This window comes from Acanthochromis polyacanthus, chromosome 6 (assembly GCF_021347895.1).
Source record: "Acanthochromis polyacanthus isolate Apoly-LR-REF ecotype Palm Island chromosome 6, KAUST_Apoly_ChrSc, whole genome shotgun sequence".
NCBI classification, from domain to species: Eukaryota; Metazoa; Chordata; class Actinopteri; family Pomacentridae; genus Acanthochromis; species Acanthochromis polyacanthus.
In genome coordinates, this window is record NC_067118.1 from 38744333 (window position 1) to 38795011 (window position 50679).

The following is a 50679-nucleotide window of genomic DNA, read 5'->3' on the forward strand; positions in this document are numbered from 1 at the left end:
GTAACTCATTTATAGATTGACTTTTTAAGGTTATATTATTTCCCAGAGGTTTATTGCTTTGTTGCATGTTTTTGTGCTTGAAAATTCCTCTCTGTTGTAAAGTTAAGCAAATAGTATTTTAAAACAGTCAAATGTTCTGCCTGTAATTCTTATCTTTGTTACTGGAAGCATTACAGGACCAAAAAAGAAGTTATTTTATTCATATATATTTTTATATTAATTGATTATCTGAATTTTGTTTTTGCCAAATATTGGAATCGGCATTGGCCTCAAAAAATTCGTATCAGTCGGGTCCTACTAAACAGCACAATAGCTCTTATCGGTAGGGAATTTAAATGCAAAAAACACCCAAAAAACAGGATGGAACAGTAAACCAACATCCAGTAATATGCACATTCCAGCAGGAAGGAGTTTTCTCTTCATCGAAGCACTTCCAGCTTAAAATACCACGTCAACGTGAAGCATGTGTTAGGTCTGGGATTCTAACAGGAACCTTTAAAGGTGTTTAATAAACACCTTATATATTGTCTTCTTTCTTGTGTGTGTTTGCGCGCGCAAAGTGAAAAGTGATTAGTATAGATAGAAAATGAATGATGTTTAGTCGTGATTAATTGAAATGAATCCACAGCGATTCTGCCTTTAATCTGATGAAAAAATTTGAATCGTTTGACAGCACTAGTATGTAATATATAATAAGTAGAATATGTATACAATAATAATCATGTGTGTAAATATTAATATATATACACACATCTAAGACAAAAATGTAAATACCCAACAGATTTTGTCATATTTCCAGAAGAATCTAAATGTATGGTTATTTATCTGCTTGCTTATTTATTTGTTTATTTGTGACAAAGATGTGTGGGTTTCAGTGATCCTGTCCTAGAAAATTTAGAGTTATAGGTGTAATTTTAAGCTTCAGACTGCCATGATATGTGTAGTCTTTTGTTCATGATTGTATTTACAAGCATGCGCTGCTATTATAATGTAAATCTGCTGCTCACAAACACTCATCACACTTTTTTGGAGAGGATAATTATACTGTTTCAGCTCCACTCTAACCACAACTTTCTTCCCCACTGATTTTCCCACACATTAGATTTGTGGTTGTCATGGCAACAGCAGACCTGCACTGTACCGCTGCTGCTGTGGGTGTTTTTTTTGTTTGTTTTTTTTAAATCCTGCGCGCGCATGAAAGGCGGGAAGTCGAGCCTCTCCATCCCGCCCCCCCAGCCTCCACCAGTGCTGCAGCCCGGGCACAGGAGTCCATCAGAGGGGGCGGGGTCTGTTTCGCTGCAGAGGGATGCTCCGCAGCCCCACGCTGGACCAACCAGCCTGGAAATCCCTGCTCATAGGCACGTAGCACCCAACCAAACACACATCCACACTGACTGCAATCAGAGTCCCTCAAGCTCCCAGCATCTGTGCCACATCTCCCCTGTCTCCTCCCTCTCCTCCTCCTCTCTCCCTGTACAGCCCTCCGACGCTCTGTCCTCTGCATTTCTGACTCACTCAGCTCTCCTTCCTCCTGTCTGAGCCCAGCCGAAGCGCACCACTCGGGAACTATGTCCTCCAACCTGCCCTCCGGAGCCACGGCCGGGGGAGCCGGGGTCAAAAACAAGCCCCTCTCCCCCTTTAGGAAGCGGGGAAGCCTGCAGTACACAGCCAGCACAGGTGAGTGGACGGAGTCTGGGGACGGAGACGGGGGATGTTTGGAGCGTGTTGGTCCTGTAAACAGAAGCAGGAATCTCCCATGAACTCGGCTCAGAGAGGTTTAGCTCTGGATTGTGCATCTTTATGTGAAATGGGAGTTTGGATTTTGGCATATTTTAGAGGATCGGTGGCGGAAAACGCTGATGAAAGGAAGAGCCGGATTACTTTTTCTGTGGAAGTAGTTAGAGGCATGCAAACCTGTTGATGAAGGGGGTGCGGCAGACGAATTTCACATCAGTGTTCTGGCTTCTTGTGATTCCTGTCATCCTTTATTATCAGGCTCATGTGTAAAAATTGCACAACATGCATCTGTTGCAAAGTTCAAGATCAGCCACTGTGATTTTGATGTTGCATAACTTGTTTTCAGGTGAAAACTGCTTTTGGGTAAAGGATTGCACGCTCCTTTACAAGTTGAAGATGCTTCAGCTTGTGACACACTTTAAAAAATGCAGTCTAAACCTAAAAACGTCCCCTTTCAATGCCTATATGTTGCTTTTCCCTTGAGAACAGAGGTGTCTTGCTCAGATGAATGTGTTTTTCGCTCAGTCCGATGCCAGTTTGTGGCCTGGAGAGAATATGTAGGTTGGTACTTCATGACTTGATCCCCCGCTGAATGAGAGGATTAGCCTCCACTGTGATGTATGCACATGGTTGGCCTTTCACCCAAGCTACAAAGAGGGACCAAATGATGGAATGGCAGCCGTTTCTCTTCAGTCATCTCCCAGTCTAACCCGACTTTCTGTAAAATGCAAAACATGCTCATGTAGTTCATAATATTTCCAAGCAATTTACAATATTCCTAAACAGGATCTCCCAGTCGTTGATGCCTTCATGTCAAGATCACTCTGCAGCATAATCACGCTTTCAGGGTTCTCTTTCATTAGGCAAAAAAAAATATGCAAATGTGCCGCAATAATTTCAGCCCTAGCGCAGGTTCTCTCTCTCTCTCTCTTTCCCGGAGATGAATATTAATATTCTGCAACAGCACAGAATGACAGAGACGGACGCGCTCGAGTCAGAAAAATCACACTTGACTCTTGATGTGTTGATCTGGAGTAAATAAAACAGTCTCCCCCTATTGGCAGACCTTTTAAACATTAGACTTACATAATAGAAGCATCACTTTAAAAATATGCTGTGTCTTTAAGAATCCCCCTCTCATGGGTCATATCACCACCGGGCACAGACAGTGACATGCTGTGACATGACGATGACTGCCGAGGTCGTCACTGATTTTTAAACCTGACAACATATACAACAGTAGGAGGTCTGAGCGATTCTCCAGCCCCCTCAGTCAAGACGCTCTCAGTAATTACCCTCATTTGCAGCTAGTAGCTCACAGTGGAATTACAAAAACTGCCTTCAAGCTGGTGGAAAGAATTGATGGGAGGCAGTATTGGCAGAGGGAGATTTATTCTCCTTGGACAGACTGCATACAGATTCAGTTTTTCAAGCCTCTGGGGTTTGATTTAGAAAGTCTTTGCAGAGGCACATTTGGATCAACGTGAACATTTTATGTTGTTAAAGCAACCTGGGAAGCATCTGAGTAAGCAAAGATGACATTTAGATGACTCATCTTCTTTTGTTTTTTTTCCAAATGGGCTCTCAGAAGTACAGTCTGTGCAAATACTGTACATGCAGCGAACACAAGCTGCAGATAAGTCATAGTTTCACTGGACTAGATGGGCTGTTTGAGGAATTATCAATGCTACGATTTGACATGCTCAATGAAAGTTTAATTCTTGCTTCTGCTGTAGATGCTCGTAGCAGGATCCTAAATTATAGATTCGGTGGCAGCTTCCTCTCACATGTCTGCTTGGTGATTGTCTTCATTGACACTTTGCATGGCTGCACAGTGCAGTAGTGGTTAGCACTTTAGCCTTGCAGCAAGAAGATCCCCGGTTCAAATCCCGGCCTGGGATCTTTCTGCATGGAGTTTGCATGTTCTCCATGTGCATGCGTGGGTTTTCTCCAGGCACTCTGGCTTCCTCCCACAGTCCAAAAATATCTAAATTACTCTAAATTGTCCGTAGGTGTGAATGTAAGTGTAATTGATTGTCTGTATATGTAGCCCTGTGACAGACTGGTGACCTGTCCAGGGTGTCCCCTGCCTTCACCCGAGTCAGCTGAGATAGGCTCCAGCACCCCCCGCGACCCTAGTGAGGATGAAGCAGTGTATAGAAAATGGATGGACACTTTGCATGCTGGAGGAGCTTTAGCTTATTAGACCCCTTTAATGAGAAATCAGTTAGCACAGCAGAGTGGAAGAGATGGAGAGGCCTGCAGGGGATCTAAGCAGCGCTCTAATGGTTGCACATAATACCCGTGTCTACCTGCAATACTTGTACGGTTATTGTGTGAAGTTCAGCGTCCATATTTAGCTCGCCATTGCAGGGTTTGTGGAGTGAAGCTCAGCAGTGGGTGAATCACTCCTCTGGCTGTGAAATCAGGTAGTTCTGAGATTAGGGCGACACCCACTCACTCGTCTATTCTGCGCCTCGTGATGTTTTGTGCACTTGTTGAGCCACTTAAATCAGACGACAACGCATTTATGCAGCGGTAGATATTTGCTTACGCGTTAGTCACAGACGGTTTTCATGTGAAACAAAGCAGCTGTCGGATAAATTCAGTCGAGTGAAAACGCATTAGAGTCTGAAATGGAGTGGAGTACGAGTACACGGGAATGGAAGTGTAAAACTGTCTTCCTCCACTGCACTGAAGCAATGCTTTCACAACAACATAAAACATTAAAATACCTTTCAAAATCAGTCTGCTTGCTAATTCAAAATGGTTATTCAAGCAGCATACTGTAAAATATATTGTAAAGAAAGAGGTTACGTAAATGCAAAAACAGTACATTTTCATCACGTTTTGGAGAGAAATCTGTTACTTTACAGGTTTTGTCTAAATTATTGCGGTTGGCATCGTCATTAAACATGATAGGCGTAGCAATTCTGCAGGGAAGCACTATTATTTTACATTATTTTACAGATTTCATCTAAATTAACACAATTGAGCTGCCTCTACTGATTCCAAAACACTTCTGTCCGTTTTATTCAAGAGAAATTTTACAGCATCAAGGAATTACTCACAAATAATTCTGCAGAACCTTGCAGGAGGATGAAGAACTAAAGATGGTCTTCCTCTGCATTGTGATTTGGCTCACAGTGGAGACCAAAACCAGAGTTTACAACAGAGGTGTCAAACTCATTTTAGTTCAGGTTCCACATTCACCCCGATGTGATCTGCAGTGACCAGTAAAATCACAGCATAATGACCTATAAATGAGGACAACTCCACATTTTTTGTTTGTTTTACTGCCAAAATTTACATTCTGAAAATGTTCACATTTAAAGAATTATCTTTTTCCAAAACATCATGAACAACCTGGAATTTGTGAAGAAAAATAAATTCAGTTTCAACAACATTCAGCCTCAGTTTATCCTTTACACATTACAGCTCACAGATCAGAGTGTCTACAAAGGAACACAACATTTACTCACAGGTATCTGGAACTGAACAATGTAGTATTTTACTTTATGATTAAAACCGTGAAAGTCAAAGAAATGACAAAAAAAAACTAACAAAAACAAGTAAGTAACAACTGAGTAAAAATATCTGAGGGAGAAAGTGCAAAAATATGAGCTACCATGGGTGCAACAGCAAGAGTGAGGCGACAATAAAAGAACCCCGAGGTTTCTGTTCACCCCTTCACAGGTGAAGTCAGTTAAATCCTTGTAGCACTCAAAAATCCACCTCTGCTGCAGGGTCAGCGGGGCAACAGAAGGGGCAACATGCCTCAAAGATTCAACCTCAACAGCAGTGCATGTTTGAAAAAAACAGTGAATGTATTATTTTGGATGTAATAAGAATAAAAGTTTACCTAATGTGTATCCAGACTTACAGGGTTCTAATGGAGAAACACACATAAATATATAACCAATAAGAACTAGCATGAAAACTGTGGGGAAAAACATTAAACTGAGAGTCATAGCATAAATCTTTATTATAAGAGAGGAAGCCATCACTGTGTTGGAAGAATGTGTTCGATCTGTGGGTGTGGCTGCCTTCAGTAAGTTCTAAATTATCTGGGCAGAGAATTAATTTACAGTATTGGAGCATAGATAAGAAATTGGAGGGAATTAGCAGTTTGTCAGTTACTCCATCTCAGATAATCTCACTTGAACAGATCGATCAGCTGGTCCTTCTCCTCCTGGTCCTCCACCCAGCAGACCGGCAGGATGACCAACTCACTGTGTTCTCCCTCACATTCCTCCCTCACTGTATTCTTTGCAAATTTCTTAATCCTCCTGTTGTCCTCATTTACGGGCACCATAAAATATTGTTTCCTTGTCTGAAAAAAACTCAAAGAATTCAGCAAAATATTTCCCCAAATTTGCAAAACTTTCAGGGAGAAAATTCCAAAAATTCCTTAAAAGTTTTCCTTAAAGGTTTTATTTTTTTAAAAACTTCAAATATGGCAGGAAATTCTTGTAAATAGTTTCAAAAAATGAGTACAAATCCTCCAAAAGAATCATAAAATATCTAAAGTGATTAAATGTGTCTCAGTAAAACTTTTAATATTTTCTTTAAGAACATTCACATAAAAATCAACCAAAATCCAGTGAAATTCACTTCGTGGGTTGTCTAGCGCGGCTAGGCTAACACTTTACAGCATTATTTTCCCTAAAGTCAGCTTTATTTTTTATTTATTGTGTAATACAGGGTGATGCTGGCCTTTGGACAGATTGTACTTTACCCCCGTCTTGTTCACACCTCTCTCTCCTGATTGTGTCACGCCTCGCCATCCTTACAAACCCACACATGTCACAGTGTGTGTCATGAACAAATACTGTACTGACCCTCCCCACGGGGACCTAATCTGCTCTAGTAATTGCTCAAATTCTCCTTAATGATTGACCGAGGCGCCGGGACACCCGCCTTAACGCACCCTCAGCCGATAACCTTCAGTCAGTCACTCCTCGCTGCATCTACAGTCTGTTTAGTTGTTTAGCTGCTCGTATGAACCAACATCCGGCCTGATTACAGACCTGATGGACTTCTGCCCTGAGGGTGAGTTGCAGTGTTGCTCCTATTTAATGGGGGTGCAGTAGATAATGCAGCATATCGACCCATGGAGAGCCGGTCCTGTCTGAAGGTACAGTGCACCACGATGTCTTAGACTGCAGCTGATATCTGGTGGCTGAAACGCTGCAGCACTTTGGTCAAATAGGTCATTTTATTCAGTGGAAGAATGCAATCAATGCTTGAGTACAGTCTGAAGATATTTTAAGTGTTTCTGTTTCTACTAGAGATGATGATTTATCTATCAGTTAATCACCCTAATTTTTTTTTCTGAAACAAATTCAAACGTTTCTATTTTTAGCTTCTACAAATTAAGCATTTTTAAGGGTTTATCGTGTGTGCTCATAAACTGAGTCTGTTTTTGGGTTTGGACTGTTAGTGAGACAAAATATGACATTCAAAGATGTGGCTTCAGGGTTTAGTTAAGTGTCAAGGGAATTTTCCGTTATTTTCAGACTTTTATGGAACAAAAATATCCATAAATTGAGATCATAAATTGCAAATTATTCAGTTATAAAAAATAATTTTTATATGCAACCCTGCTGTTTGTTACATCTCACCACAGCTGGCATTATAAACAACTATTCTAACATTATTTTGACATACATGCTAGAATAAAAAAAATCACATTATTCAAAATAAATTTTCAAACATGTCTCTATGTTATTAAATATGTTGGGGTATTGATGTATGCATTAACAATTTCCCCTCGGGGATCAATAAAGTAATTCTGATCTAAAGGATCAATAGTGTATGATGTTTTTAAAGTGTGCTATAAATCAAAATCCCATTTAATCCTTCTCCTCTGCTCTTGTCTTGGTAAATGTATGTTTTCGCTGCACCTGTCTGTCAGTCTGTCAGCAGGATTATGCAAAAACTACCAAACTGAATTTCACGAAACTTGGCGGAGAGGTGCAGCAAGGAGACCGGAAAAAGCAAATAAATTTTGTTGTGAATCTGCATCACTTTTTTTAAAAACAATCAACATTTTGAGATCTGACACTGGCCAGATGATGTGCTCTCTGCACATCTCTGAAATATATAAAGCAGAACTAATAATAATAATAATAACCAACTAATAATAATAACCCAATTATGTTATTTAATTTATACATTTTTAAGCATCTGAGAGGTACTATTCTGCATCTGCTTCGATAGTGATCCTCTGCTGCTTTTTCCTTTCTATTAGTTCGAGTCGTATTCTGTTGTTCGGCTCCATCAGCTGTTTGACTGAATGTTGTGTGATTCTGTATTCGACCAACAGAGGGAGCCTGGTCTGAATCTGCCACGGTGATGAATCAATGTTGTGTTTCTCTGGAGGTCTGAACAATTTGATTAGACCTCTTGAAAGCAATTTTGAGTTTGAGTGCCATGGAAAAAAAAAGCTCAACAATTTAACGTTGAGTGGCAGAGTGGTAAATTGCTTGTAGTCACGTTGACTCTGAAGTGCTCTGGGTGTCTCTGTCCCGTCTGTCTGCAAAGCTTTGGAGTCTTGAACGATTGTAAATGGATTTTATTTTCAGTTTGTGGTTTCATATCGGTCAGGATGTTATTGTGTATTTATCCGTACAGACTTAAACTGCTGTGGAGCTGTTTGGAAATTCTGACAAGTTGCATTAAGAGCTTGAAAATCTGTTGTTTAATGGATTAGACTGGAAAGATTCGAGATTTTTCCTTTTTTGCATTGAAAAGACCGAAACTAACCATGAATCTTCCCGCTAAGTATTATCTGTGCAGCCACATCCTGATATCGCTTCTTCCTCTGTCTCATAGGACTCGTTACTGTAAAAAATCACTAACGACGAGACACACCTTCTTCCTTCAATGTTCAGTCATTTTGCCACACTAAATACTCAAAACTCACCTGATTAAAGGGTAAAAACAGTCAAATGTTTGCTTCTGTTTGAGCAGCATTCAATGAATTCTGCAGGAAATTATTTAGCATCCATGCACTAGTTCATTCATTCATTACTTAAACTTTTTTTGAAACTAAAATGAGGTACAAAGGCCTCAAACAAAAGATGTTAACGCACAATTAACAAACTTTAATATATAATTGCAGGACTTTTTGTATCATAGTTGACATTTTTGCTGTTTTCAGGCCTAAAATCAACATGGCCGCCTATAAGCAAAAACCACATGGCATTTTTACACAAAGATTCTTCTAAATATTATATAAACAATTTAATAAAATTTAAATTGAAAGTTGTTTATAAAGATATTGTAGTAAAGCTGTTGACTACTTTATATTTAATAACTCAGAAAGCCTTGGAGTCTTTCTAGTCTTTTCTTCAGGAGGAAATGACATCATGTGGAGCAGGTCATGTGATCTGGAATTAACACACTTCCTTCAGAGGTGTTTTTGTAATGAGGAACTTAGTGGAAAGTGATTTCTCGGACACAGATACAATTTGTTATTTTCCCTATAAAATTTGATATATTGCTAAAAAAAAAATATCTGTCATGATTATCTCAACTTAATAAAAAGAACACAATCTAAGCTTTTTTGAATGAGCTCATTTTATTATTGTTTAGCTAATTAGAAGGTGGTTGTTATTAAAGTGGGATGGTTATTTAGTTGGCATTTTAGTCATATCCAATCGTTTTGTAATAAAAATAACAAATCCGAGACACAAAACGACAAAATCGAGACACAAAACTAGAAAACTATTTTTGAGAAAGTTCATTTTATTATTGTTTAGCTAATTAGAATGTGGTTGTTATCAAATTTGGATGGTTATTTAGTTGACATTTTAGTGATATCCAGTCATTTTTAATTAATAAGTGACTGTTTCCATAATAAATAATTATGTAATTTGTAGAGACATGATCATAATGAACATAAAAAACTATTTTTCTTATTTCATTTTGATAAAAATGTGTGCAAGATATATCCCATGGACTTCAAAAGTCCCTCAATTATATATTGACCACGATAAAAATGTCAATTAAAAAATATTGCAAATTTAGAAACTGTGAAGTGCAGAGAGTGAAAGACTGAGTCACTGTTGAGTTGCTGTTTTTTGTGAAGTTTGTGATAAAAATACAGAATGTTTTGTGTCTTTTCGTCTCCAAGAAAAACTGCAAAAATGCTTACACAGAAAAGGTAAAGATTTCTTAATCCAGTTTGAGTGAAGGCAAACAGAGCTGAACTTTTGACAGTATTGAGCAAGAGAAGATAAGACACTCTGTGCAAATACTTCCTGCACAAAGTGACGCTGATTGAGCTTAAAAGCCAATTCAGCATCCTTTTTTTGGACATCCATTAGTGTGGTTTTTGGCATTTTTAGCATGCTTTTGGATCAACTGACACAAATGACCTGGAATCAAATTGAGATTCCTGAGATTATGACACACATCAGAGGCAAAGAGACGCATAGAGGTTTTTCAGGATATTTTTTACAGTCAGATCATTTTGCTATTGCAGTTATACTGAGCAAATTCACATTAAATGCATTATCAATGAGTCAGATACAATGAAGGATTTTACAAACATTTCTTATTATGAAATCGTGTCACTGAGCCGTTGCTGTGTTATTTCACTCAGCATAGACTCCGCTCTGTGTTTGTAATGTGGGAAAGCATGTTCCAGAAATTACTGCTGCAGACATAATGGGGACAACGTGCTGGCCCTTTAATTTCATTCATGTGAGAGGAGACGGATGCAAGTTCTCATTTATTAGACGGTCGTCTCCCTCAGACTGCTGCTATTCAGAGGACGGAAATCAAAAAAGACAAAGACCCTGGCATCTCCAGCCTCACTGCTGAGACAGCACCATTTTATTCGCACACATACATAAACACCCCAAACACATGGTCCCCTCAGCAAAACACAGCGCGGACGATAACGCCGCGGATAGGAGGGGTGCTGTCAGAGAGTATCACAGCGGGAGAATCCACATCCGCCGGTGGTGTGCGTCCTCTCCCCCCCTGCCTCCTCACCTTCCTGTGGTACGTTCCAGATAGATGTCAGAGGCATTTAAATGAGGAGGATCAGCTCCAGAGGCAGCTAGTGCAGCGACAGCTGGCCTGAACCAGGAGGCAGAGGGGGGTCACACTTTGGGATGTGAGGGGGGAGTTCATGGATCTGCTGGACCGGCTCTTTGTATGTATGACAGGGACAGATGAAGGGAGTAGAGGAGGTGGACTGTCTGGGAGTGGAATCATGTGCATGTGTGTGTGTGTGTGTGTTTGCTAGTTTTGACATTTAACTGAGTGTTTGAAGTGTTTCTTTCTTGTTTTCTCTCCATCCCTCCTTCCTTCCCTCCCTGCCGTCATGTGTTTTTTAACCCGTCTTGAAAGGGACAGCAGACGCCATCCCGGGCCATTTGCTGTTCGGCATGCTCCATCCCCCTGCCAGGACAGCCTCTCTCTCCCTCTGTCTGTCTCTCTGTCCTCCCTTGGTCCTGCTAGCTGCCGGTTAACGCAGGCTCTGAGGAGACAGGTACGCTCCACCACCCTCATCCCTTTGCAAAAAGAAGCACAAATAGTCCCTCTCTAACCCTCCCCCCTGCCATCTTTTCTCCCTCTTTCACAATCACTGCCACTCTCCTCTGCCTGTCCCCTGACGGCTTTGTGTAGTGGCGCTGTCTTTAGTGCGCCGAGGACAGAATGTGTGTCGATTGATTGTCCCGCAAAACCAGCTTTCTTGTGTCTTTCGGGAGTCGTGCAAAAGGTGCAACTGTGCCCAAGGAGGCAGGTCGATAAACCGTGCTGCACCTGAAACTGTGGGATTAGGGTAGTGGGCACTTTTTTTGTCTGAAGACTGACAAGAGTAGAAGGAAGATGAGAGGAACAGATCCCATCATCAGCCTGCAGATGTGCAGTTTGTGCAGCTGCAGAGACCAAAGCATCTCTGCTTTCTTTCATTACACATCCTGAGAGATGTCAGCTGTTTGATGCAGTGATGCTGGAGGAGGAAGCAGAGGAGGGTTGTTAGATCCCACTGCTTTCACTTTGCTGTGCGAGTGTCTTTGTATTTTGGACAAGAGACTCCTCATATGATAGTGAGTGAGTGAACGAATGCTCTAGTGAAGTGTGTGTCTGCAGCATTTTCACTTCAGTTATGTTGTAGATTAGGGTTTCTACTTGTTCGCTGTGGAGTCAAACTGCTCACAGGTTGTGTTTTTTTGTCACTTAATGATCAAAATGTGTCAGAATAACACGCTTTCAGTTTGATTTGCAGTCTTCTATCTCACTATTTTTTTATTTAGCTCTGGAATTGCATTAAAATTTGATCAGTTTTCTTACAAATGCTAATATTTAAACAGCATTTGTAGCATTTCCATCCATCCAGTGATACTAAGAATTCCTAATCTGCTGAATCTCTGCTGCTGCCTTGCTTGTGTTTGTTGTTCTCTGGTAACACTGGCACGTGTTCGCTGTGACAACATGCCACTTTTACTGTGAGACATTTGCCACAGAGGCTGTAAGTCACTGGGTTTTTTTTGTGAGCTAACATGGGATGCAGGTGGACAATTTTTGGCCCTGCTTGGTGTTAAAACAGATAGAGCTGGAGGGTAAAAGAGAGGAAATATTAACATATAATCCTCTATTTGTCTGAATTTTTCAGATTTTTGTTTGCAGAGTCTTGGCTCTCTCTGGGAAGTTCCCCGAGAAAGGTGAGAAAGAAACACAAGCAGCTCTGTGTATATATTTCCGCAGGATGTCTCTTTAACCTCTGACCTCTCACCCGGCTCTGACTTTGTCGGCTTCGGGTGACTTTCCACTTGTCATTGCATCCCCGAGGAGCGTTTACGCTGCACCATCTGGCTGATGTGAGTTAGACCCGAGTTGGGACTCTCCACGCTCTATGTTGCTGCTGAAATATGCATGCCGTGGAAGTCTCTCTGCAAGCCGACACTGTGTGACCTTGTTGTGAGTCGTTGGGATGGAAATCTTGCGAGCAGGTTCACTCGTGCAGGTGGAAGTTTGAGGAGACAAAGGCGTGCTAATTTACTGAAGGAGAAGAGAGAAAAGCAGCAGATGTCAGCACTATGTCATGCAATACAATTCTGCGTTGTTTTTTTCTTGAAAGGTGTCTTTATACCTCTTCAAACCTATAATACCTGCGACTTGGCCTTGTTTGCTACTGCAGACAACATCAGCTTGACGCCATCAAAGGCAGCCGTGTCTTTTAGCCCTGAAGTAAACAATGAAACACAAAGGAGAAAAAGCTCCTTCACAAGGCCCAGCAGCAATGTGGAGGGATCATCTGTGGAGAAGTATACGTTAAGATGTCATTTATTCAACGTGTTTGTGAATCAGACATGTGGTTGTGGCTTGAAGCCCTTTAAAATGTGCCACACTCGTGTAGTATCAAGCCCTCGTGCCGGTAGATCAATAAAACCTTAATGCAGGCCAGATTATGCCCAACTGTAACGTAGCTGGGTTTAATTTCTGAGCGGTTTGCTGCCCCAACTGTGGGGGGATGAGTTGTTATGTAACCATAGATGCTACTCATCCAAATATAGCAGCCATTAGGGGATTAGCTCCGGGTCTGGTAGGCTTGGCTCGGCTCGGCTTTGCAGCGCGGATGTCTTTGCCCCTGGTCACCTCCTGCCCTCCACACCGGCGTCCACTCGAGTCAGGACGATTTGAAACGCCCCCGAACCGACAGCGGAGATAGAAATCGTCGGCAGCCGCTGCACCGCACAGACACTTGGCTTCTTATTAGCAGAGGAGCATCAATCTGTGGCTCAGTTTGTGGACTTTGTGACTCAGACTGTGGTTTAACGTCACAGCATGTGGTTCCTTTTTTACAGTCTTGCTTTAGGTAGAGGGAAATTATGTAGATTAGTCATAAATTCAATGTTTTATTTCCTATTTGTATCAGTGATTTCTAACCAAGGATTTTCTATAAAATCTGCAGATAACTCCTTAGTTTTTTTTGCATTTTGGCAACAGCTGCAACTAACAATTATGTCCATTAGCGATTACTTTTTATATTATTTTCTCAACAGTTCAACTGAGGATTTGTCTGTGCAAAATCTGAACATAGCGACAAATCCTCATTATAGTTTCCTTGTGGTCTGTAAGGTTTTTACTCTTCTTAATTTTTCACCACAATATAAAATCTACAACATTATAAAAGAGAGTCAATTATCAAAAGAGTTGATGTTTGATTTCTTTTAGTCAATTTATGCTATCAGTACTAAATTCATCTCACTAAAGAAGAAGCGGCACTGTGGGAACATGTTAATAAAATGTTAATGAAACTGAAAAAAATAAACTGTAAATTTACAAGTCTAATAATAAAAACCTGTGACTGAATGAGCATAAAATTAAAAAATGATTCAAATAAACAAACCAGTAAAATACGTTCAGAAAATTGTATCAAAATGTATATTTTTGCAGATGAAAATGTTAAATTCAAGTTTAACATTGTAAATCAATTTCTAAAATTAGATACAATTAATGATAATTAACAGAGAAAGAAGTATTGGTTTTGTAATTTTAAATAAATGTGTTTGTTAAATGAGAAATGCTTGTATAATGTAGAATTTCAGTAGTTTTCATAGAAATATTTGTAACCAGTGTGCCTCATTTCTTGAGTAAATATCAAAAAGCAGCAAAAAAAAATTGTTATTATTGACAGCAATGATAAATCCTGGAGCAACTGGACTCAGGTTTATTCCAGTGAATGAGTCACTTCATCATGTAGGTCAGACATGAGAATCACTCTGATATCAGACTGCTGAGAGGAGATTAATACCATTATGTGTTATTTCTTGTGTAAGGCTGCAGTTCATTGTGTTTATTGCTGTAGTGTTCCAGAGCAGGAGGTAACTGTTACTGAAATTAGTTACGTATTTTTTATTTAAAATAAGGCTGTGTGACAGATTTACTTTCTGCCATTCTACAGTATTTTTCTGCCGCCACAGTCACTAGAAGAGGACTTAGAAATATTTTTTTGCAGTATGACTCAGTATTGATGCTATACCTTTTTAAAAAGAAAAGTTGAATTTCTTTATTTATTTGTTTTTCATAGAAATCAATCAAAGTACAACATTTTACTAATTGACCACAGGTACTCCTAACTGTGGGGAAAAACGATGGCTGTACGTACAAAACGACGAGACAGTTTGACCTGTAATTGCCGCTATATAAATAAAATTTAATTTAATTAATGGTTTTTAAATACATTTTTAATAAGTTTCCACACTCGTTACTTTACATCAGTTCAGCTGAAGAGTCCCTGAATTTTTTACCACATGAGCCACACCTGAGACATTAATGAATTCTTGGTCATGTGTGAACAATTTATCTTTGGTGATTTGAGAAATGACAAATGCAGAATGAAGTAATTTTTAAACCTGACTAAACTACAATTTCTAGCTTTAGTAAAAATGTATTTTTTGGCAGTTTTTCGGAGGATTCATGGGGAAAAACATCCCTCAGTGTCTTTCAGAGTATTTTATTCTGACATACTGTATCTGTTTCTGCCTCGTGGTGAGAGCAAACTTCTCCTCTGTGTTGAGTGGGATGTGATGATCAGACAGTGCTGAGCAGAAGGTGACAAAAACCTGGTGAGTTGTCGTCCGAGCAGTTATTTTACCGTCATCTCCGTTTCTCTTTATAGTAACCGTTCCGTCTGCTTCACCGAGTGTTTTCTTACATTTTAATGAAGCTTTTTGTCGAGTCCTAATTGGCCCAGTTAATCTGCCTCTCTGGTCTCCTTCGCTGTCCCCACAGAGCAGACACACTCAGACGTTAAATAAATCAGATTTCAGGTATCATACAGCGTTCTCTTTCCGACCTTCCACGGTCTATAAATACAGGTGGACAACAGGCCCACTGACACTCTAGCGTGCAAGGGATGAAATATTTAGCAGGATGATGAATATTTCAGTGGCAGGTGCATAGTTTCAATGGAGAGATTAATATCTATCTAAATATACACCCAGAGGGGGAAACACAGCAATGAAAGCCATGTCATTGTTTCTGATTCCCGCCAGCGAATACTTAACCTCTCTGTTTTCCTCAACAACCTTCGTCCCCACAGCCGTCTTTTTTCTCCTCCTGGACCATCCCCCCTTCATTTTCCCTCCTCGTCTTTCCATGACAACTGGGTTTGTGTAAAACTTGAGTCCCGCGGTGCCAACAATGGGCCGTATTAGCCGGTGTATGTGCTGATGGCCACTCCACCTGAATGGTCCATTGTGTGTCCAGGCACAAACAGCCACCACTGAGCTCAGACCTCCACTGCTGTGGAAAAGACCCACTGGACGAGCAACAACAGGCTTGTTCTGTGCAACATGTTGCGGGAATGAAGATGTAGAAATGTTCTTTTAGCTGCATGAGCGAGTTCAGATGAGTCATGGTCGTCTAGTTCACTGAGTTCACGTCGGTTAATCTGAGGAGGCAATTTATAGTTTTATTAAGACTGATAAGCTCATTAACAGTTAATAGGACGCAGCTGGTAAAAGTGATTCATGATTAATTAATAAATTGCTGATATGAGGAGTTACTTTTTAACTGCTGTCAGTGGAAGTCTATGACGCAAACATCAGCCACTGTAGAGATGTTTGGTACAAAGGAACCTTCACCTGCTAACCTTTAGAGGAAAACTACAACATTAAAAAGGTCAATATACAACTGAAGGACTTTTGAAGTCCATGGGAAATATCTTGCATGCAATTTTCATAATAGTTTAAAAATATGTTTTTTATGTTCATTATGATCATGTCTTTACAAATGCTGTCATTTTTTATTATGGAAACAATCACTTATTAGTAACAGCCGCCTTCTAATGAGCTAAACAATAATAAAATGAGCTTATTAAAAATAGTTTTGATTGTGTTCTTTTTATTAAGTTGAGATAATCATGACAGATATTTCTTTTTTGGCAAATATCGAATTTTATATGGAAAATAGCAAACTGTATCTGTGTCCGAGAAATCACTTTCAATTAAGTTCCCCATTACAAAAACACCTCTGAAGGAAGTGTGTTAATTCCAGATCACATGACCTGCTCCACATGATGTCATTTCCTCCTGAAGAAAAGACTCCAAGGCTTTCTGAGTTATTTAATATAAAGTAGTCAACAGGTTTACTGCAATATCTTTAGAAATATATTTCAATTTCACTCAGTTGTATAGATAATATTTAGAAGAGTCATTCTCTAAAAATGCCATGTGGTGTTTGGTTATAGGCGGCCATGTTGGTTTTAGGCCTGAAAACAGCAGAAATGTTGACTATGTTAGAAAAAGTCCAGCATTTCTATATTGACCCGGATCACTCGTATCAGAGACTGAAACTTTTAGCTGTGGATCTCCTCCTCACTGGTGACCCAGGGCTTTGTTTTCAGCTCAGTACATTACTTCATGGTGAAAAGCTTTTTTTAAAGGTCCCACAAGGTCTCAGGAACAATCATAATCTGATATCTCTGCTTTGGATAGGATGCTGCTGAGCTAACAGCTTTAAACCCAACCATCAGTTTAAACGAACAACAGGCTGATCTAAAGACAGGATCAGCTTACATACTGCGGCACATGAGGCCTCACACTGTATTTGTTTGCTACAAGTAATAAATTAATTAAATGAGCTACTGATAAAGTGGAACTAAAATGGCTGCAGGTGCATCAGATGGGTGATACACTGTCTGCAGTTCAGCCCAAGTCCAATTAAAAAGTCGTTGAATTTTTGCAACATGAAAATTGGTCACAGTTGAGTTACTATTGGCTTGTTTTTTTGTTGTTGTTGTTGTTTTAGTTGTTTTTTTTTACAGTATCTGGTTTTTGTACATGCTTTATTTTTGGTGATTTTTAAAAAAATAGCATGTGGAATAAAGGGATTTTTAAAGAACTATCACATTTATAAGCTTAGATGTAGTAAATTTATTCCAACAGAACTTTGCACAATTTGGTGAAGGACAGTTGAAAATCTGATAACTGTCTGTTTTTACAGTTTCTTGCTCTGATAAATGGTAATTTTACAGGATAACGACATTTTTAAGTCCAACCCAACCCCCCAAATGTTTAAGAGGAAGTTGGTGTTTTCCGCAATTAATGTGTCTGTGTAAGTTATGGCCTTTAACTTATGGTAAAGGGAATGTGTTATTTTTTCCATTCAAAGTTGCATTATGTGCTGTTATTTAAGCCTCAAAATAAGGCCTGTGAGAATAGATGATCAGAGCATTCCTCAGTATGTAACATGCGGTTTTCTTCCCCTCTCTATCTGCAGTTGATCTCCGTGGTGCTCGCCACCTCCTCACTTCCCAGCATTCCTTGCCTGGGATCCCTGTGGCCTTGAAACAGTCCATTGACCTGCGTACTTCCATGGATGGGAAATACAAGGAGATTGCCGAGGTCAGTCCTCAGCTATTGTGCAGAGTTATTAACCCAATAAGTTAGGATTTCTTGAACTCGTGGCTTTAATGCTGTGTGTGTGTGTCTGTGTGAAGGAGCTGTTCTCCCGCAGCCTGGCAGAAAGTGAGATGCGTAGCGCCCCCTATGAGTTTCCTGAAGACAGCCCCATCGAACAGCTGGAGGAGAGACGCCAGCGCCTCGAGCGACAGATCAGCCAAGATGTCAAGTAAGTGATAGGAGGAGGGAAGCACAGCTGTGAACAAAAGTTTGCATGCGCTTGTAAAGACCAAGTTTCCAATGATTCCTATAACTCTAAATTTTCTATGACAGAATAATTGCAGGGCTGCACAGTGCCGTAGTGGTTAGCACTTTTGCCTTGCAGCTAGAAGATTCCCGGTTCAAATCCCGGCCTGGGCCTGGGATCTTTCTGCATGGAGTTTGCATGTTCTCCCTGTGCATGCGTGGGTTTTCTCCGGGCACTCCGGCTTCCTCCCACAGTCCAAAAATATTCTGAGGTTAATTGATTACTCTAAATTGCCCGTAGGTGTGAATGTGAGTGTGATTGTGTGTCTGTATATGTAGCCCTGTGACAGACTGGCGACCTGTCCAGGGTGTCCCCTGCCTTCGCCTGAGTCAGCTGGGATAGACTCCAGCACCCCCTCACGACCCTAGTGAAGATAAAGCGGTGTATAGAGGATGGATGAATGGAGAGAGAATAATTGAAGCATATGTGCCTTTGTTACAAAAATACAATCACTTAGTTCATTTAGGTTCTTTCATAAATTTATAATAGGTCTCCTGAAAATATAACAAAATCTCGTGGGTCAGAATTATACATACAGCAACTTCAATTGAAATTTTGGTGATATACAAAGATATGTTACTTTTTAAAAAATGTTTCTTAGTAGTTTGACCTGTTAGCTTCTCATACATGTTTGCAGTTGACTGCAGCTGGTGACTCCTCTATGACATTTTAAATATTTAATATATTCAGTCCCAAACAGACGTGATCCTTTATCTTCATTATTCTATTTACCGTGTGGAAAGCGCCAGCTCCACTGGAACCAGAACAGCTTCAGAGCATAATACTGCATAATACTGCCTGATGGTAGGTTTTGGGTCTTGTGGTTACAGGCCTCACCTTCTTTCTTCCAAACACATTTTTGGTCTTTGTGGCCATACAACTCTACTTTTGTTTCTTCCACCCACAGAAAGGTCTTTTCTTTGTCCATGTCATCAGCAACAAACTTCAGTCTTAAGGCGTCTCTTCTGGAGGAAGAACTTCTTGCATGGAAGCTTCTCAGCTCAACACTGACACTTGTATTCCAGCTGATTCTAGTTCATTGCAGACATACTTTTTAGTGATTTGTGGTTGACTCTTGACCATCCTGACCAACTGTCTCTCAGTAGCAGGTGATAGTTTCTGTTTTCTTCCTGACTGTGGCACTTAGACATGCACTTTATACTTACATCCGCATTCTTCAAGAAAGACGAAAAGTATCAGCCAGAAGGTTGGATTTTGACGCAATTGGATGTTTCAATGAGACAATGACCTCAAACACACTTGAAGAGTGGTAAAGAAATCACCAAATCAGGTTAGAACTAAGCTGTTATTTGATCTGAACCAATACTATCAAGGGGAGTGGTCAAAGATAAACTAGAACATTGCCAGAAGGTTGTGGAAGGCTACCAAAAGGCTATCAAAAGACATTACACTAAATATTAACATTGCTGTATGTATATTTTTGACCCAGCAGATTTTGTCATATTTCCAGAAGACTTAAGATACATCTATGTAAGAACCAGAACGAATGATTCATATGTTTCCTTGATTCCGTCGTAGAAAATTCAGAGGTAAAGGAGTCACTGGAATGTTGAGACTGCCGTTATATACATGATCTTTACAGATGTATGTAAACTTTGGGTCACAGCTTTAGTTAGTGTAGCAACGTGTCTGTTTGTAGTCTGATGATCCCAGAGTGAAGTCACTCTTCTCTGTCCTCAGGTTTGAACCCGACATCCTCCTTCGAGCCAAACAGGAGTTCATGAAGACTGACAGTGCCACAGATCTTGAGTGAGTCATCCGCAACTCAATGTGCATCTTAAACTGCCTGAAAAGTAGACATATAACACGTTTCTTGATCATTAGATACATGAAGGAACAAAGCGAAACTCCAGACCTGCAGGAGAGAGACTTGGTTGCAGAGAAAGAGTACCAGCGAGTCACTATTTCAGGAGAGGAGAAATGTGGGGTGAGTTGGAGTGGTTATCCACACAAAAAAAAAACCTTCTTAGTAGAGGCACAGGCTTTGTTTTGTGATGTTTCTCACCATCAAATAACACCTCCTCCTACATTTTTTGTGCTTCCATAGTCATTTGTTTTTCTTCTATTGTTCTTCCATCCAGGTTCCATTCACAGATCTGTTGGATGCTGCCAAATGTGTGGTGAAAGCTCTGTTCATTAGAGAAAAGTACATGGGTCTGTCGATGCAGAGCTTCTGCAGGACCACAGCTCGATACCTGCAGGAGCTCAGCGAGAGACCTCTGGATTTAGACATCTACGAGGAGGAGATCCCAGAGACCACAGTCACTGCAGGTAGACATGAACTCATCAGCAGCATCACTCAGACTGCACTCTGAAACAGTAGAGCATCTGTGTAGAACCAATGGGACGTATTGATTTGTGGTGTAATGCTTAGCTAATAAATCAGTTATTTACTGACAGTTACAATGATGGATGAAGCTTTTTCTATGGAGCAAAAACTGTTCTGGTTCCAGGTTTAGAAATTTGGTGATTTTCTCTATTTTTTATCCTTAACATTTAAATAAATCTGGGTTTTAGACTGTAGATTGGAATAAACAAATAACTTCAAGACATCATCTCGATCTGTGGAGCCTTATGCTGAGCTATTTTTACAACGTTCAAGAATTAATCATTGGAGAAGGTAAAAGTCGTGACAAAATGGGCTTAAAAATGTAACACTCTTTACAGTAGAGGTCGACTGATATGGTTTTATTCCATCAATGTCCAAACTTTTGACTGATGGTGTACATTTCCCGTAAAAAGGAAAATCTTGATGCCAAATTTAGAATTCAAACTCAAACCCTACCACAAAAATGTGTTGAAATGCTTTTGTAAATATGTATATAAATTACACGTTTCACTTCAACATCGATCCTTTAGTTTTGATAGACTGTTGTTTCTCACATGTCACCAATCAGACATATTGCTGCAGGCAGGGAAGCAGCTGGAAATGAGTCAAAGTTGTGCGTTTGAAATTAATTTATTTCAGCAAAAATCACAAAAAATGTGATTTTTACAATCTGGAAAACTGGAAAAAGGTCTTCAGCTCAGATAGGAAAAAAATCTGTAACGTGGAGAAAAATGAATCAAAATAATAACATTAATAAAAGGTTATCTGCATCTCTGTTCCTGCTCTGCTGACTGACTCCACTTCTAGTATTCAGGTTTCCAGCGTCATGTGCGGCACTTTCACATTAAAACACAGATTTCACCGTCCATCTGCTCGCTCCCATGAGCAGCCTTTCACAACGTGTAGGCTCACCTCAGCTGCATGCTCGCACCCACCTCGCTCTGAGCAGTGACACAGTTCCACATTCTGTCTCCTCTCAGATGCCACAGTGCACCCACCTGTTTCTGAAACGCACCCCTACGAGAACCAGGATCCTGCCAGCATGCCCCCCGACATGGGCTACGGCTGTAAGATGGTGGGCGGTGTCATGCATGTTTACACCACCAGGAGCACGATGGAAAAGTGAGATATTTGTGACGCTGCACGCAGGCCTCATCCTCGATGCTTTCAGACTAAGTTCACAGATTTCACTGGCAGCAAAGTAAACTTCTCTATTCTGCTAACAGGAGCACAGAGCTGGACCTGCCGTATCCAGACCTGCAGGAGTACATCGCTGACATGAACGTCATGATGGCCCTCATCATCAACGGACCAGTGTAAGCTGAAAATATTTGTCTGTCTGTCTGTCTGTCTGTCTGTCTGTCTATCTATCTATCTATCTATCTATCTGGAAGACACAAATAAAAGACGATACAGAAAACAATGAATAAAGCAAAACACAAAATGACAAGAATGAGACAAAAGCAAAAGCGAGACCAGAAGGAAACACAAATCTTCCGTTAATGTCTCCTCTGCTATTTTTGCACTTTACAAAGTCATCCCGAGGGACGGATTGGACCTTCTGGAGGGCCAGTTTTGGCCCACAGGCCACGTGTTTGACACCCCTGGTCTAGATAGATCTTAAAAGATTTTACTTTTACTGAATTTTTAATTTTACTAAATTTTGGCGTTGATCTGATCGTCTCTTGTGTCTTATTTGAATTAACTCAGCTCATCCTCAGACTATCACAGGAAGTGCCCACTGTTTGTATTTTGTTTGCCTTTGCCACAGAAAGTCCTTCTGCTATCGCCGTCTGCAGTACCTCAGCTCCAAATTCCAGATGCACATCCTGCTGAACGAGATGAAGGAGCTCGCAGCGCAGAAGAAGGTCCCACATCGAGACTTTTATAATATCCGTAAGGTGAACTTGGCGACTTTTCCTCCTCGCTTCATCACTGTTGCGTGTTGTGATCCAAAACCAGACTCCACTCAGATATAACTCCTTCCTGTTTCTCTGGTTCGTTTCACAGGTCGACACGCACATTCACGCTTCATCCTGCATGAACCAGAAGCATCTTCTACGTTTCATCAAAAGAGCCATGAAGAAGTATCCTAAAGAGATCGTTCACGTGGAACGAGGGAAGGGCCAGACGCTCATGGAGGTGTTTGAGAGCATGAACCTGACGGCCTTTGACCTCAGTGTCGACACTCTGGACATGCATGCGGTGAGTAACGAAGGATCTGTCTGTCTGTCTGTCTGTCTTCCTTCTATGTGAAAATGAGATAAAGACACAGTGTTTATTTCCAGGATCGCAACACTTTCCATCGGTTTGACAAGTTCAACGCCAAATACAATCCCATTGGCGAGTCCATCCTGAGGGAGATCTTCATCAAAACGGACAACTACATCGAGGGGAAATACTTTGGTCACATCATTAAGGTGCGAACAGACTGAACAGACTTCACACCACAGCTTGTGTTTGCAGCAGAGTGCCCGTTTGAGGCGCCGGCGCCCTCTTCTGACCGTTTGTTTGTGTCGCTGCTCCTCAGGAGGTGATGGCCGACCTGGAGGAGAGCAAATACCAGAACGTGGAGCTCAGGCTGTCGATCTACGGTCGATCCAGAGATGAGTGGGACAAACTGGCCTCGTGGGCTGTAAAACATAAGGTCTACTCTGATAATGTGCGCTGGCTCGTTCAAGTACCACGACTGTTGTGAGTTTACTGAACTCGAATACATCACTGAGTCTCTGTTTTTCCTGTATTCCAACATTTATTCCACTGCACTTTTCTTCTCTGTTGCAAATGTTTTACTTTTTACTGCACTGGATTTACAGTTTTTCACAACTATAGCTCACATTTGTTACTTTTTCAAACACGAAACAAATAAAATATAAAGCAATGTTATAAATTACACAAGTCGGTCTAATTTGCTACTTTTTATTGCCGTATTTCAAAGCAAAGTCCATAATCTGCTGACATATATAGCAGTTAACTGGTGTGTACTATTGTGGCAAGGAACTAATACATTTATACAAGCTTTATAAATAAGAAGATAAGATGAACTTTATTAAAGTTTACATGTTACAGCGGCTAGTTAGAAATTAGGCACAGAACAGCAAGGTAACAAATAAAGATATAACAGAGAAGATGGATGGACGCATAGATATCACAGATGTTTTAAGGATAGAAATGCATGTTAATTATGGAAAATAAACCCTTTCTCTATTTCTTTTTCTTTCTTTAAGCTAATTATTTACATTTATTTATTTATTTTTAAACTTATTTTCATTAGAATTGTTTTATCTCTGCTGTTATTAATAATGTTTATATTTTCTTTTTAAATTATTTTTAGATATTTATGATATTTATTCATCTATTTATTTATTTAGCGGTTTATTTTTGCATGTATATTTTGTATATTTATGAACACGGATATTTTATACAAATCCTTGTCAGTTTCTAAAGTAACCGACTAAATAAACAAAATTAACTGTATAAATTATTTATTTATATTGGAGTCAGTTTTGTTCTTACACTCAGATGAGCTAAAATAAAAATAAAAATGATCAGTCTTGATGAAACATGTTTGTGTATGTTCTTTAAATGCGCTTCATTCCTGCTTAGTCTCATTTTTTAAATTGCTTTATGTGTCACAATAATTCACCGTGAATACTTGCTGTAAAAAATGTGCGTTTTGCTTCTATGTTTTGATGAAATTATAAATGCAGTCCTTGTAGTTGTAAAAGAAAACGGTAAAATTTCTGTGCACTATGAGCTGTGATTACAGTGACTGAGTCTTTGGTGATCCTTGGTCACAGTTACACACGAGTAAAGTAACATTTTCTCAGTAACTCACAGCTGACCTTTTCGTGTGCTTCTATTCTCTCTTCAAAGCGACGTCTACCACACAAAGAAACAACTGTGCAACTTCCAGGAAATGCTGGAGAACATCTTCATGCCTCTGTTTGAAGTTACGGTCGACCCCAGCAGCCACCCAGAGCTGCACCTCTTCCTCCAGCACGTACGACTTCTTACCGTCTGATCAAACGGATGTTCTGCTGTCAGTCAGAGGGTTTTATGGTTCTGCCCTCGGTCTCTCTCTCAGGTTGTGGGCTTCGACAGCGTGGATGATGAGTCCAAACCAGAGCAACATATCTTCAACCTGGATAGTCCGCTGCCGGTGAACTGGACGGAGGAGGACAACCCGCCGTATTCCTACTACCTCTACTATATGTATGCAAACATGACTGTGCTGAATCACCTGCGCAGGTACGTCAGCAGCGCCTCAATTAACCCTCCTGTTGTCCTCATTTACGGGCACTAAAAAATAGTTTCCTTGTCTGAAAAAATAAAAAAATTTAGCAAAAAAATTCCCCAAATTTTTGAAAATTTGCAAGACCTTCAGGAAGAAAATTTCAATAATTCCTTAAAAGTTTCCCTTAAAAGTTTTATTTAAAAAAAATCCCCCAAATTTTGCAAGAAAATTCCTGCGAATATTTTCAAAAATGAGTAAAAATCTTCCAAAAAAATCCTAAAAAATATCTGAAGTGATTCCATATATATCAGTAAAACTTCTAATATTTTCTTTAACAACATTTACAAAACAACCAAAATTCGCTGGATTTTGGTTGTTTTTTTGTGAATGTTCTTAATAAACATTTTTAACATTTCTTTTTCCACCATAAAATGTTCAAAGATTTCTCAAAAATGTTGAAAATCTGGAAATCAGAAGTTTCACCGTGAAAATCTATTTTTTTTTTTTTTGCCACATTTTCAAACTTTAAAACGGGTCAATTTTGACCCCCAGGACGACACGAGAGTTAAAGTGACCTCCATAACGTGTTGTCTTTTTGATTCATCACACATTATTATTGTGTAAACATTCTATAGTTGGTGACAGAGTAGAGAGAGTTCCAAATTACAAAAATAAATCTATAAAAAATAAGCAAATAAAAGTGTAAATTTGAAGACAAATGAACAAAATAAGAAAAAATGAAGAAATGGGCTTGTAACATAAAAGATAAATAATTTAGCAATATTAATCCACAAATAAATCCATAAAAGAAATAGATAATAAAGGTAGAAATACAAAGACAAATAAAATAATTAAAAATAATAAGAAGAAATGTGCTTTAATAAAACAAAATTAATTTAATATTGTGATCAGTAAATTGCTTTTGAGATGCACTTTATTGATGCTTTAACTGCGCACATTAAAGGCCAGATTACCATGAACATTATAATGTTATAATGTTGTTTTATAATCAAAGCAAATATGCACAGAAAAATGCGCACAATATTATCATTTTTTTGTATAATCTACTTTAGCTTTGACTTAGATCAAATTTCTCCAGTAAATAATCTGAGCTTTTTTTGTGCTGTTTAACCCTCTGAACCACAAAACCATCAGCGGTTTTGAAAAGCTCGCTCTCTTTAAAGTAAACTATGAGCAAAATGACACCATTCATCAGAGCTATGGACTGTGAAAACAGAAAAAGAATGGTTGGATTTTCAAATTTCCGACTGTACTTGAACTAATCGTCTGTTACATGCAGCTCTGTGAGAAGAAATTTACCACATTTAAGTGTCGGTTTCATCAAAAATTGCATTAGTCTGCATGCCACATTAAAAATTTGCTAAAAAAAAATGACAAGATTCTGCAAAATACAGTTATGCAAAAACCTTAACAACAACTGTACTCTTTCTATTTTCATTCAGTAAAATAAGCTTCATATTGTCAGGAAAATAAACTTTGGGATTTATCCTCTTATCCTGGGATTTATAATTGGTTCCCTGGGCAACAGCAGCGGTTGTTCACTCACCCTCCTACTGTTTGTGTGTTTTCGTTCCAGGCAGCGGGGGTTCCACACACTCGTCCTACGTCCTCATTGTGGGGAGGCCGGACCGATCCATCATCTGGTGTCTGGTTTCATGCTGTCAGAGAATATCTCACATGGGCTGCTGCTCCGGAAGGTGTGACCTCAAAATCACAGCAGCTGCTGCTTTCACACACACGGGAGGCGTTATGTTTGCCAAAGTTTGAAAGGAAATGATGAATTCAAGAAAAACCTTGTGCTTTAGCTTCACTGTTTGCGGCTCATGTGAAATCTGGGCCTCTTATTGTGATTCTGATGCATTTCTTGTCCCTCCAGGCTCCTGTGCTGCAGTATCTCTACTACTTGGCCCAGATTGGCATCGCCATGTCTCCTCTCAGCAATAACAGCCTGTTCCTCAGCTACCATCGTAACCCTCTGCCGGAGTATCTGTCCAGAGGCCTCATGGTCTCTCTGTCTACAGACGATCCTCTGCAGTTTCACTTCACCAAGGTCAGCAAACACAACCATTCATAACACCCACCTTTGAAGTGGTAAATTCACTGTAAATACCATTAAAATGTGTCTTCAGTTTATTGCGTTTACAGTAAAATTACAGCTAGACTGCTTCACATTTAAAGGTCACATATTCTGAAACTTTTCAGCAAATGAATGAACGTCTTGCATGTTCTCCTGGAATTCGTATTTAAATGTTTCTCCTCAAAATACGGTCTTAATGGTTCGTTTCACACTCCCTGGTTTAGATCATTTTACATGGAAATATCACAGAATTTAAAGCACAAAATTCATGTGCACAGACATTTTAGATCAAGATAAATGCGCTTTTTAATTGATTGGTATCAGCAAGAACCAAGTCTGATCCCTGATCTTTTGAATTTTTTGTATCATAGTTGATATTTTTGCTGTTTTCGGGCCTGAAATCAACATGGACGCCTATAACCAAACACCACATGGCATTTTTACAGAAAGATTCTTCTAAATATTATATTTACAATTGAGTAAAATTGAAATTGAAAGTTACTTATAAAGATATTGGTAAAACCTGTTGACATGCCATGAATCCACACTTGACTCACACACTACTTTATATTAAATAACTCAGAAAGCCTTGGAGTCTTCCAGTCTTTTCTTCAGGAGGAAATGACATCATGTGGAGCAGGTCATGTGATCTGGAATTAACACACTTCCTGGAGAGGTGTTTTTGTGATGGGGAACTTAGTTGAAAGTGATTTCTGGGACACAGATACAATTTATTTTCCATATAAAATTTGATATATTACCGAAAAAGAAATATCTGTCATGATTATCTCAACTTAATAAAAAGAACACAATCTAACATTTTGTGAGTAAACTCATTTTATGATTATCTAATTAGAAGGTGGTTGTTATTAAATTGGGGCGGTTATTTAGTTGACATTTTAGTGATATCCAGTCATTTTTTATTAATAGATGATTGTTTCCATAATAAATGATTCTGGAATTTGTAAAGACATGATCATAATGAACATAAATAACATTCTTTTTTGCTTTTTATAAAGACATATGCAAGTTATATCCCATGGACTTCAAAAGTCCCTCAATTACATATTGACCCATTTGTCTACATTTGAGAATATTCTTAATAAAGTCAGCATTTTGAACCTGTTAGGTAATATCATGTTTTCTTCATTACACATTCTTTCTAATGTTTTGTTTTTGCTATTATAAATTGCACTGGTCACAAAGATGGTTGTTGCTTCTGCTACTGTGATATAAAAACATTTACAAAGTGCACTGGCTTTTGGTTATGAAGCGGCACAGAAGATTTTGTCATGATGTCTGTTCACTAGATAAACCCTCACAATGCCCTCTACATCCAGCTTCCTGTGGTTGATAAAAAACTAAGAGGTTCCACCTAGTGGTGCACCAAGGTAGTACAGTTAATCTGCAATGCTTGGAAGTGTGTACTATGTAGGAAAATGGATTGAATTGGGACTAAACATCCACAGATGCAAAATTTTAAATGACTTGGATCAGACTGCATATTGTTGAAATCCTTCGCCGGGCCGTTTACAGAATGTTCTAACTGTGCTTCTTCTGTGCAGGAGCCCTTGATGGAAGAGTACAGCATTGCTGCTCAGGTGTGGAAACTGAGCTCCTGCGACATGTGTGAACTTGCCAGAAACAGTGTGCTGATGAGTGGATTCTCTCACAAGGTACCAGTTACGTCACATCACTTTGGATTATCCAGTTTCATCTCCTCAGTCTGTTGTTCTGACTTCTCACTGCGATCTCTCGTCTCGTTCAGGCGAAGAACTACTGGCTCGGCCCGAACTACATCAAGGAGGGACAGGAGAGCAACGACATCAGGCGCACCAACGTCCCCGACATCCGGGTGGCGTATCGCTACGAGACCATGTGTGAGGAGCTCAATCTGATCACGCAGGCCATTCGCACTGATGAGCTGGAGACCATCGAGGAGGAGGGGAGTCTGTGTATGGGAGCTGTGCAGGCAGAGAAGTGAACATGCAAGCACAACACAAACCAAGCTCTCATCACATTCCCTCCGTTTCCACATCAGGACATTGTACAGATTTGGATATAAACATATCATGTCTGTGAAAAGTTACAGGAGGATTCTGAGAGCTGCTGCTGTGGAAATAAGAGAGAGGACCTACGATCTGTGTACCAAAGTGTTTGCTTCCTTTAGTCTCTGTGTGTCATCCTCTGTTTAATCTGTCAGTGAATGAATAATGTCTCTTGATCATTTATGTTGAAAAAAGAAATATATTTCCATGGTTTGTGACCTTTTTTCCTGTACAATGTCTGTAATTCCTGTACCGAGCCTCGAGTAATGTGCATATTCAGAGTTTAACTCATTAATAAAACGTATACAGAGAATCCAAAACCCAGGAGAGAATCTGGAACAACTTCACGAAGAGACGAGCATTTATTACAAACAGGACTGGAATTAGCATTGAGAACACTGAGGTTATATTTTTGGCTTCTTCTTGCCCTGTTTTTAGGTTTCAATTTGCTATTCTTATCATCATGGTCCATTTTTTTAGCATGTTTCCTGGAAAAACTATATTCTGGTATTAATTTAAACAAAAAAGACAATATTCTGAGACATATTTAGTTTTTTAAATTTAATTTAGAGTTTAGTTAGTTGGTGTTCTCTGCAGTCGGTTGTACCAGCTCTTCTTAAATTCAAACTTATACTAAGTGTAACACACGGTGCTATTAAGTGGAAATTTAAATTCACACTACCAATCCTGTTCATGCATAAAGACTACTAAAATCAGTCTTAACCTGTCGATGGAAATGGATTTTGGTTGGGTAAAGCTACAGAAGTTTCCTGTTAGATGTACAAATGTCCGTAGTCTTTATCCATCCTCTAAGAGACGTTTTAAGTTTAATTATGCAACATGACTCAGCAAATCCAGCAGTTAGTAATGGAACGGCTCATCTGTCAGGCTTCTCGTTCCGTCTTTTTGTCTTCGCTTGACAGCTGCTCTGGTGGATCATTGGAGAGTTATCTGCACCCCAGAGGTGGGAGTGGTTAGTGTTACAAAAGCTCGCTGTCACACTCCTGTTCTCCATGACCTATATATCTCATTCTGCCTGATCCCAGTCTTCACCCTAAAGCCTGCTCTAAACCCTCAGACGTCTCTGCTGCAGTGTTTGACTGTCAGTCCAACAGGCACAAAAGAAGGATTACAAAAGCAAACTCTGAGTTCCAGCTCAGTTGTTCATTCTCTGCAATATTCCCGGGTTTATTTAAGGTTCATTTAAGCACAGTGGCTCGGTGGTTAACACTGTCATCTTGCAGCTAGAAGATCCACGGTTTGTGTCCCGGCCTTCCCGGGATCTTTCTGCATGGAGTTTGCATGTTCTCCCTGTGCATGTGTGGGTTTTCTCTGGGAACGCCGGCTTCCTCCTACAGTCCAAAAACATGCTGTGGTTAACTGGTGATTGTAAATAGTCTGTAGGTGTGAATGTGAGTGTGATTGTTTGTCTCCATGTGTAGCCCTGTGATAAACTGTTACCTGTCCAGGTGTCCTCTGCTTTCACCCTGAGTCAGCTGGAATAGACTCCAGCCCTCCTAATGAGGATTAGGCGGTGTATAGATGATGGATGAATGGATGCTTGTTGCACAAGAACCATGGAAAGACTCTCAGAAAGTTGAAAATATGACCATTTTTCAGTTTTTACAGTTTCTGGCCCTGATAAATGGTGCAATTTTGGGTGTTTTTTTTTTTAAAGAAAGTGTTGAGCATGTTTGTTTATTGAGATAGAAAACAAGCAACTTCTCAATTAAGGTTGTTTACTCTGCAACCAGTAGCTTGATCAAGGACCATTACTGTTCAGAGGACTGTAGTTAAAAGTGTTAATCTGAATGCGTCTTCGCAGTAATGGATGAAATTCACCATGTACAGAGTGTATTTATGAAAATGTGAAACAATCCTATTGATCAAAAACTGTTGGAGAGGAACCGCTCTCATCTCAGCCCTCTTGTCGTTGGTGCTCAGGCTTGTCCTTTAGCCTGTTGGCACATGATCCACAACCCTCCCTACTGTGATTCATGTATGTATCGTCATTGACTTTAAGCCTTGCCAGTAGGTTTTATACACTGAAGCACATGATGTGTGACAGCTTCACAAGGAAAGAACAGACTGCATCTGTTGGCTAAAATCACCCACCCTGGCTACTGGTTGGACCAAACCAAAAAGTAAGCTGGGACAGACTCCAGCAACCCTAATGAGAATTAAGCGGTGTATAGATAATGGATAGATAATGGATCAATGGTCAGGAAAGTCACTAACATCTTCAAATCCTACTCAGAAATTTGGCAGAAATACGAACAACTCTACAAGTGTCCAGTAAACAACCACGATGGCGAGCACTTTTGGATTTCTTCCCTCATTCATTCTTGCTTGAGGACATTATGAGGGGTCAACGACAACCGCATTTATACAACAGCAATTTAACAATAAACTATGGAAAAGTCCTGGAGATAAATCTGCAGACTCATAGAATTGGCGTTGTAAAGTCCGTATCAGAGCCTTCATGACAGGGCACGATTTTAAAATGACTCAGAAGGAGACATGCACCAAAGTTTCAGGAGTCCATGAGATCAGATTGGGCTTCATTTGGCACCCTTACTTAGATTTATAATCCTAACACTCCTTACTCTACAGAAGCAGGCGTTTTTTTTTTTTACAACATTTTTTATGCATTTTGTCCTCTCGTTTAACATGCAGATGCAGCTTTAGGTCGCTGCTGTTTGAAATACCGACATGTTTTTTTGTCGTGTCACAGCAGAGGTTTCTCTGTTATCTCCTTCCTGTACATGAGCCAGATTTGTGCAATGGTTGACGTAGCAAAAGTTGTGCCAGTGCTGATGCTGCAAAAGACAGATACTGAGGTGTAACTTTACTTCGTATCTCAATGTGCGGTTGTTCGCAATCCAGCTTCTGATTGGCTAACGTGCTTTACCATCATCCACTTTATGATCATATCACCACTTGTTGTTTCATTGCTTTTGGCGGTGCTTCAGTTGTGTTTATGAATTTAAATATGGATGAAGATTTCTTCAAAACAGCACCTGCATGGGAGGGAACACAGTTTGTTCATTTATTTTTTTAAATATGCAGTGCAAAAAGATGCCATTGCTGTTGATGTGTAGACAAAGGAAACTTTTTTTCATCATGTCACAGCAGAGGTTGCTCTCTTATGTCATTCCTGTATTTGTGCCAGCTATGTGCAATGGTTGACGTGGCAAAATTGTGCTGGAACTGACACTGCTAAAAAACATGTGCCACTGTTGGTAACCTGCTGGAACTGATAGCCATTGTTTTGCTGCTTCTTATTCGCTAGCGTGGCTTCACACTTACGGTTATATCCCCGCCTGTTTCGTCTTTGCAATCCTTCCGTTGTGTTTTTGCTTTTCATATGGATGAAGATCAGTTTTCAAACAGCATGCAAAAAAATGCAACATTATCTCACTGAATTTTGAAAAATGTTGATGCGTAGACAGAGGAAGCTTTTTTTGTCATGTCGCATCAGAGGTTGCTCTGTTATCTCCTTCCTGTACAAGAGCCAGTTTTGTGTTATGGTTGACATGGCAAAAGTTTTGCCAATGCTGACGCTGCTAAAAGACACATACTGAGGAGTAAATTTATTTCGTGCCTCAATGCTGCTGGAACTAATAAGCACTTTTTCCCCCCAACTTTTTCTTTTTAAATTTCTTTAAAAACAGCACCTGTGTGGACAGGAACCCAGTCGTTCTGAATATCTTTTTGAATGTGCAGTGGTTGGAGTGGCTAAATTATGCTGGTGTTGCTAACAAGACGAGCAACTTTACTGAGCAACTTGATGCGCCACCGTTGGTAGCCTGCTGGAATTGGACCAAAAACCCAACATACATGTGCACTAGGCCTAAAATTCCTGAACAATCTCAAACACACACTAAAGAATTGATGAATCGCTGGTGCAAACCAATGCTGATGAATTTCCTAGCAAGCACAACTCAGTTTAAGTCTAACAGGACTTGGTTGGTGTGGATGAGGTGGAGGAAGCACAATGATGACCTCAGTGTTTCTAAAATCCGGACTGCAGCTCTGACTTCTCATCAAATCTTCAACTTCTGCAGCAAAATTGGTTCAATATGTGATGCAGAAACACATAAAAATGCTCAAATTGTTGCTAGCATGGCAGACATTTTCGACACAGATAGAGCTCCATCTTCAGTATATGTGTGATATTCTTGCTTCTTTTTTTTGTGCCTCTACAGTGGTTCCGTTGGGTTGCGCGAGGCCACGTCAGTATTTATTGTTGGACATACATTCCTGAGTGTGATGCATGATGATCCGCTCCTTCACTTTTCACTCCTTGCACAAGTTCGACCAGTGCCAAATCCATGAATAAACAACCTCCAGTTTTAGAGAACTGAAGGTCGACTAACTTGACAAACCGTTTTTTCAACTCCCAGCTTCAGTTCGGGTCCTGCTGTCGTCGGTCAGGCTGCTTGTTGCTGTTTGTCCTCCCAGAGTATTTTTATGTGCCGTTTGTGATATTATTTAAGGTCATTTGCATCTGTAAAAAAAATAAATATTATTAACATTGGTGTGTTTTCCTCTTTTCAATGAAAAAGAAAGAAAAAAGAGTGAGAAAAAAATAAAAACACGTAGAATTTATTGGTAAAAATGAGGATTGTCTGGCGGTCAGCAGCTGATTATCACAAGGGACTCAGTGGAAATATGTGTGAGCGAGTGATCAAAAGATGTGAAAAACAAAGAGTGTATTGTGTGGCATGTTCACATTCAGCTGACTGCCTCCTAATGTGGGTCAGAGTGAGAGCAGGGAGATCAACACAAAAAATTCAGACAGGCGACAAACGTTCAGGTTTTTAAAATGAAAGAATAAAAGGTCCACATACTGTACACTCTGAGCCTCTTAGATGTGAAGATTTGCATGTTTCTGTAACTGTATGATTGTAAATGGCTTTTTTCTGTTTTCTTACAGTTTTTACTGTCATTATTTGCAACACTGATGGTTCAGCAATTACAATAATATGCAGTAGTATAATTAGACATTGACATCTGAGGCTATAGCCCTCAGTGTTGCATGTTTTTATTCATTTATTGTTTGGTTGTCAAATCTCATAAAGACTCAGTAGTTATATTGTAAAGGCAGTGTAGAAATGCTTTTATAATAGCACCCTCCTACACATAAACGCCAAAGATAGAAGTGGAAGACAAGTAGAATAGGAGTTGAATTCAACAAAAAAAATGAAACCGGTGGTAAACAAATAAAGGCAGGTGAAACTACAAAAGTTTATGCTGCTATCTACAGCTGCAGAACCTGTTGGACAAAAATAACCTCCATGGTAACTTCTACTTGTCAGAAAGGAACTCTGGTCACATTGTATATAGCTTCAATGTGTGGATCCAACATTAAGCTTCATCTATCACCTTTCTAGTTATTTATTTGGGCTGTTCTGTTATGAAACTTTATTGGTGACTTTTTTTCTTTTACTCAGGACTAAAGATCCATCCATCCATCCATTCTCTATATTTCCTCACTAGGGTCACAGGGGGTGCTGGAGCCTATCTTAGCTGACTCGGGCGAAGGCAGGGGACACCCTGGACAGGTCACCAGTCCGTTGCAGAGCTACATATACAGACAAACAATCACATTCACACCTACAGGCACATTAACCTCAGCATATTTTTGGACTGTGGGAGGAAGCTGGAGTGCCCGGAGAAAACCCACGCATGCACAGGGAGAACATGCAAACTCCATGCAGAAAGACCCCAGGCCCAGGCCGGGATTTGAACCGGGATCTTCTTGCTGCAAGGCAAAAGTGCTAACCACTACTCCTCTGTGCAGCCCTCAGGACTAAAGATGGGTCACTCAAATTAATGTTAACTAAAATGTTGTTAAAAATTAAAAGGAGGATTAACAACCTACAAAGGTTAACAGCCAGAAGACTCCTTGTTCCCATGGAGTTTGGACGTTCTCCCTGTGCATTTGTGGGTTTTCTCCAGGTTCTCCAGCTTCTTCCCAGTCGAAAACACACTGAGGTTAATGCTACGGCTGGGGGGGGTGGAGAACCCAGGTGCAGACATCACTGACAGACAACCGGGCATAGTGAGAAAAAGGGTTTATTAAACAAAATCAAAACCACTACTAAACAAAGAACCCGACTGAGGGAGTATCAAGTTATAAGAGTCAAACAGCCTTCGTGTTATTTTTGACTTTCAGTTGACTTTTAATCCTCGGGTGACCAAAGTAGTTTTGCTTTGCCAGGTTTTATCTGCACCATGGATAATGACTATAACTGCTATTCTCTGGTTATCACGGAGATTTAGAATTCCTTTATATTCTGCTGGTGTTTATGAGTTTTGTCACTGCATGTGATTTAGATAAGTCCCATTAATGACTCCAAAGTCTCAACTTGTCACACAGAATTATCTGATCCTTATAGATCTGATCCATTAAATCCTCTTTTGAACTCCTCCCAAGACTCACTTTTATCATATAATTTATTCTTAACTGTTGGTATTTTCAGTAAATGTTTATTTTATCTTGAGATATTTTATACTTGCATTGTTTTTCCTGCAACATAACTGTTTTTGAAATGTGAAACAAAAAATACAAGAATTTCATCTCTGTCTTTTGTGCTGGAACAAATATTTGTAAGCAAAAGAAACTTTACCTAGAAAGTAAAGTTTCACATATTATTATCGTAGTTTTATGCACAGGAATCGTACAGTAATCACAAGACCTCATGTTACTGCATCTTTCTCTCATTTCACACAATTTGTGTCATTTCAGAAAGTGCTGCTGTTTCACTTTTTACCTATTTTGTTATTTGGGACCCAAAACCACGCTTTGTTAAATATTTTTTTAGCAGAATCCAAAGACATTCATATGTTTACAGGCTGTAAATAAAGTCTAAACATCTCCAGAAATGTAACTCCCACAGCCCTGAAATCTGGAAGAAACAAAGAAAAGATTGCTTCCAGTGGATCAAAATTGCTGAATGTCTCCATCATATGCCAAATTTTCCATTTTTGGCCCTTGAAAATGGAAAAAGAGTGCAAAGATTTCAAACAAGGATGGTATTTTGGCCTCACGAATGTCCTGCAAGTGGATGTATCCCTATTTCGTTCTACAAATGCAGCTTTTATTTGACATTTTATCAACTTTTGAGGCTTCTGACATCTGCAGAATTTGATGTGTGGAAAGTATGACGAGCCAAAGTCTCCGTTTTTTAACTATTTTGATGTGCAAATGATCTATATTGTCACGTTAATGCACAAAACAAATAATCGATCAATTAAATGGCTCTTGCAGACGCCATTTTTAATTTATTGGCCCTTAAAAATGGAAAATGTGCCACAAAAAGTTCCTTTGAGTGAACATTTATACATGTATTCATATTTTCTACTAAAAAATGCAGCCTATGATCGACATTTTATCAACTTTGAGACCTGTAACATCAGTAAAATTTGATGAGTCACAAGCATGGGACAGCAAAGTTGTGGCTTTTTAGCTAATTTGACATGCAAAAAATAGGTGCACTCACTCATCAGATTACAAAAACTGGTGTGCCTACAGATTGATATATTGTTATTATATATGCAAAGTTCAATCAATCAATCAATCAATCAAACTTTATTTATATGGCACTTTTCAAAATGCAGCCTTTAGTTGACATTTTACCAACTTTTGAGGCTTCTAACAACATATGTGGTAACTATGGCAAGTCAATCAAAGGTGCAGCTTTTTACATGCAGTATGATTGTGTGCACTCATACGTAGGACTAATATGTGCAAATGTACATGTTGCTTCCATATTGTCTCCATTTAACAACATTCGAGGCTATTTATATACTTGAAATGAACACCTAACAGAGAAACTGATGATAACACAAAACACAAGACAATACATCTCAAGTGTATTGAATTGCATCATTGCAAGGGCTGCAAGTGAAACAGGGTGGGTCACAGTTCCTCAAAGGATTTGCTTTTTTGTTTGTTTTGCAGAAATAACACTTTAAAATTCCTTTCAGAGGCTGTGTTGGTCTTAATTTGTCATCTGAGACACACTGTGAACTGTTGAAACTTGCAGGTATCATCAATTAAACTGTGCATAACATCTGAGACGTGCAGTAAAACATTTAACATGTGTCTGCTATGATTGACTCCTCTGTATCCAGGTCACGTCCAAAGCAGAGTCATGTCTTCTCTGCCCTGACGCTGCTTTTTTTTTTTTTTTTTTTTTTTTTTTTGCACGCAGCTCTCATTGTCACTCATTTACATATTTTATGTCAGAGAGTTGATCTATGGACCAGACATTTTCATTCATGCTCACACGCCTTGCAGCCCGCATAGCGACAATGAAAACATAAAAAACCGGTTCAGGGCACCGGGTTGTGGCCGCCCGGTTCTCCCCGCCCACCTGCTCCGCCTGACCCCCTTCATAAGCCCCCGGAGACCCCGCTTCACTTCACCTCACCGCCTCTCGTCTCCCTCCGTCCAGCGGCTCTTGTCTTCTTTCTCCAGCCACATTTGCTCCCAGAAAATCGTTTTCAGAATGCCGATGGAGCTGGCTTACTGGGACATCCGCGGGGTGAGTTTAACCGCTTCCATTGTTTGTTAACTAACCGGTTTGTTTGCAGCGCGGCGGCCGTTAACTGCAAGCACCGAACCCCGGATAAACTAGCTCCCCTTCACCGCCTGTGATACTATCGTATGTGCAGTTTTAGGCTAAATTAGATTTAAAAAAAAGGTGTCGTGTTTTATTATAAACTCAGTGCGTAAGGAGCATATAATGTTGGCTCAAATGTTATGTAACGGCTGCTTCTTCAGCCGCGTGCCCGAGTGTGTTTCTTTATCAGCGTCGTTAGCGACGAATTTAGCATCTGATAAATAAATCGCATAAACTGAAGCTAAAATGTTTGCTAACGGTCGTAATTTTAATCTAACATTATTCAGACCGCTTTAGCAGCTATCTGTGTAATTGAGCCAGAGTTAGTCACTTCACCTTAATGAGCTCACAATGCCAGCAGCGACTTAAATACTTCATTTTCAGTGAACAATTTAGCATTTAAATCGCCTAAACTGAAGCTAGCATGTTTGCTAACGTTCCTAATTTTAGTCTAATATTATTCAGACCGCTTTTGCAGCTCTCTGTAGTTGAGCCAGACTTGGTTACTTTACCTAAATGAGCTCATAATTTCAGGTGCGACTGAAATACTTCCATTTTCTGCGTGCAACAGAAGCAAGTACACTATTATGCACGGTGCAATTTCACGTAAATAATTCAAGCCGATACCACCTCTGAGAATGCATCACTTCTAAGTTGAACACAAGACGTGCTCTTATGTAAGTTAATAGGTTGCATTTCTCATACTAAATGCTACAAAAGTTAGTCAGTTTTTCATTATTTTAATACTTAATATGTCCACTTTTTATATTGCATTAGAGGCTTAGTCCTCTTAAGTTGCATACCAGTGTTGCACAGATTTCTGGAGAGATGTGCAATTCTGCAAAGACCATTTATTATTCTGTCATGGGCTGAATTCCTCTGTTTCTTTTCACAATTCTTGGCGACGCAGTAGTTTTTACTTTTTGTCTTCTTTAGAAATTCTTGTGTGATCTTGGCGGTGTGCTTTGAATAGTTTTTCATGGTGTAATATTTCCTCTTCTGCAGACTGGGAGTCATATTGTCAGCAAATATCATCATAAATCTCGTCTGGCCAACACCTTTCGCCCTCATGTCACCTCACATTAACACACTCCCACCTTTGTGCTTCAATGTCGGGACTATGCGTTCACTGGACCCCATCTCAGCCGCTTATCTTGATCTTTTCTGAGTAAAGAATGTGCTCCCAATTTTCATCAGGAACCCTTTAAATCTGCTTTAGCAAAGTCTAATCCTGCAGTTCTGCTCCAAACAGTAAGCAGGGTTGTTGAGGCTGATGTTTTGAACTGCCTGAGCTGTCACAGACACTATAATTTTCATTGATAACACGTGTGCCAAGTCTGAAGCACTTGCCCATGTGTTTTTTTTTTAGAGATAGATTGTGAAAGTATTGCAGCGTCATGTTAGGCGAAAGTCCATAACAGCTCTGATTAGTGGTACTTTAGCGCCTTCTATGTCTCCTGATTACTCCTGCAGCTGTATTTCTACTGTTTTTTGTTAGTCACTGAGCTTTCCTTATCTTTTTTCAGTACTTTAGGAGTCTTACAATCAGATTTTTAAATTCCTCTGAACATCCTTTTCCATGTGCAGCCATGATGCAGATGGTTATAGGTAAACTCATAGGTCCACAACTTTCATAAACGTGTTCATGCAATTGGGCTAATGGTTGTTCATAAGCGCAAATAATTGACTTGTCTGCTCAGATGTGATGCAATTTGGAATTATTTGACATTTACGTGAGTTTGCACAGGAATGTGGTTCCATTTGTTTGAGCACCGAGACCGACAGGCTTCTCTTGAAAGACATTTTTGCAAACCGGTTGTCCAGTGATTGTCCTTGTGGTCAAAGTTCAAGTCTCTAAATGGTTAACTAACTCAAGCCTCCATACATTCCGAGTGCAACTGGCTTACAGTATAAAATTTTATTGACTTTCAATTCAGTTTGTTACACTCGCATATCAGAATGTGTGAACTCGCCTCCACAGGTCACTACAGCCTAAACTAATATTTTAAAAGTTTATATTGCATGAAAAAAAACACGAGGTATATACTGAAAATGTGCAAAAAGGAATGCCCAGTGCTTTTTAAATTTTATGTGGATTTAAAAATGTTTCGAACACACACCTGTGGAAGGGTTGAGATCAGAACCTTGTCAGGTCTGTGCAGAATTAACCCTTTAAGACCTATTCTTACAGTTTTGTGTACTTCAGTGCAATTTTTTAAAATATTTTATTTGCTTAAAAGTGCAGCAAACCTAAAAAAAAAAATGAAAATTGCTTTTTTTTCCCCCCGCATATATCTGAAAATACAGAAATTTCATAGCTGTGTCCCTCAAATTTTATAAATGTAAAAAAAAAGCTTCACAATATTCTGTGGTCTCGTTGAAGGTTTTTTGGTATGCGCACTTTGTGTATTTTTACACGCCCTGCAACAGAAACGCACTCTGAGACCTGGTGAATGTGTGAAATGTTAGTGTAACACCCCAGATTTTTTTATGCAAAAAGAATGATCAGTCTGTCTGATGTGGTTCCAAATCTGCCACCAGTCAAAAATGAATATGCAATGGTAGCACTATGCTGGGCTCGATAGGGTTAAAGACAAACTGGGACCAAGAAAGCAATATTTTAGTGTTTTAATCTATCATGACAACAACCCCAGTGTTTGAAATGTTATATGCAAGCACATCCAAGCCAAGTTTAAAATTTTAGAATCTGCAGGCAGTCTTTAATAATTTTATACTATAAATCAGTTTAATTTAGATGATTTTTTTTTTTTGTTGTTGATGCAAAATGCACCTAAACAATATGGAGATTGGGCCAAAACTTGTAGCTGTAAAGCAATTCTAATTATGAATTTTCTTTTGAACAACTGACTCAATTTATCAAGTAATTTGTAAACATGTAAAACACTACTGCTTCTATATAAATTGGTATTTATGCCATCAAGAGGGTAAATTTTCTCATTATCTGGAAATGATAAGAACAAATGTCAAGGGATGGCTTCTGCCCTCATCCGTGTGTACATCTTAAATGTGTTAATGTTAAACTAATCCGTCTCTTCTCTGATTCATGGATGCTGCTGCAGCTCGCCCAGCCCATCCGCCTCCTGCTGGAGTACACCGGCACCGAGTACACGGACAAGCTTTACAGCTGCGGCGAAGGTACTTTACCTTTTCTTTCTTTTTTTTTTTAATGACATACTGACATAACTGTAATTTATTTAAAGACTTGCTTCATTTATGTGACCCACGTTCTCTCATACAGCTCCAGATTACGACAAGAGCTGCTGGTTCGATATTAAAGAAAAGCTTGGAATGGACTTTCCCAATGTAAGGACGATTAACGTGTGCATATTAAATTAATTGTGAAGCAAGTTGAAACCATCAGCTGATGACTTTAACATCTCACCACAGCTGCCCTACCTTATTGATGGAGACAGGAAGATCGTGCAGAGCAACGCCATCATGAGATACATCGCTCGCAAGCACAACATGTGTAAATATTTTTTGTTTTAAACTTTTTATTTATTCTACATACAGTCATGGAAAAATTATTGGACCACCCTTGTAAAAAAAAAAAAAAAAAAAGTCAAGATCACATTTTGCACAGATACAAATGACAATCTTGAATTCTGACTTCTCTAATATTCAGGAGCATGGGTAAGTACAAAAAGAAGAAAAAGCAACATATGTACTTTTTTTTTTTTTGAGGAGGTATTTAGAGCTCTGTTATCGTTTGTGTTATCAGTTTCTAGTTTCAGTTGTAGTTTTCAGTGGTGTTTTTTTTTTTTTTTTTTTTTTTTTTCCCCCCCATAATAAAAACCTTTTTTACTCTGTCCATTGCATCATGTTGAGGGGATGTGGCTTCAACCAATCGATTGTGCTCATTTACTTTGCTATAAAGAACAGGAATGTCAATAGTTATCTACCATCTGTGTGTATCAGCTCTTGAGGTAATATACCAAATACCCAGAACTCTTTTTGTTTCTGTTTTCACACGCCTCCAAAAGTCTACGATCTTCGGACAATCCCAAACTGAGTGAAGTTACCCACCGTGCCACACGTCCTCCAACACAAATCTGATGTTTTACTATATTTTGCGATGACTGATGAGGTGTTAAAGTAACACATCTGCACCTTCCAATCGAACTCCCTCCATGTTGGACTGTTAATTAATTTGTGTTCAGATCTGAATGTTTCCTCCCAATCATCATCCTTTATTACATTTGCTTTCAATTCTCATCTTTAACATGCATATTATTGTCATTGGATTCATATTGTAGTGCTTTATATGTCTGAGTGCCCTGAGTTTCATGTAAATAATTAATTCAGTGACATGTCAAACTAATATAACCCCAGTTTGGTTTAGGTTTTTCCTTTTTAAAAATAAATGTGAATTTGTCTTGTTTGATCTGATGGCAGGCGGAGAGAAAGAGGATGAAATAATCAGAGTGGACCTCATGGAGAACCAGTCCATGGACTTCAGAAATGACTTTGTGATGCTTTGCTACGTGGGCTATGTGAGTGTTTAGTCGCATTTAATGTTAGTTCACATCCTTGAATCTGCACTAATGTCGGTCTAACCTCTCTCACAACAGGATACCCAAAAGGAGGCTTACCTTAAGAAACTGCCAGGTAAACTGCAGCAGTTCTCATGTTTCTTGGGATCCAGAAACTGGTTTGCAGGCGACAAGGTATGTTGACCCACAATCGCTGGAAGATTCATTTTCTTAATCAGGTTTTCTTACTACCTGCTTTAAGGTGCAAGACAGAAGTTGCAGACATTTGGATGTTATCGTCTCGTTACGCGTATCCATGAACATGTTGGGAAAACAGTTGACTGTTTACACATAAAGGAGGCACAAAGTAGTGCTATTTTACATTGTGTCATGAGGGCTATATTCAGGTGTTCCTGTTGGTCAATTCATTGGTTTATCAAAAATGTTGTTTGAGGCTGAAGATTTACACACGTGGACAAAATTGTTGGTACCCCTCAGTTAAAGAAGGAAAAACCCACAATTCTCACTGAAATCACTTGAAACTCACAAAAGTAACAAATAAAAATTTATTGAAAATTAAATAATCAAAATCAGCCATCACTTTTGAATTGTTGATTAACATAATTATTTAAAAAAACAAACTAATGAAATAGGGCTGGACAAAAATGATGGTACCCATAACTTAATATTTTGTTGCACAACCTTTTGAGGCAATCACTGCAATTAAACGATTTCTGTATTTGTCAATGAGCGTTCTGCAGCTGTCAACAGGTATTTTGGCCCACTCCTCATGAGCAAACAGCTCCAGTTGTCTCAGGTTTGATGGGTGTCTTCTCCAAATGGCATGCTTCAGCTCCTTCCACATATGTTCAATGGGATTCAGATCTGGGCTCATAGAAGGCCACTTTAGAATAGTCCAACGCTTTTCTCTCAGCCATTCTTGGGTGTTTTTGGCTGTGTGTTTTGGATCGTTGTCCTGTTGGAAGACCCATGACCTGCGACTGAGACCAAGCTTTCTGACACGAGGCAGCACATTTCTCTCCAGAATGCCTTGATAGTCTTCAGATTTCATCGTACCTTGCACACTTTCAAGACACCCTGTGCCAGATGCAGCAAAGCAGCCCCAAAACATTACTGAGCCTCCTCCATGTTTCACCGTAGGGACAGTGTTCTTTTCTTCGTATGCTTGGTTTTTGAGTCTATGAACATAGAGTTGATGTGCCTTACCAAAAAGCTCCAGTTTGGTCTCATCTGTCCAAAGGACATTCTCCCAGAAGCTTTGTGGCTTGTCAACATGCATTTTTGCAAATTCCAGTCTGGCTTTTTTATGAGTTTTTTTCAGCAGTGGTGTCCTCCTTGGTCGTCTCCCATGAAGTCCACTTTGGCTCAAACAACGACGAATGGTGCGATCTGACACTGATGTACCTTGGCCTTGGAGTTCACCTTTAATTTCTTTGGAGGTTGCTCTGGGCTCTTTGGATACAATTCCAACGATCTGTCTCCTCAATTTGTCATCAATTTTCCTCTTGCGGCCACGTCCAGGGAGGTTGGCTACTGTCCCGTGGGTCTTGAACTTCTGAATAATATGAGCCACTGTTGTCACAGGAACTTCAAGCTGTTTAGAGATGGTCTTATAGCCTTTACCTTTAAGATGTTTGTCTATCATTTTTTTTCGGATGTCCTGGGACAATTCTCTCCTTCGCTTTCTGTTGTCCATGTTCAGTGTGGTACACACCTTTTCACCAAACAGCAGGGTGACTACTTGTCTCCCTTTAAATAGGCAGACTGACTGATTATGAGTTTGGAAACACCTGTGATGTCAATTAAATGACACACCTGAGTTAATCATGTCACTCTGGTCAAATAGTTTTCAATCTTTTATAGAGGTACCATCATTTTTGTCCAGGCCTGTTTCATTAGTTTGTTTTTTTAAATAATTATGTTAATCAACAATTCAAAAGTAATGGCTGTTTTTGATTATTTAATTTTCAATAAATTTTTATTTATTGTTACTTTTGTGAGTTTCAAGTGATTTCAGTGAGAATTGTGGGTTTTTCCTTCTTTAACTGAGGGGTACCAACAATTTTGTCCACGTGTGTACATGACTTCATTAGAGCTATTGAAGTAGAACCAAAACGATGAGCTGACTGACAAATGCCTGATTAATTCTTGTCTGATTTATTTGATTAGAGGAGCTTTAAAGTCTGCATTATGTTGCATTCAGAGTGTTGAGTTAATCTAACTTTCCATTCCAACAGATCATGTTCGTGGACTTCATCATGTACGAGCTGCTGGATCAGCACAGGATGTTTGATTCTAAATGCCTGGATGCCTTCGACAACCTCAAAAAGTTTCTGGACCGTTTTGAGGTGAGAAGGTTCAACTGTGTGTCAGACACCAAGAGCAGAAACTACACGCAGGAAATAGAAGCTTCCTCTACTGCCTTTGTGTTTTTATCTGTGTTCTTGTGATCATCTGTATGAAGCCTGTGGGTAAATGATGCATCAGCAGAGTTCCTTCTGTGCTGGTCTTGTTGTAAAATATTAAATATATATTTTTTTTAATCAAATACTTCTTTGTTTTATCGTAGGCTCTGGAAAAGATTGCTGCCTACATGAAGTCACCGAGATTCATGAAGAGTCCAGTCAACAACAAGATGGCCAAATGGGGAGGAAAAAAATTGGAGTGAAGAACAGTTCATTCAAACGTTTTTGGGGGGGAAGAACCATTTTCACAAGTGCAACTAACTCAATAACAAGTAAATTCAGGAGGAGAGAAGTTGGTCTCTACTGTTTGTCTTTTTATAACCTGTTCACTGTCTGGATAGTTCAAAATTATGTTAAAAATGTGCTGACAACATGAGACTGCAAGTGAAAACTTTAATTTCAGTGAAACACTAATTACTTGTTATATTTGAGGTTTTTTCCAACAATAAATCTTGTACTAGCTGTTTCTTTGAATTTGGGATTCAGTTTTTAACACCCCATGTTGTACGTCAAATCACATGACACAATGATTAAAAAAATACAGACAACATAAGTTAAAAGGAGCAGAAAATGCCAAGTACTTTCCACATATTTATATATATATATATATATATATATATACACACACACCACCAGTCAAAACTTTGGAAACACTTTCTCATTCAATGGGGTTTTAAAAAAATATATTTTCTACATTTTGGATTAATACTGAAGATGTCAAAACTATAAAAGAATACATGTGGAATTATGTTGTAAACAAAAAGTGTTAATCTTCATTATTGAGGTACAATGTAGAAAATACAAATTAAAATCCATTGAATGAGAAGGTGTGTGTGTGTGTGTGTATGCGCATGACTCCAGTAACTGAATTTTCTATCATGGAATCACAGTCCTGCATTTTGGTTCTTTGACAGATTTCTTTTTGGTCTGTTGGAAGTATGACAGGCTGTGTGTTACTTTACCATAGGCTTTGAGGACATCCTTCTAGAAGCAGCACCTTAACCCTTCGATGCACAGCATGGTTCAAAAGTGACCCATGTTCAATGGAAAGTAGGTATCTCTTGACCCATGTTGTGCATGAAAGGATTAAAACTTGACAAAAGTTGGCCGCTGTTCACGTGGACAAAAGGTATTCTGGAGGAAATTTCAGAATTAAAATAGCAGAAATCAAAATTTAACTATTTGGCCAAAATGACACTGAAATCTGTTAAGCGTGGTGGTAGCGGTATCATGCTCAAGGGTTGTAAGTAAATGGAATAATGAAGGAAAAGCATTTTCAGGAAAACCTAAAATCATCAGCCAGAAGGTTGGGTGTTGAACACAGCTGGTTGTTCCAACAAGACAATGACCCCAAACACACTTTAAACACGGTAAAGTAATGTTTAAATCAGGCTAGAATTAAGGTTCTAGGCTGGTGCCAACAATGTCCTGATTTAAACCTCTTCCTTGGAGAACCTGTAGACTGCGATGAAATAAGTGTTGGAAAGCCAACAAATTTAGTCTAAATGTACCAAATCTGTCAAGAAGAGTGGTCAAAGATACAACCAGAAGCACCTACTGTAGTTGAGGTGAAAACATGGAACATTTAACCAAACATTAGCATTTCTGTATGGATATTTTTGACCCAGCAGATTTTTTCATTTTTCCTGACGACCGATAAATCTATGAAAGAATCAAAATGCGCGATTGCTTTTTGGTAAATAAAGACATTTGGGTTTCAATGATTCCACATCATAGGAGTCATTGGAAACTCGAGACTGCCATGATACATGTGGTCATTTCATATGTAAACTTTTGTTCACCACTGTATATCTCATGAAACTCAAAATGGTCGATAAGAGAGAAATAACATTGCTCCGATCATAAATATCCACATATTTTTATATTTAATCCAGTGGTGGATCTTCTGTGTGGGCACGGGAGGGCAGTGAGACCCGGGGGTCAGTCAAGTCGGCCCCGACCAAGTCGGCCCTTGTCTACTCGGCCCCATTTTAGATGACATACTAAACTATGATGTTTTGGTCACATTTCTGACAACATACTAAACTATGACATTTTTTTTCCACATTTTGGGTGACATGCTAAACTATGACGTTTATGGTCACATTTTGGACGACATACTAAACTGACGTTTTTGGTCACATTTTGGATGACATACTAAACTATGACGTTTTTGGTCACATTTCTGACGACATACTAAACTATGACGTTTTTGGTAACATTTTGGACGACATACTAAACTATGACATTTTTGGTCACATTTTGGATGACATACTAAACTATGACGTTTTTCGTCACATTACTGACGACATACTAAACTATGACATTTTTGCTCACACTTTGGACGACATACTATGCTATGATGTTTTTTTCCACATTTTGGGTGACATACTAAACTATGATGTTTTTGGTAACATTTCTGACGACATACTAAACTATGACGTTTTTAGTAACATTTTGGACGACATACGAAACTATAACATTTTTTTACATTTTGGACGACATACTAAACTATGACGTTTTTGTGACATTTTGGACGACATACTAAACTATGACATTTTTGGTCACATTTGGAAGACATACTAAACTATGATGTTTTTGGTCACATTTCTGACGACATACTAAACTCTGACATTTTTGGTCACATTTTTGATGACATACTAAACTATGATGTTTTTTTCCACATTTTGGACGACATACTAAACTATGAAGTTTTTGGTCACATTTCTGACGACATACTAAACTATATGATGTTTTTGGTAACATTTTGGATGATATACTAAACTATGACATTTTTGGTCACATTTGGAAGACATACTAAACTATGATGTTTTTGGTCACATTTCTGACGACATACTAAACTATGATGTTTTTTTCCACATTTTGGACGACATACTAAACTATGAAGTTTTTGGTCGCATTTTGGATGACATACTAAACTATATGATGTTTTTGGTAACATTTTGGATGATATACTAAACTGTGACATTTTCGGTCACATTTGGAAGACATACTAAACTATGACATTTTTTGTCACATTACTGACGACATACTAAACCATGACATTTTTGGTCACATTTTTGACGGCATATTAAACTATGATGTTTTTGTCACATTTTTGACGACATACTAAACTGACATTTTTTAATATTTTGGACGACATACTAAACTATGATGTTTTTGGTCACATTTTGGACTACATACTAAACTATGATGTTTTTGTGACATTTTGGATGACATACTAAACTCTGACATTTTTGGTCACATTTGGGACGACATACTAAACTATGACGTTTTTTTCCACATTTTGGACGACATACTAAACTGACGTTTTTGGTCACATTTTGGACGACATACTAAACTATGACATTTTCGGTCACATTTGGAAGACATACTAAACTATGATGTTTTTGATAACATTTTGGACGACATACTAAACTATGACATTTTTGGTCACATTTGGAAGACATACTAAACTATGATGTTTTTGGTCACATTTCAGACGACATACTAAACTATGATGTTTTTGATAACATTTTGGACGACATACTAAACTATGACATTTTTGGTCACATTTGGGACGACATACTAAACTATGATGTTTTTGGTCACATTTCTGATGACATACTAAACTCTGACGTTTTTAGTAACATTTTGGACGACATACGAAACTATAACATTTTTTTACATTTTGGACGATATACACACGTGGACAAAATTGTTGGTACCCCTCAGTTAAAGAAGGAAAAACCCACAATTCTCACTTAAATCACTTGAAACTCACAAAAGTAACAATAAATACAAATTTATTGAAAATTAAATAATCAAAAACAGCCATCACTTTTGAATTGTTGATTAACATAATTATTTAAAAAAACAAACTAATGAAACAGGCCTGGACAAAAATGATGGTACCTCTATAAAAGATTGAAAACTATTTGACCAGAGTGACATGATTAACTCAGGTGTGTCATTTAATTGACATCACAGGTGTTTCCAAACTCATAATCAGTCAGTCTGCCTATTTAAAGGGAGACAAGTAGTCACCCTGCTGTTTGGTGAAAAGGTGTGTACCACACTGAACATGGACAACAGAAAGCGAAGGAGAGAATTGTCCCAGGACATCCGAAAAAAAATGATAGACAAACATCTTAAAGGTAAAGGCTATAAGACCATCTCTAAACAGCTTGAAGTTCCTGTGACAACAGTGGCTCATATTATTCAGAAGTTCAAGACCCACGGGACAGTAGCCAACCTCCCTGGACGTGGCCGCAAGAGGAAAATTGATGACAAATTGAAGAGACGGATCGTTGGAATTGTATCCAAAGAGCCCAGAGCAACCTCCAAAGAAATTAAAGGTGAACTCCAAGGCCAAGGTACATCAGTGTCAGATCGCACCATTCGTCGTTGTTTGAGCCAAAGTGGACTTCATGGGAGACGACCAAGGAGGACACCACTGCTGAAAAAAACTCATAAAAAAGCCAGACTGGAATTTGCAAAAATGCATGTTGACAAGCCACAAAGCTTCTGGGAGAATGTCCTTTGGACAGATGAGACCAAACTGGAGCTTTTTGGTAAGGCACATCAACTCTATGTTCATAGACTCAAAAACCAAGCATACGAAGAAAAGAACACTGTCCCTACGGTGAAACATGGAGGAGGCTCAGTAATGTTTTGGGGCTGCTTTGCTGCATCTGGCACAGGGTGTCTTGAAAGTGTGCAAGGTACGATGAAATCTGAAGACTATCAAGGCATTCTGGAGAGAAATGTGCTGCCTCGTGTCAGAAAGCTTGGTCTCAGTCGCAGGTCATGGGTCTTCCAACAGGACAACGATCCAAAACACACAGCCAAAAACACCCAAGAATGGCTGAGAGAAAAGCGTTGGACTATTCTAAAGTGGCCTTCTATGAGCCCAGATCTGAATCCCATTGAACATATGTGGAAGGAGCTGAAGCATGCCATTTGGAGAAGACACCCATCAAACCTGAGACAACTGGAGCTGTTTGCTCATGAGGAGTGGGCCAAAATACCTGTTGACAGCTGCAGAACGCTCATTGACAAATACAGAAATCGTTTAATTGCAGTGATTGCCTCAAAAGGTTGTGCAACAAAATATTAAGTTATGGGTACCATCATTTTTGTCCAGCCCTATTTCATTAGTTTGTTTTTTTAAATAATTATGTTAATCAACAATTCAAAAGTGATGGCTGATTTTGATTATTTAATTTTCAATAAATTTTTATTTATTGTTACTTTTGTGAGTTTCAAGTGATTTCAGTGAGAATTGTGGGTTTTTCCTTCTTTAACTGAGGGGTACCAACAATTTTGTCCACGTGTGTACTAAACTATGACGTTTTCGGTCACATTTGGGAAGATATACTAAACAGTGATGTTTTTTTCCACATTTTGGATGACATACTAAACTATGATGGTTTTGGTCAGATTTTGGACGACATACTAAACTATGACATTTTTGGTAACATTTGGAAGACATACTAAACTATGATGTTTTTGGTCACATTTTGGACGACATACTAAACTCTGACATTTTTGATAACATTTTGGACGATATACTAAACTATGACGTTTTTCGTCACATTACTGACGACATACTAAACTATGACATTTTTGGTCACATTACTGACGACATACTAAACTATGACATTTTTGGTCACATTTTTGACGACATACTAAACTATGATGTTTTTGGTCACATTTTGGACTACATACTAAACTATGACGTTTTTTGACATTTTGGATGACATACTAAACTATGACATTTTTGGTCACATTTGGGAAGACATACTAAACAGTGATGTTTTTTTCCACATTTTGGACGACATACTAAACTATGACATTTTTTCACATTTTGGACGACATACTAAACTATGACATTTTTGGTCACATTTGGAAGACATAC

At 39.1% G+C, this 50679-nt stretch overlaps 2 protein-coding genes across 5 annotated transcripts; both read left to right on the top strand.

Annotated features, from left to right (window-relative positions):
- Positions 1-1289: 1289 nt before the first annotated feature.
- Positions 1290-33687, top strand: ampd2b (adenosine monophosphate deaminase 2b). Of its 4 annotated transcripts, none has more exons than XM_022205341.2 (19): positions 10773-10906; positions 11104-11245; positions 17986-18110; positions 18206-18336; positions 20116-20184; positions 20260-20362; positions 20517-20706; positions 21745-21886; positions 21991-22080; positions 22536-22665; positions 22775-22969; positions 23053-23184; positions 23295-23458; positions 24641-24767; positions 24852-25015; positions 26599-26719; positions 26899-27072; positions 28665-28775; positions 28868-33687. In XM_022205341.2, the coding sequence occupies exons 3-19, from the start codon at positions 18081-18083 to the stop codon at positions 29081-29083; spliced, it is 2289 nt and encodes a 762-aa protein (XP_022061033.1). In that variant the 5' UTR covers positions 10773-10906; positions 11104-11245; positions 17986-18080; the 3' UTR covers positions 29084-33687. The 4 variants fall into 4 exon arrangements, with proteins under 4 accessions (XP_022061032.1, XP_022061033.1, XP_022061034.1 ...); XM_022205342.2 differs by having other exon boundaries at positions 10777-10906; positions 11110-11245; XM_022205340.2 differs by lacking the exons at positions 10773-10906; positions 11104-11245 and adding an exon at positions 1290-1677.
- A 3778-nt stretch (positions 33688-37465) lies between these two features.
- LOC110958690 (glutathione S-transferase Mu 3-like) lies at positions 37466-45225 on the top strand. The gene is made up of 8 exons (XM_022205339.2): positions 37466-37702; positions 40861-40936; positions 41040-41104; positions 41189-41270; positions 42197-42294; positions 42373-42468; positions 44532-44642; positions 44864-45225. The coding sequence occupies exons 1-8, from the start codon at positions 37667-37669 to the stop codon at positions 44960-44962; spliced, it is 663 nt and encodes a 220-aa protein (XP_022061031.1). The 5' UTR covers positions 37466-37666; the 3' UTR covers positions 44963-45225.
- Positions 45226-50679: the final 5454 nt, after the last annotated feature.

Coding starts and splice junctions, on each gene's coding strand:
- ampd2b (XM_022205340.2), top strand. CDS start 1,569: ATGTCCTCCAACCTGCCCTCCGGAGCCACGGCCGGGGGAGCCGGGGTC. Junction 20,707..21,744: donor AGAGACCACAGTCACTGCAG/GTAGACATGAAC, acceptor GTCTCCTCTCAG/ATGCCACAGTGCACCCACCT. Junction 24,768..24,851: donor TGCACCTCTTCCTCCAGCAC/GTACGACTTCTT, acceptor TCTCTCTCTCAG/GTTGTGGGCTTCGACAGCGT.
- LOC110958690 (XM_022205339.2), top strand. CDS start 37,667: ATGCCGATGGAGCTGGCTTACTGGGACATCCGCGGG. Junction 40,937..41,039: donor GCTTTACAGCTGCGGCGAAG/GTACTTTACCTT, acceptor TCTCTCATACAG/CTCCAGATTACGACAAGAGC. Junction 44,643..44,863: donor AGTTTCTGGACCGTTTTGAG/GTGAGAAGGTTC, acceptor GTTTTATCGTAG/GCTCTGGAAAAGATTGCTGC.